Here is a 70,839-nt window from a genome sequence, read left to right on the forward strand (position 1 = left end):
TTTAGCGAATGGTATATCTGTTGATATCTGACCTTTAAGCTCGTAAAGGAGATTGAGGACATCTGGGAAAACTTGAAACCCCATATACTCCAGAGATTTTCTGAATCCGTTCCTCGACGCCTGGAGAGTTGTCTGGAAAGGAGAGGACTCCCCGTAAACTGTTAGAGGCTGGTAAGTACCCTTCCCCCTTTTTAAGGAGAAAAGGTCACCGCGCCAATACTTTTGGCGTTGTCTGTATATATCTGGGAAAAGGTTAATTTAGCATAAAAAAGTGAATGTGTATTTTTTCTTTACGAATATGCATTAAAAATGCTAGTCTTTGAACAATACGTTAACTATGCGATTGTAAATTAATTTAGAATTCGTAGTTTTGTCGCCCGTATTAGTGATGTATTTTGTATACGACTCGCTCAAATTATCAGCCAACGGATAGTATTAATTTAGGAATTACTCCATCATTGGTAATTGTAAACTTGATAATAAGATAAACGAAAGATCGTTTGGCTTATAAAAATAAATGGAGCTACCTTGGTATGGCCATATACGTAACATAAGTGATCTTCAAGAGTCAGTTTGTGAACTAACCATGATCAGTCACAAATTGCTCCAGGGTACCTGTATTTGTCAATTCATGCAACGTATCCCTCGGAATATCTTGAATAGATAATAATAATGATAAGATAAAATAATTTAGATTTTGGTGCAGAGGAATCTTGCAAACTACTTTGTTATCAGTAAAATGTAAGTGGAAGAAAAATACGCTGCGGATAAAAAACAACCCTTGGCAACCTGTAGCCTTGCAGCTTTAGAATCGGTTGGATATCACCATTTCTTCCTTCTGATCGGGTTTCCTTCATCTTTCCACCGCAGCGATGACACGGTACAACATCATCTTCATCTAATAAGACATTTCGTCATATAAATGCAACCGGCTTCGTCTCGTCTGTGATCTCTTTGTAAAACTCTTAAGGTGATATCTCAAGGATTCTTTAGTTACGGAACGCAAGTCTTCTATATATAATGGTGAACAGAATGAGCTGTGGGCATTTGGGAGACCTAGCTACCTCTCCGCGCTGCCAGGGTTGTCGACATGCGTAAATACCACCACCTGATGTTAATAAATCTATTTTGCATGAGAACTAATGTTGAGAAAGAAGACATAAATTATATAATTATAATATGGTTTGGTACGCCATCTACATGGCCAGCTTGATCTACGTGTAAGATTTCTTATAGATCACAACATAAACTGTAGATTGCTTACCAAAGTAATTTCATGACACGGAGATCGCATACCAAAGTAGCAACAAATAAATTGTTCGTACGGCTCCTGAAGCGTTATTCCGCCCTTTTCTGTCGCCGAGTGCAGCCAGCTGTCACATCATCCCTCCGTGGCTCAGTCTGCAGTAAGATGTAGGAGAGCATTTTTGAGGTTTGCCGGGATGCAGTCGAAGAGTGAAGATGATGCGTCAAGGTCCTAATTCTTAGAAATATTCCAGGGGTGGTCTTGACATAATACAACCCCCCTCCTCTAGAGGTGATGCATTAGGAAAAAATCTTCCAGGTATAATTAATGATGTACCTTTCTCCAACCCTGGAGGGAGTACAGATTCAGCAGTATTCAAGATGGTTTGCACCAATGATTTCCATTGGGTTATCATACACTCCTCACTGTTTGCGTGGAAAGTCCTTTTGGTCCAGCCCGATAGCTGCCGTACTTTTCCTGTTATTTTTGTGATGTGGTGTGAGAAAGTGGCATCATTGCTCGTATTCACCCGCAGGTCTTTTCCCACCTCTTTAGCCTCAATATCTTTCTGGCCACAAATGCATTTTGCCCAACGTAAAAGGTTCTCATCCATATTTCTAGCACTTTATTGTAAACGACAACAATGTCTATTGTAGCAGTATATAATAATCAGCAACTGTTGACAAGAATACGGATTATCTTTTATTAAACACTCATGACATTCAGTCTCAATTTTTATCTATCGTTTCCATTTTTGTTCAGTTGCGGCGTGTAATACTTTTTCTCTTGAATATTGTATATTTGAGTTTTGTGTGGTCAAAGAGATATTTAGATTTCCATAATTACTGAAATCAAAGTATTAGAAAATATTGCATATGCAGGGCCCATGATTCTCCAGTTGTTTCTTCTGCAAAATTATATATACGGAGGTATCTGGCACGTTTAGTTCAGCAGGACGCGCCAATCTGGATTCTGGATAACGCTTCGTAAGCCCTGACCATCCCGGTGGTAAATGACATCTTACCTTCTCTTACGTCTCTACAAGGCATTACTGACAGTTATGCGTAGAATCTAAAATGTATTAATATATATATGTTGGCTTTGCATTCATGTGCTGACAGAAATTGCATTTGTCCTTGAGATAATTGTCGAACATTTATACGTTTCTTGCTAATAGAATATCTAAATGATCACAATTTCTGTGCTGTAATTGTTGTATCGTCTTTTCTCCTTTCGGAGGGTGAGTGAAAGGCACTGTAGTTTAGGTTGTGTCGTAGATTGCGCCAACACCATCGCCCAATCCTAATTGTCGTAGTGCATGATCTTGTAACTACGTCATAAGTTCTACCCAATAGATGAACTGGTCTGAGGCAACCAACTATGACGTCATAACCCAACCTCCGTTATACGACGAATCAACTCTCAGCTGAATGTAAACAGTCAGGGAGAGGACGCGAAAGAGCAAGGTTGTGTTGGCTGAGGCTAAGATACAAACTACGTAAAATGTCTTCACCGAAACAAGTTGTAAGTGTTGAGTAATGTTTATACACAATTTATTATTTTCCGTATTACAGTGTAAAATATAATATACTATAGCGTCGCTCTAATGTGGTGAAAAGAGAAACGCAAAAAGAAACCCAAATGCTATGGCAGCCCCCCTTGTTCTCGATCAGCTGTTAGGATGTGAATCGGTGGTAGCCTAGTGCATGTGTCCTCATGCAAAGTCTCACAATTAGTAAATGTAGAAAACGTTACGCATTTTTCAAACATGAAGCTGATTTGTAACTATGAGATATATATTATTGTTGGAAAAGGCACTGATTAATGCAAGACTAAACGAGTTGTCAAAACCAAGCTGCTTTTGTGTGTACCGCCAGCTGATGCCCTTGTGCGTGAAATTAACACACTGAACGCGTGAATTAATGGAGGTATATCGTGAACGTGTTTTATACAGCAAATGCGGTTTATATCAGTAAGTGGTTTTTAGCAATTGTGTTGTGGAAGGATTTTTAAATGCAATGTTATAGTAACAGTTTACATTTTAGTGTCAACAAAACATTCGTTGTTTATAGGCAAACTAGTTATGGTTAAACATTTCAGTGATAATGAAGTATAGCTTAAGATGCAATTTACTTTCTAATTAATTAGTCAGAAATATTGAAGGAGAATGTAACAGGCTAATTAATAAAATATCTTCATTACATAGAATATTTGGTCTTACTAGAAGGGTTATTTTTATTAATTATTCACCAGTAGACTTAGAATTTACAGGAAATATTGCTGGTATGTTGGGTTATTAGTATCTGATGATAGAGAAACGTTAGTATCAAATATTTGGTATTCTGTAAGTCTCCAATGGCAAAGATATTTGACCAGAATGAATGGTTTAAAACTGATATACCTGTGAATGATATACTATATTTATATTTTAGTATGAACTGTATTCACAATGTGCAAATGAATCACATTGGCAATGCAAGATGTCTTAAACATATGATAAAGCTGTGACATCATGTTGTATATTTCATAGGAGCATAGGAAAAAATGGATATATGTTGTATTATTGGATTGTGGATGAAATTTGCCTTGTATTTATTTGAGTAAAAAGGCATACCCTCACATTTACCTGTTACCTGTAGTCTTCTTCTGGCCTAAATCTCCCTAAGAGAAGGGACTCCACAGGCCACACCAGTGATGTCAACTCTACATTTGTAGTTGTTCTCGATGGTTTTTGTCTCCAAATCATAGCATTCAGCAAAGAGGTGTGTTTTCAATCTCTTTTTGAAAACACTGATATTATCACACAGCTTGACACTGGTTGGTAGCTTGTTAAACAGTCGAGGGGCACAGTGTTTAAAGGCTCTATGTCCAATTTCTTGATTATATCTTGGTTCATTCAGCCAACAGTGTTCAGTGTTATGTCGCAGAATAACTGCAATAATCTTCTAGTAGCTCATTTAAGTACATTGGTTTACCTAGTTTTTTGCTTGGAAAGTGAGTATGCATATTTTGTATTCTATTCTAGCTTTTATGGGGAGCCAATGTAGTTCAATTAATGTGGGGGTGATTCTTTCTCTACGAGGAATATTTTTTATCAAACATGCAGCTCTATTCATTATCATTTGCAGTTTCTTCAGCAGGTAGTTTTGTAGTCCATAATAAACAGAATTCCAGTAGTCTAACCTACTGATAACATGATTGTGAATCAGCTTTTTCATTGAATCTGTGTCAAGGTATTTTCTAACAAAGGATAAGTTTTTCAAATGGTAATTTGCAACTTTCACTATGTTATTTACTTGGTCACAGAAAGATAAGTTTTTGTCAATTATAATCCCTAAGTCTTTCACTTTGTTGTTAAGTGGCATGTCAGTGTCAAGAACTTTGAAACTTGTAAGGTCATAACGAACTAGATCACTATATTTTCCGATTACCATACACTCAGTCTTGTTCTTATTAAGATTTAATCTCTTTGAGTTCATCCAGCTTTTCACCTCGCTCATTTCATTCAATTTAATTTCAGCTTCGACAATGTTTGTTAATGTTAGATAAAACTGTGTGTCATCAGCATAAAGCAATGATCCTTGGGCTCTTTTGTTGATCAGTTTTGGGGAAAAAATTTAACCTGTGATTTGTATTGTTTTTGGACCGTTTTTAGTTTGGTAGCTAATAAGAGGTGGTTTCTATTCCAGTATCATGCATACACATTTTTCATACATTTCTTTTTTGCATTTTGTTTTATTTTTATTTATTTATTTATCTTTTTAATATGGGATGGTTACATTGGTTATATTAGGTTAGGAACTTTTGGACAAAGTAAGTTCTGTGTTTGCGTGATACTGGAACTTTACTTAAGAGGAGACCAGTCACTGTTTGTTGGCTCCTCTTGTGTGAAAAAATGGGGAAAAGAATGGAGGATGATAGAGAGGGGTTTTACCTTTTGTTACTTTATGCTAACTTATGTTGTCAGGGGCATATCCTATATCTTGATCATTTCCATATTGCTGCAGGCAAATACTTTCAAACTTAAAGAGATATGATGAGATATAGTACAAATAATTTATTTATGCCAATATTAGATATAAAAATAAAAGAATTTGATTGGAGTGGACTGTAGTTGTCAGTAAGTAATACAACCACTGGACACAGGTCTAATGACCTAGGTCCAGATTGCCAGTTGGACCTCTGCATTCATAGCATTCCCCATCAAGACTTAAGCAAGGTTTACACGCTACGATAAATTGTAGCGATTTATTGTAATGAAAAGGTTGTTACAATTTGTCATTACGTGTAAACAGGAGATCGTAGCGATTTATCGCTACAATCTCCTGTTTACACGTAATGACAAATTGTAACAACCTTTTCATTACAATAAATCGCTACAATTTATCATAGCATGTAAACCTTGCTTTACATTAGTTTTGGGCCTGGCCCGGAACCCAAATCCCTTTCCTTTGGAGCTGATGGACGACTTTGGGTGGATGGAGCCTTTCAAGAAACTTGGTGGGAAGATGATCAGCTCAAGTATCCTATCCATCACAGGATGAATGGTCATTTTTTTTGGAATATGAAAAAAATAGGAGATGGGGTGCAGTGAGTGATGCTCACCAAAACTCAAGCTCCTGTTTATTTTTGCCAATCTCTGCCAAGGCTCTGAGTATTCTTTTTAGGGTTTTGTTTGTGCATTTAATTTTCTTTACAATATTCATTGGTTTCTTTCTCCGTTCCTTTGCATGCTTCACAAATTCTAGTTCTTGATCATATCAATATCTTGAGCGTCTTAAGTAGCTGAATGACAACAGAACAACTGTAGCTCTAAGGCTGTGGTTGATTGTTTGCTGCAGATTTTGTTCATTCCAAGAACTACCCAGGGTGGACGACATGGATGTAGAGCAGTTCTTGCAGACCCCTAAACATATCCTGGGCCTATTCCCAAGTTATATGACCTTATTTTGTCTTGGGGGGGAAAAATCCAGCAGAACTCTGCGAGTAGTTCTTAGCATTCAGTGTAGATGATTTAGCAAACCTATTTTTAGATTTGTCTTTGGATCCAGTTTTTTGTTGTTGTTGTTGTTGTTGTTGTTGTTGTTGTTGTAGTAGTAGTACTGTACAGTATATCCATGTAATGGACAGAGTAGAAGGATTATTTGTATGTTGCATCAGAATCTTGCAAGGCACAAGGTTGCTCAAGACGTGCACAATAATGTTCCAAGCAGTCCTGACTCCCTGAGGAATGTCATGGCTTGAATGGGGTTTTCTCACAAATCTCCTGTAGAGTAGTGTTGGGTTGTTTAATTGTGTACAATGCAATCTTCCATCATGGTTTGTGTGGGATGAAGTGTTACATCCTGGATATCCCCAGCATGGAAGGAGTTGGGGGCCAAATCGTCACAAGACGTCCTTCCCATCCTTGCGGTTGGCATGAGTCCCTGGGAGCCACTTTGGTTACATGGGGCAAGTACCGTTTACTCTTGTTGGGTATATTGTGTATCTGTGAAATTTGAATTTGTGGAATTTGTCCAAGAATTATCGGAGTTTTGTTTTCTTGATTTTGTGTTTTTATGAAAATAATATTTCAGAACTTACCCTTTCATACAAACATGTACATGTGCAAATTGATAAACAATCCCATTCTAAAGTAAGAATTTACAGACATAAGTCCAGAGTTTAAAACACTTCCAAGTCATTCAAGAACCATGGAAGCTTGCCTCTGGTTAGGTCATTAGCCAGTACTGAGGTGACATACAAATGGTATCTGTACAATCAGATTATGCCTCAAATGCAAACGAAGCAGAGAAAACAAAAATTCATCAGGTTTAATGGCTGGAGCAGTTTCGATTGTCACTATTCAGTGGCAATTAAAAAAAATCACCCTCCTACTCCCAGTCAGTTGCTGTAAGCCGCAGTTTTTTTGGTCTGATATTTGGGTTACATCCTGTCTGGCCAGGGCTGTCAGGAACCAACACAGGAAGCCCATAGCGCATCCCAGGAATCAAACTCATGACCACCTGGTTGGAAGTTTGGCACAGTATCTACTGAGGTACTGCACAACCCTTCAGTGGCTGTCAGCAGCCAGAAAATGAATCACAGGTGTTCAATTGATGGTACACGACACAAGCATCTTACTGCTATCAAAACACTCATGTGCACGGCAGCATTGGAACATGTATTATATTCTTTCCATCATGTATATATATATATATATATATATATATATATATATATATATATATATATATATATATATATATATACATACATACATACACACACTTTTTTTTTTCTTCCTTATAAGGGAGGTAGCCAAGTCAAAGGCACGCACCCACTCCCATCCATTCCACTCCCATTCACCACCTTTGCTTCCCTCTCCTCTTAGCTCCTCATGGATGAAGGGTCATCCCTGTCTCCTGCCCACCACCCAGGTCTGAAGTAATGCTGCAAGATGCATCACATCCTACTTATCTTTAACAAGTCCTGCTCTGCCAGAGTGATGTTCTCCATAACTTTGGAGCATGGAATTTAATTGGTCCAATGCTGGCTGCGGGGTTTGTTTTGCTGTCACCTTGGCCTCTACCACAAGTAGTAATGCATCAGCTCGCTGAGCCATTGATCTTACCACTGGCAACGGTTTTCCTCCTATTGTTACATGTCACTGACATAGAAAGTACCACAATAATACAACATAAACAACAATCTAAGGCTTCTTCCAAAAATTATTATGAGAGAGTCCCCAAGGACTATTGTCATCCATTATTGAGCTTTGAGTTTGCAGACAATGAAATTCAAGGGAACAATGATTATTGTTGTTGTCTTTGTTCCCTAGACTGTCTGCCCAAGTAGCCTCGACTCCCCGAGGAATGCTATGGCTGGAATGATGTTTTCTCACAAATCCCTTACTGTGTATAATGTGGTGTTGGTGTGCATGGTTATTGATGTTTGTTTTTGTTTTTATAGCTAGTTTCTTGAGGTTTTTGGGTCTCTTGGAGAGGAAAACTGGTGCAATTGGTTGAATTATTTCATTGTATTGTTGTGTAGGTGTTACAGATTTGTTTCTGTGTCATCAGTTGATATGAGAAGGTGGAGAGCACATGCTAACTGTCAGCTATTGTTTGAAATAACACAGGAAAATAGTGGGAGCTGTGTAACTAAAAGTTCTTGAATTTATGTGTAATTGTCAGTTGCCGACAAGTCTCAAAAGAAACACCACGTAAGGATGAAGCTTGTATTAGTACAGCATTTTACTTGTTGCAAAATTGTCAAGTTCTTGATGTACTTGATAAAGCTGTAATAAGCAAAATGTTACACTAATAAAGGCTCAGTCTTCACATGTTGTTTCTTTTTTATAATCTTGGATGTCCTGGTCCTGGTCTTTGGGATGTACCGCTAGGTTTAGGTTGAGAAGTTTAGGCAACATTGATGTAGGTCCTGTTTACATTTGGGTGTTTTTGTAATGCTACTGCCTTGCTGCTGCACCATGGATCATTAATATGTAACTACCCTCTGTATTTACTTATAGTGTACAGGAATGGAGCAACATTTATTGGGTGCTGTTGCCTACTCTAATGTATCCTACCTAGCCTCAAATAATAACAGTATGGAATATTGACTGCAACTTGAGAACTTGATGGCTAATAGAATATAAAAAAGAAAGATTACACTTTAGAGTGACATTTAACAAGATATTTATATTAAAGTCTAAATGAGCCCAATACTCTTTCATCAGCAATCGGTAATAAGTACATGGTGTTAAAAAAATCAAGATATTGATATTGGTGATTGCAGCTGAAAATTTTCTGAATAGTATGTGGTAGTTGCAGATCATAACCGTGTATGTACCTCCTGAATCACTTTCTTAAATGGTAATTTTAGCTATCTCTGTACCAAGAGCTTTTTCCCCTTTGGCCAAGTCGCAGAGCCTGAACCCACTCCCATTCAGGACTCTTTCCATCCTCTCATAGGCTCCTTGTGGATGATGGATCATCCCTTTCTTCCACCCACTGACCCCCTGGGTCAGAAGTAATGCACCAAGACCAGTACATCCACATCAAGGCCACTGTGGATGGTAATTACCAAGCAAAAAAGGTACAAAAAGCTACTATAGACAAATGGAGATGTTACAAAACAGTCTGTAAGAGCTCAAACACCAGTGCATATATATATATATATATATATATATATATATTGCTGTAAATGTTTGGAACAAAATACCTGTTCATGTTGTAAGTTCAAATACAATTGACAATTTAAAAAAATGCCTTTGATAGATATGTGGAGTCCTATCTCAATTCAATTTACTTCTCAGTATTGAGATCTCATACACTGAGATTAAGTCACTAGTTCTTAACTGTTTCCACTGTTTCAATCCCTCTCCAGTTTGTAAGTAGCTCTGCAAGGACCAGTAAAGGTGGTGGCCCATTAGGCATTCCTCGCTAGCATGCTACTTCATTTGAGTAGAAATGACTTCAGTTATGATCTTTTGTTTTCCAAATTAAGAAATGTCTTATAGTGAAAAGCTGAATAACAAACTAAGAGAGGTTAAACCTATATGAATGTTAGACACATTGTTGAGATGTTCTTATGGAAGTCTAAAGTAATGTAAGTGGAGTCTTTTCTACTTGAACAAAGTGGCAAATGCAAGAGCATGCTAGCCGCCAAATCTGTTGCTGTTTGCATCTCTTTTATATTTTTGTTCTTGTCAGCATTGTAGTGTTTTGGGTGCTGGAGCTGTCAATATATTCGGTTAATTTTTGTTATGACTATCTAAGTCCAGTTTAGCACTTTACATAGAGGTTGTAGAAGAGGAATAATTTTTGTATGCATGTGAATAATGTAGATATATTCTGGAATAGATTGAATGATAAAAGGTTTCAGAATTGTGCTTTGGTGGCCTTCGTTAGAGCTGCACTGCTAATTACTGTAGTTTATAGTAAGGAATAAGCTAAAGGAAGGAGTAAATTAGATATTAATTACTATCTATCTATATACTGTTCCTGTTCCCTTCTTGCTCAAAGCCCTTTTCACCCCATCCATCCATCTCACCCATGGCCATCTGGAGTGAACTTGAGGGGATAACCAAGGTGGTTGTTCCCTCCATCCACCTCAGCCCTCCACGCCTCTTTCTTCCCTCATTCTTTCCATGTGTCTAAATGAGCCCAATACTCTTTCATCAGCCCTGTCTGCCATTTCCTTTTCCATCCCTGCAGTTGAGTACTATAGTAGAATAATATTTGGTCTTGCAAATGCATTTACATCCAAGAAGTGTGAAATGTTAAGTTCAGCAATAATGATAAAAACTATAATAGGCAGACCTGCATCTGAGTTTACAAATTGGATATCAATATACAGTACTTTTGAAGATACTGTAGTGGCATGATTTATCAATTCTGTAATTTCAGTAGAGCAGTGGCAAACTGGCCCATTTTAGAAAGAATTGTGAAAAATGTATATATAGAATATTGTGTAGATTCTGAGATTATTTATATTTTTTAGCATTTGTATTGCATGCACATTAACATAAATCCAACAATATTGAATGGATGTAACATTTTAATTGCCTAAATCTATTATTTGGTTCATTTGACTATTTTTTGGAATGAAGGGGGCCCTTTTGATTGGGCCTGTTTTCAAGTTTTCCTGAAAGAATTTTTAGACACAGTCTGCCACTACTGAGTGATCTTGTAGAGAAAGGTTAAAGATCAGTGGGTGGAGGTTGTATATAGATGGAAGGTAGCATTGAGGAGGGAAAATAGAAGTTTAAAGTGGTCAGCAATCTTGGGTGAAGGTTACATTCCAATCTTATTAATTCCTGTGGATCTTGGACCTCGTGCAGATCCATATCCGCCAATTTCCAGCCTCTCCATCATCTTCTTGTTTCATGCATGTTCCATCCAGTTATCTGTAGTGTCACATTTCTCCTCTTCTCCTTCATGCCATCAATCCACCTACTTCGAGGTCTTCCTCTTGGTCTTCTCCCTTCCATATGTGCATTCATCACCATTCTTTGGGTCCCGTTCTCTTCCATGCCATGCCCATCTAAGCTTTCCAATCATAAAAGACATTTTGATTCCTGTTCATAAGGTCCCAAAAATATTGAGTACAAAAAATTATGCTGTCCATACAGTAGAAGAAAATTGTGGCATTACTCAGCCATATAAGTTATGCAATAGGGGTGAAAAAGTAAATTCATAAATATAATGAAGAGCAATTACCAAATGGCATGTTTATTTTATTTTTTGAATGCTCGCTAGCCAAGTGGGTTAGGGCGTCGGTACTTGCAGCAGAGGTTCAGGTGATGGTTCAAACACTGCCACTGCCAAGTTGGACCAAAGGCATGGTTCGTTAAATTTTACGATACAAATTCCCCTATAAGGGACACCATACTAGCCTCCTGATACAGGGAGCTTTGTGACATTAGACTGAATCAATCGTCAATAGATATTGAATGTATATCCAGTGTACAGATCACCCGTTCCCCAACTTAGTGAGCAAATTCTTGTTAAAATGTAGCTCATTTCTAAATCTAAGGTTTAGAATTATACAATATTCTACCCAAACTAATTGCAGTCGTGTAATATGAGGGAAATAGACAAGAATTGGTTTTCCAAAAAAGTGGTGAAATGGAATAGACTTAGTAACCATGGAAAAAAATACTGAAACTATAGTTGGTTGTTTTAATAGAAGATGAGATAACTTTATGGATAGGGATGACAGGTGGTAAGACATGGGACTGCCTATTGGAAGCCTTCTGGTCTCTTGCACTCTTCTCCAGTTTTGTGTTCTTAAATCATCTGCACCCAGTGTAGCCTTGGTGTCTAGTCTCATTCCAGATATCTTGATTTTAAAAGAAGGGGAACATGTTGAATTTCATGGCATAAATCTAGATTATAATATATGAATTGTTCAGTGTGTCACAGGAATATAAAGAATATAGTGAGACTTAATAACCATGGGTCATCCCTGGGCAGGAGACTGGGGTGGTGGGGGCGGGTACATGCCTTGGCTGGCTTTCTGCCTTCCTTCCATAATTATAAGGAGAAAGAGGCCTTGTAAAGAGGAGGTATGTACTGTCAGTGATTCCTCGGAGTAGGCAGTTGGTGATTTCATGAGGTGGAAGGACAGGAATAATAAGAAAGTTTGTTTGCTAATTATATCAGCTTATTTGTACAGAAAAAACATTCTTTTCTCTGCCTACCTGAACAGTATGTCCCTGGTGTATAGATAGATGTACGGTATGTGCAATCAGCCCATATGGACTTGTGGTTCTTGAAGGCTGTTTGGATGACTCTTCATCCACGAGGAGCTAAGATGAGATGAGAAGGGATGGTGGGTGGGAGTGGGTGCATGCCGTTGACTTGGCCACTTCTCGTAAAACCGGAAGACGACCTTGGTATATAAGATCAGACTGATAGTCCAGACTTTCTATACAAATTCCAAGACAACAGTGATTACTATGTTTATATTGGAGTTATATTGTGCAGACAGGAATGGAGCTCCATGGTGCCCAACGTCCAAGTGGACACGGCACCTTGGTGAGATTGTGGGATAATGGTGGAAAAACTTGTAGTGAAGAGGAACTTTGTGACCTTAGTGTATTGTATTAGGAGTGTGTATAAGAGGGGATTCTAAAGCAAGAAGGTACACAAAGATGAGGGATGAGTATGACCCTGTTTACAGAATGGGGGAGATTACACACAAGGCCCACAGTACACTAGGCCGTTCCATGTCCATTACCACCTATCATTCCCATCCCTATAGTTATCTCATCTTTTAAGACGACCAATACTTTTAGTAGTACTCTCATTACGGGTTACTAAGTCCAATCTATGCGTTAATCACCGTTGTTAAACCAGCTCTTGCCTGTTTCCTTCTTTGATCTAAATTGTCCAATTCAAAATCATTACTACCAGTACTGCCCTCCTGTCTTAATGTGATGACTTCCTGCATCATCCTTGTGTGATAAGAATGGAATAGGATGGATAACGATATAATGATTCTTATTTAAACATGCTACTCTCCATTTTACGTAATGTGTGGCATTGTAGTGGTTAAACGATTTATTCTTAGACGCCCTGCTCAAATAAAGAAAAGTAGCTATGTTATATATCAATAAGTCTCCTCATCTCTATCAAACAGAGGGATGCTAAAAATGTGATAAAAATCTCATGGCGACAGCCATCAGAACCGATTGGGGTGTACGAGTATGGTGAACAGAGTGAAGGAATCCTGCAGTCGCCTTGCCATCATCAGTGATTTTAATTAGTTATTTGAAAAGTATTTTATAAGACCGCATGCAATAGAAAATTAAGCTCAGAAATAAAATTTAGAATAGTAGTGATAAACGTATTCATTAATGCAGAGGGTGAGTATGCAAAATAGAAATATAATTAAAAAACTGGAAACTAAGTATACGCCAAACCACAACGCACCTCCCCACTGACTGCACTGCATGAATAGATGTCGGAACCCCTTGCATTTACCTAATTTTACTTTAAATTACAAAAAAATAATAATCACGGCACGTAGAATACAAGGACAATTACACTGCTAGAACGTTAAATAAACAAGGCGATTGTAGGGGTGCAGTTGGGAAGGAACTAAAGTTGGGGAAGGGACCCACTGGGGAAGAATTTTGCGCGTTCACTGATCCTGGTGTGTGATTGCAGCCATGCAAGTCAAGTTGCCCTCGGCGAACCCGTTATCACATCCAGCGACGACTCGATTGAACAAACGGCTTATTGAAATTATATATATCCATGATTATGCTTATTTCTTCCCTTGTTTCTTATTTCATCGCTCTTATTGATAACTGAAAACCCTGGCCAACAAAATCACAGACGAAAAAGAGACTTACGTAAACCGGAGTGTTTGGTTTCGGCTTGCATGTAATGTGAGAAGGTATGGTACAGTAACAATATTTACTACTAATGTTTAAGGTATTTAGTATTGCCATTGGTGTATATTAAAGTAGTAGTAATTATACAACGGTCAGCACAACAGAGAAGGAAAGTTTATGTGTATATTCAGACCAGGAAAGAAAACTATATTCTCATCCTCACATTCCCCATAACATGAGCGTAGTGGTTTTGCAGTGAAGAGTTTCCTAAAGTACTCACACTAAATAACTTTCAGGATATATACGATCGTAGAGCCCAATTTTTGCATGTACCCGCCAGACTTTGCTTTAACATAATCAGTCTTATTCATTAGTGTTATTTTATATTTTAGATATATTGTATGGTTTTGAATTATCATGGGTCACGTGATCGACAGCTATTACCCTTCTGAATGAGAACTTCCTAACTTATGGCCTGATGTATGAATGCTGTGACCTACACAAAACCCTCATTGCTGACAGCATAGAGTGGATGTGGAAATGTAAGAGGAAAGAGACTGTGCATTCCACACATTCCGCTGAGCTCGACACAATAACAGCGGCCGTATTCAATTCTGAGTGGATGTAATCTGCTGTATTTGCTGCCCACGTTCTAACCCTGATATGCATCTTATTTTAATTATTGTAATTATTATTATTATTTAAGAATACGTCATCATTACGCACACACACTCGACGGTGCAGTGGTAGCGTTCGCAACTGCTGCTACAGCGGTCCGAGTTCGAATCCCTTCCAGGGCTGAAGTGTTTTCAGTATCGCTGCGCTGCGAGTCTTTACTCCAACTCTCGTGGGCGGCGAGTTGGGTGTGTGTGTGCGTGCGTGTAAGGTCACTCATTACCCATAGATCAGTCATATATGAGCTCTGAGCTCTCATACGGGAAGGTAATAGCTGTCGATCACGAGTCCAACACGTGAATCAAGACCATGGTGAATCACACACATTAAATGCAACATCACTTCCATAGTATGGTGTAACATGACTATGTATTTATGCTGTCCAGGGGCCATTGTTTGCTAAGCAGTGTTTTTTTTTATTTATTTATTTATTTACAGAACTTAGGCAATTATGGCCTTGGCCTTTGTAAACCGTTGTAGGTGAAGAATTAAAAAGACTGGTATGTCAATTGTTGACTATTTTCTGTATTTTTTGTATTCAATAGTCCCCCCGTAATTGTTGTTATTATCATTATTATTACATGGCGTTGGGGGAACGGAATGTGAACTTAGAACATGGAGATGGTTTTGGTGTTATTTTGAACGTGTGTACCACAGCGGGCAACAAAGCTAACCCAAAATATACCAAAACTGTGCATATATAATTTTCCATATATATATGTATTTACACATTTTTAGCAACCACAATACACTTTAATTCTAAGCCATCAACATCGAGAGACTCGCGGAGGCCAACATGCAGAAATTTAAATGTGGTACGGCCAAGGACTCGAACCTCCGCTAGCACGTGACAAGTGATAGTGACTTAACCGATTGCGCCATCTCTCTTGATGGCGCAATCAGTTAAGTCACTATCACTTGTCGCGTGCTAGCACAGGTTCGATTCCTTAGCTTTATCACGTTCCAATGTCTGCATTTTAGCCTCCTCGAATCTCTCGGTGTTGATGGCTTAGAATTAAAGTGTATTGTGGTTGCTAAAAATGTATGCATATCTGTTTACCGGGACCCGTTCAATGTTGTACACACACACACACACACACACATATTATATATATATATATATATATATATATATATATATATATATATATATATATATATATATCGTGGTTAACAGAAATTTTTTCGACAAAAAGAAACGTAGAAATGAGTTTCTTATATTCGTACTTTTCAAACGGGCTTCGTTATGTAGTTGAAGCTTAATCGACGAAACGACGAATCTGTAATTGTTAAGTTTCGTAATCTATTGCTTACCTATATTTTATATTATTATTACTATTATTTTTATCAGGAATAATTTCAGTCGATGTTAACTATTTAGCAGATAGCAGTGTCTTTATTTATAAGACTGAAGATTTTTTTTTTTTTCATCAGGATGATAACAGCGGCAGATAGGGCCTACTCTCGCGCACTTGTAAAGGTGATTGTCACCTTTTTAATAGAAATTAGGTCAAAAATTCGATTAGATTATATATCTGTCGACTCATGGTGTCTCCGTTTTTAATTTTGTTTACATATATATTAAAAATAATCGGGTGTCACTTCTGGTTCGAATGTTGGATACCATTTTAATTACATTCCCAAGAAAACTATGGTAATAAGTGCAATCATTTCCTATACTTTATGTGGGGGTGGACAGATATGAATGAATCCTTTTTTTTTTTTATCTCACTCTCTATTAGGTTATGTAAGTACAGTAGTAATATGTTTACGATTGATATCAGATCGTTACACTTGTGGCACGAATAATGTACCTGATGTATATTTTGTACATGTTATCTATTTATTTATTTATTTTATCTTATATGTTTTATTTTTCAACCGTTACACGCTCTTTGAGGTGCATAGGCATGATAGACTTGTGGTAGATTAATTTAGGTCGTGCGCTCTGTAGCGGGACGAATCATTCCACTGAAATTTCTGTCAGACGACGGCTGCCATAATACATGTTTAGAATGATTTTCATTATTATTATTATTATTATTATCATAATTGTTATTATTATTATTGCATTAGTATCATCTCAACCGTTGTATAGTTATTATTTACTGTGATATTTTTATATTTAGCAACACTGATATTGTAGAAATAGTGTATTATTATTATTATTATTATTATTATTATTATTTATTATTCTATTTTTATTAATAATACTGATAATAATAATTTCTTCATATTGAATGTCGAGTGAATAGCACAAGCAGCAGCCAAGACATAACGGCTTCCCGCCCAAGCAAGCGACGACGCAAACCGGAAGTGCTTGATTTAAGCCGGACAAAGTTACTCGAAAGCAAGAAAAATAGTTTTGCATTAGTCGATATTTTTAGGGACGTAGTAGCGTCCCTACGGATCAGGGGTGCGCAGTATTTTTGTATAAGAGTTATCTTTATTGTAATATATATAAGTATATATATATAAATATCGGTTTTGCTGCCGGGTTCTACGCAGTACAGCAAATTAAGCACTACTTCATGCAAGGAATTGAAAGTGTGTTTTATTTAATTTTTTTTCAGTCCGCCCATAAAATAATGCGTGGAAATATTGCTCAAGTAAGATTATTTTGTAATAATTCATAAAAAGGGTTAAAGTATGAATGAAATTTATCGTTTCTTCATTCATGTATGCCTCTTTTATATATTATTTTAACTAGTTATAAAAATAGAACATCTTCATTCAGTTTTGTTTATTTCAGATGAAATACTAAGGGAATTTTGACGTCATGTCGCAGAGTATGAAATCTTGGAACTCAACCGATGTTTATCAGACAGATCGAGTAGATTATTTTAGTAGGGAAAAAAAAGTTGTTGTTGTTGTATCGTAGCCATGGGCGGTTGTTGGGAGGAAATAGTCGTTCAACCAGCGAAAAAGGTTGTGATGGGCGAATATCGCGTGGCGGGAAACCCATTGGCCTTGGGGCTTGGGTCCCGCCAGTATCCGTCGGGGGAAGCTCGCTATGACGATGTTACGTTGTTGTGGACACAAATTATCCATTATTTATCCTGCATTTCACACTCTTGTTGGACTGTTGTTTATATAAAATAGATTATCTTGAATCTATTCGTTACTTGTTTAAAAGTTGTACAGAGTGATTAAGCGCAGAAATGGATGTTATGATCATATCGTGTAGATTCATTGTTTGTGATCTACATTGATTTTTGGAGGCGTTGAGACCAAAGGAAGTTGTGGTTTCTGGTCTTTCTGGAGCATTTCCCGAGGAAAACTCTGGCGTTGTCAATGCTGATGTTTACATATACACAGTGACTGTTGACACAACAGGGAGCTATATAAAAAAAATTCTCTACTATCTACGTCTACTCCGATTTCTACAATGAATGAACTGAGTATGGGCACTCAGTATTTATGCACAAGTGATTGATGTACAAGCAATGGAAACGTATAAAAAACTATATTGTTCGTATGCTGTTTTTGCAGTTTTCAATGTCCGACACAGGTGTCCAGCCACTCGGCCCAGTTGACCGCATGTGAGGTCAGACGCGCTTGGCCCAAATACCTGCGGTGAGGTCAAACACAATAGGTTGTCCCTTGGGAGTTCTCTGGAGACGTCAGACGTTCCATCCTGCACCCAATGTGTGCGTGCGCGCGTGTGTACGCTAGACACCTAAAGGATTGAATATTCCCTTCAATCATCTTGCAACAATCGTATAGATTGGACATGCAATGAGATACGAATGCACAGTTCATATAATAGTTGGACGCGACCGCACACACACACGGGATTAGACTATATATATATATTTATATGTGTGTGTGTGTGTATAGTGTCTTGATAATAACAATAAAGATATCAATTATAAATATTGAAAATAATGTCACACTTAGGTACATATATATATAGGTATATATATATATATATATATATATATATATATATATATATATATATATAGTGTTGCATCATTGTGTTAATGACCCGCAGTCCCATAGCTGCTGGCAAAGGTCCTTATGCCTTTCCATAGATATCTGTGAGAAGCAATATTAGATCATTTGTTCTGTCACAATGTGGGCCTGGGATTGTCGCCAGCTGGCAGGAGGAAGAGGAGGAGGAGGAGCGGGGAAGAGGAAGAGGAATCACAGATTGTCAGCTTCCCGTATGAAAACAAATGGAGAGGCCATTTTGTGCCCAGTTGAGAGACGGTGTGTCAGCCTCCCAAGGCTGCACCTCCAGATGGGGAATAGAATGTCGCCGGTTCACTTAAGATGTTATCACACTTGTCATATTATTTCCTCCAACCTCCAACACTTTTTCCGTCGTCAAATCTCTATGGCAGACAATTTCGTTTTCTCAACAATTGACATGGAATTACGCCATGTGATATTATTATGCTAGCATGCCCGATTTACTCCCGAAAACTCAAAATCTGCTCCAGCACTCTGAAGAAAAATAGCCCAGTGTGACACTGAAGCCCTTAGTTGTGCAAGTAGAGTTTTTAGCTGATCTGTTATTCGAAGCAGTACTCATGGCCTTAACTATGCAATCTCAGTGGACCTCCCCTCCCCTGAATGTTAATCTTGTTCCTTATTTTGTCTCGTTGTTTCTTCCGTAACTGAGAAGTGTGCATGAGTTGTGTGGCAGAGATTGGCCACTGTCGTTTGACTCATGGAAGAGGCCCTTGTCCAGAAGGTGGGGGGGGGGGACTCGTGGTCGATACACCCTGGTTTCACTCCCTCCTTATTCCTCCCACATACGAGTATACAATGCAAATAAATAAATCGCCCGAATTTAGAGATTTATATGAATTTATATAATTTGTATAAATTGTTTTTTGAAGGGATTAACGCGGTTGCAGATCCTGGGCTAAGTATGGATTTATTTATCAAATGCTGGCGATAAAATACAAAGCGACATGACGTAGTGTCGGACATCGGGTTAACGTAATGTTTTTGTCCATGATTTGATATATCGATATATTTACGTTTTATTTCTATAAACCTATTTAATTTTGTTTTTGTACAGCATTAATATAGTTTAATTGCAGTAATATATACCCCCAAAAGGTTAACTAGTGTTAACGAAAACGTCGACATAAAATATTTAAAATTAAGTGTATCTATATCTATATAATATATATATATATATATATATATATATATATATATATATATATATATATATATATATAAATATAAATTTAAAGTTGAATGGGAAGAAGGACACCAAATCCCTTTCTTGGATATCTTGATAAGAAGAACTGATGATAATCTATTCTTTACAGTGTACCGTAAGCCCACCCACTCAGGGAGTTACCTTCATTTTTTTTTTAGCAATCACCCTGGCAATGTTAAGAAAAGTGTTGCCTCTGGCCTTTTCTTGAGGGCTTTCAGGATTTGCAGTCCTCAATTTCTGGACCAAGAGATTGAGGGGATCAAATGTCAACTTGAGAAGTTGGCGTATCCAGCTTGGTTTCTGGACCAAGCCCTCAGTAAGGCTAGGGCCAACCATTTTAAAACTTCCGTCCCCTCAAGTTTTCACCGCTCCTTTAAGGGCATTTTAAAAATTCCATTCAATAATACCATCAGTTCTTCTACTAAGTTGTTTCCTCATGAACGTCTCGCTATTGCCTATCACTATCCTAACACCGTGCGTAAGCAAGTTGTGAACGTTCAACAAAAACCGAAGGAAGTTGAGTCACCTGGTGTTTATTGTTTGCCCTGCAAAGATTGTGATTTGGTTTACTTGGGTCAAATCGGGAGAGACTTGAACACTAGATTGGCAGAACATAAAAGGTCAATTAGGTATGGGCAAGAAAACTCGGCTGTATTTCTTCATGTCAAAAATAAGAATAATTCTTTCAATTTGGGTAAGGACAGATTAGTGTTCAAGTCCCACTGCGGTTTCAGGAGGAAAATAGTTGAATCAGCAGTAATTGAGGAATGCCCTAATATTAATATTTCTAAAGGGCAGTGGACACCTGACATTATTTCACGCGCGGCAGTTAACAAGTTGGTACGGACATTACAACCTCCTCACCCCCTCCCTCCTCCGCCACATCTCTTCCTCTCTGTAGCTTATAAGTCCACTCTGTACTCTATGTACTTTCCTGAAGAGGGCTACAGTTGATAGCCGAAATATAGGATTCTTCTTTATTCAAAGTTTATTTTCTCCGACTGTGGGTTCCTGTGTGTCATTTACAAATGTGCTACTACATTTCTGTTTATATATATATATATATATATATATATATATATATATATATATATATATATATATATATCCTTCCCCAACTCCCACATCATACCAACACAAGTGTCAAAGCCACTGTAGATTTGACTATTTCAATATAAATAAGATATAAGGGCCAAAACCCGCGCTTTAGATACAGAAATCCGTCCCGAAATGAGAGTAGCGTGTTGCTTACCTGCAGTCGACATGTAGAATTCAATTTGCCCTATTGCTACAAATGTATAAGGATCAAGTGTGTGTGTATGCACGAATTTCAAAAACTTGAATAGAAATTCTTCCAGTTGACGTTATATGCTTACCATTTTTATTTATTATTTTACGTTTTAATTTTATTAATATTTTCTAATTCTTTCAATTCTCCGGCAGTTTCTTTTATCCACTTATCTTTTTGAATGCGTTACACATATATATATATATATATATATATATATATATATATATATATATATATATTAAACAGTCTTTGTATAAAGAGATAATAAAGGCTTTGTGCTAAGGGCCGAGATAATATATTGTGATAAGGTACTTTGCGTGTTGTAGTGATGGAAAAGCTGGAATTCATTCCCAAGGGGTCACTCCCCGACCACGGAACCAATACTACAACATAATATTATTTATATTACAAATATATATATATATATATATATATATATATATATATAAATAACCATGTTAAGCAGAAAAAATAATACTGGGGAGGGAAGGGACCGATATATCGAAGAGGAAGGGGACCTATTGGCAAAGAATTCAGCCCCCGAGTTCCTCTCCAAGGTCTTGGATCTCTACTTTCTACTCCCTTGTTAGGCCCAAGAGGTGTTTGGTGTCCTTACAGTAGATGTGGTTATACATTGCCTGATGAAAGTAAATCAGTAATGAAATAAGTCATTTATTATGTGGATGGAGAGTAAAATGGGGGGTGGGTAAATGCGCCTATCCGATCTCTCTCTCGCTCTCTCTCTCTCTCTCTCTCTCTCTCTCTATATATATATATATATATATATATATATATATATATGTATATATATATATATATATATACAAGTCTTCTTCACTCTGAAGAAGACTTGTATTCGAAACGTCAGGAATATAGTGTTCTCGCTCTAACCCGCTTTTCTTTACCACCTTTTCCACTCGTCTGTCTTACCTTTATAAGTATATATATATGTATATATATATATATATATATATATATATATATAAGTGTGTGTGTATTCACCTCGGATCTGCTGCAGCCTCTTTTCGAGACAGCCAGACACCACCCTACGGCAGTGAGCTCAGAGCTCATTATTAGCAGATCTCTGGGTAGGTCTGAGACCACTCACACTCCACACACCGGGAATGCAAGGTCACAACTCCTTGACTAACGTCCCGTACCTACTCACTGCTAGGTGAACAGGGGCTACACGTGAAAGGAGACAAACCCAACTTGTCTCCGCCCGGCCGGGGAATCGAACCCCGGTTCTCCGGCTTGTGAGGCCAGTGCTTTACCAATCCGCCACCGGGTGTGTGTGTGTGTGGAAATTTAGTAAGTGTATTTTATTTTATATATATATATATAATATAATATAATATATATACATATATATGTGGGTGTGGAAAGTTAGTAAGTGTATTTTATTACACACACACACACACACATATATATATATATAATATAATATAATATATATACATATATATGTGGGTGTGGAAAGTTAGTAAGTGTATTTTATTACACACACACACACATATAATATATATAATATAATATATATATGTATATGTTTTATTTCAATAGAATTCTTGAGTGGATGAGGTAGTGGAGTCGTTGTCGAATTGCATAGCCCCTCGGACCACCAAAAACAGTGTGCTAGGGGGAGAGGGATGGCCCTTCATCCACGAGGTGCTCTGTCTCTCTCTCTCTCTCACCAATTGTGGAAACTTAATGTAATTGGCGTCGGCGAAGATTTTTCTCAGCAGTGTTGCCAGATGGCTGCTTTATAATTCTTAACATTTTAACAAGAATTTTTTTTATTTGTGAATTGGTATCATTAGGTCAGAGCCAAGATTATTTTTGTTGTATAATGTGTTTTAGCCAATATATAATAAAAACGGGAGTATACATTAGACTAGCGGTTTGAACTGCGCGTAATCCGCGGCTATCGCATAGTCAAGGAAGAACTGCGCGGTTGTGTGTGAACGTTTACATTGACTTACATTGTAATTGAACCGCGACAGTTAAAACCGCTTGTGTGAATAGGTTCTATGAGTCACGACCCCGTTGTCAGTCATTCGGTCAGTCCTTTTGTTCTATTTGTTTTCCATTATGTTTGTTCTGTATTTCGTATGTGCATACACACACAAATACAAATATGTATATATATATATATATATATATATATATATATATATATATACATGTATATGTACAGAGTATGTAGTACTTTGCATATTTTGTTTTATATGTATATGAACGTGTGTATGGGTGTGAATATATGTATTTTTATTTTACTGTTGTTATTATATGGAGATAAACTTGCATGCTCTTTAGTGTTATCCTCGGCAATTGTAATTGTTATTTCGAACTATGTGTTCTTTTCATTATCTGCTCTTCATGTATATTGATTCTTTGCCAAATGAAATTATGTATGTATATATATATATGGTGTGTGTGTGTGTGAAACTCTCATGAAGGAAGTCATAATAGATCACGATCCACATTGGGACCAAATGAGCCCCCCCCCTCCCCCAACCAGAACGAGACCATTCAAGTCCGCCACTGTCGCGTTCGCACGATCGATGATGCCCTCGCGGAAGCCCCCCGTGATCGAATGAAAACGCCTCACGAAAGGTTGTGATCGATAACGGGTTTCTGCCGAGTGGCCGGTTTATATCGATCATGCCCGGCTCTCCCCCGTCTGTAATGCGAGACTTTTGTGGTTCTGTTGGGGGGGGAGGGGAGAAGCGGAAGGGATGGGGGAATGGGTGAGGGAGGGAGGGAGAGATGTGAAGGGGGAAATGGGGAAGACTTGAGGGTGAACGGGGGGGGAGCGGGTAGGGGGAAGTGAGGGAGAGGAGGGGGGAGGAAATGAGGGAGAGAGGGGAATTAGGATAATGGGAAGGAATAGGGGAGAGAGAAGGAAGGGAGGGGGAGAGAGAGGGAAGAAGTGGGGGAGAGAGGGAGCGATGACGATCAAACTTGACCCACTAAATTCCAAAACTGTCGATATTGTGTTTATCGTAAAGAGTGGATAGATAGGACGGAGGTCGTCGCCGGCGAGTGTTAGGCCTAACTAGTAGTTGTTAAACCGGGATTTCTGAGCGATTCTGTTAAGAAGAATAAATGAATGAACGAAGTAAACGTATGTATTGGCCTCCCAGTCCTCCTCCTCCTCCTTTTCTTTCCCTCTATCCCTCCTCTTCATCCTCCTCCTCGCCCAGTCCCCTCCCCCTCCCCTCTTTCTTCCCCCTTCCCCTCCTCTTCCACCTCCCCTCACCCCACCCATCTCTCTCTTTTTATATTTCTTCCTCCCTCCCTCCCTATATCTCCTCCTCGTTCCTCCCCTCCCTCCCTCCCTCCCTCATTCCCCATCCCCCTCTCCTTTCTCACCCCTCTCCCCCTTCCTCCCCCCGTCTTTCTCTCTTGACTCCTCCTCTCCCCTCTCTCCCCCCATTCTCCCTCTCCCCTTCTTCCCCTCCGCTCCCCCTTCTTCCTCCCGTCCTCTCTTCACTCCCCCCTCCCCTCTCTCCCTTACATTCTCCCCCTCCCCTTCTCTCGCCCAAATTCACCTTTTCCTCGCCTCCCCTCCTGTCCCCTCCCCTTCTCTCTCTCTCTCTCCCATCGCCCCCCTCCCTTCCCCCCTTGAACGTGAGTGAAGTGCGACTCGATGCGGGCGGTCTGGCCTTGGTGTGGTGGTGGTGGTGATGGCCTCTCGCCCGGGCTTTCCCATCCAGCGGGATTATGCTGGACAGCAGTTGACATTGTGCTACATTAGCAAAAAATAATGGTAGACATTTCGTTTATATGTCCAGTGCCTCTTATATATTTTATTGTTAATATAGTACTGTTTTGTGTGGGAATGGGCTAGATTCAGCATGATTGCGCTAAAAATGGTGGTCTTCCTGCTCCCAGCACGTAGGGTTAAGGTGCCAGGCCCGGACAGGATCTGAGTGTCGTTGTAGCCATATTGAAAGGGGTTCTTGATACACACACACACGCACAGAACTGTGAATCAATACTAGTTTATTATTATTATCTCTCTCTCTCCCCCCGTAATACATGTCCACCCCCCTCGACCCACCCCGTTATTTGCCATCCCTAAAACACAGACACAAAATAAAAACCGGAAAAATAAAATTGAAGAAAGAAAATAGATATTCTATGTGTGTATAACGTATGACCAGACAACCAAAACGTAATAAAGAAATACGAATTGTTCAAATGTTATGTATTTGCCTCCCCCCCCCCTTCGGTGTGTAATATTTCTACTCTAAACGCCCGAGGGGGTGGGTTGCAAATGTACTCCCCCCATAAGGTGAAAATCTTATCAATATTTAATAGTTTTTTGTTTCTCTCTCTCTCTCTCTCTCTCTCTCTCTCTCTCTCTCTTTAAATTCTGTCGCCATCTTGAAAGGTCATCCAATCCTGTAGGGATAATACAGTGTATTCTTCGAAGCGAAATGTCAGCCTCCCTCTTGATCAATAGCAGCTAGTCGGCCATTCCGAGTCCCCTACTGGACAAAAGTCTCTCCCAACGTGTGTGTGAAATGTATTAATATTTCTTTAATTTTTCATTACAAGTTCTAATATTTGTTCATATGATTACATTGATCTTTTTATTGTACTTTATTGAAATTCCTTTGTTCTATTTAATTTACTTGCTTATTTTAATATTATATATTTCGTTGTTATTATTTATCTTTATGTATTACCAGTATTATTGATATATGCTCGTATTTGTTGGCTACCCGCACAAGTAGTCTGGTCCACTGCGCAGACCATTGTGCGCACACTGGACTCGACGGCGCTGACTGATGGGGGTGGGACCATTGTCTCCTCTTCGCCGGCAGAAAATCCACGTGCCTCTCCTCCTCCTCCTCCTCCGATCTTATTCTTCTTGTCCTCCTCCTCCTCCTCCTCTTCTCCGATCACATTCTTCTTGTCCTCCCCCTCCTCTTTGTCCTTTACTTCGTCCTCTCTTCCTTGTGTCTTTATTCCTCCCTTCTCCCCTCCTCCTCTTCCCAACTCGTACTCGTCCCCAGCGTTCTGATCCTCTTCCTCGTCCATCTCTTCGCCCTTTCTTCTCCTCTTCCGCGTCCATCTCTTCGTCCTTTCTCTTCCTCCTCCTCCTCTAGTGGCAGTTCATGTCCTAACTAAATGTAAATGCTATTTTTGAACGCTCTATTATCATGGCTTCATTAGACTCGAATTTCGCTGCAGGAATATCGGACATTATTTTATCATGACGGTATACTATTAACATTGTTTATATTTTATTGTTTTCTCTATTTAATGTTTTTATTATTCTAATTTCCTCTGGGACTTATTAATATTTTTATTATGTGTTTTTTATTTATTTGTTAGCAGGGGAACCTCCCTTTTTTATTATTTTATTTTAGTTTAGCTTTTGGTTGTTGGCATAAGTGGTATGTTGTTGTTAGTGTGCACGCGCATGTACACAGTGTGATATTGACGATGACTAAGTGCCCCACATCCGCTCCGGTGTCGCATCCTGGGCTTCGTAAGCGATATCAAGTCAACAATGACCGTCCCTACTATCACTAGGGACCCAGAAATCAAGTGCAAGAGGACCATTGATTATCAATGTGTACATTCCACATTTTCCGCTGTATACATACATTATATATATATATATGTGTGTGTGTGTGTGTGTGTGTGTGTTTTCGATTGAAGACCAGAGCTATTTCTATAGCCATTATCTATTTAGTGATTTTCTCAATTTTGCGAATGGTTTGCTTGTATCTCTGAGGAAGTCCTTTCAGGACGAAACGTTAGCAATAAAACTCCAACGGTTCCTGGTGTTTACCTCACCACCCTTCCACTCATATATATATATATATATATATATATATATATATATATATATATATATATATATATATATATATATATATATATATATATTTGTGTGTGTGTGTGTGTGTGTGTGTGTGTGTATATTTATATATACAAATATATATATATATATATATATATATGCATATATACATATATATATATATATATATATATATACATATATATATATATAATTGAAAGTGGTGGTTAAAATTGTGTATTTATTACTTTTTCCATATGTCTAACCATGGTCTTATTTTCCTTTGGTCAAGTTTGCTATATCGCGATTTCGGGTTCAAGACCCTTCTTCAGTAGCTCTTAGGAATAATCTATCTGGTCAGGATAAGAATTATTCCGGGGTTATATTTAATTATGTTACTTTATATACTTAAATTTCTATACTTGCTGTACAGTGGAGGAGGCAGGGAGATTAAGTAAAAGAGGTGAAGGAACTATTGAGCCTTCCTTCAAACAAGAAGTAATTGGTGAAGCCAATAAATCACGGGGAAACCACGACAGCAATTTGGTCGGAAAGAAACATATCGAGGCCGCAAAGGGGTTGAAATCAGACCCAAATATTACCATCAGGAAAGCAGACAAAGCAGTTACTTACGTACTCATGGACACCTCCGAGTACTTAGACAAAACTGATACCATCCTCAGTAATAGTGCAAAGTTTATAAAAAAAAAAAAAAAAAAAACAGAATTACTAAAGAGAAAAGTAATCCGACTAATAGAGGGGAATAATGTTGCCAGTAAAGTAAAATTCTATAAACTTTCAGGCGAGTATGGTATGGGCTACGTCTATGGGACAGTCAGAACACACAAACCTGGTAATAAACTCCGACCCATTATCTCTCAAATCCCTGCACTAACGTACAAACTTGCTAAGAAACTGCACCATCCTGATTCCTTACACTCCTACCACCTACAGTCTGCAATCTTCACCCGACTTCCTTGACATCCTGAAGATAAACTCTATTAAAGGAAGGGTTACTTCTCTCGACGTGGAAGGGTTGTAGAAATATTTCCGTAAACCGCACAATCAATTCCATCAACCGAGTGTACCACGAAGACACGACACCAAAACTAGATATCCCAGAATCTACAGTGCGCGGACTGCTTGAATGCTGCACGTAAAGAGGGCCCGTTCGTTTGCCCCCGCGGAAACGAGCACTGTCAAATTGATGGAGTGGCAATGGGATCCCCCCTTGGAGTTTTAATTGCAAACTTCTTCATGGGCAGCATAGAAGTATTCAGAAAAAAAACACAGAGAAAATAGACATTTACTGTCGCTACATTGACAATATTTTCATAAAGACCAAGTACACTAGTGAAGCTGAAAAACTACGACACCTACTACAAGAAACCTCTGAACTCACCTTCACTATGGAGCTTTGCCCTTCCTTGACATCCTAGTGAAACAAACTGAATATTCTTGTAACATAAGTGTACACTAAACCCAAAACCCTGGACACTGCCTTAATGGTTCTAGTGAGCGCCCTCAGAGATAAAAGGACTCCGCCATCGGTGCCTACATCCGAAGAGCACTTGCCCACTGTAGCACATGGAAACAAGTACACAATGAAATCGAGCGCTCCACCCAAGAACTAATCAATAAAGGCTTCAGTGAGAAAGATATTAACCACCAGACCAAGAAAATAATGGACGGCTGGTACAAAGATAATGAAAATGTAAAAAAAAAAAAGTTCTCATCAGCCTATAAAGAATATGAACGTATAACGAAACAGATTATAAAGAACATCAAACCAGCCGACCCAGAGCAAATAATAAACTTTGTGATCTATTATAATACAAGACCAGCCAACTTCTTAAAAACAACCTCCAAGAAAGGAACTTCAGAAATCACATGTCTATAGTTTTACTCGTGCACGAGGGAACTGTGAAGCCCTCCCCTCCACCTATATTGGCATGACGACAATGAGGTTATCCCGTCGCATTTCATGCCACCTGACATCAGGAGCCCCCAAAAATAATTTAAGAGAAGTCCACTGCACAACATTAACAAGAAAGATCCTTAAAGAAAACAACGAGATTTTGGAAATATGTACAGATGACAGACGCCTCCCTTTCTTAGAAGCATTATACATTAAAGAGTTGAGACCAAATATAGATATACAAGCAGTTGACCTTAGGGCCCTCCCAAGCATGAGACATAACCCCACAAAACCAAGCCCGAGACAAAAACGCCACAAGCCCAAGCATAGGACATTTTGTCACAACACAAATTCGGAGACTTTCCCTGACACGTGACATTTCTTCACTGCCTGATTTACCAGGTAACCTCTCCCAAGTGACCTGTAACTTCCCCCCAGTGTAGAGCAAGTATAGAAATGTAAGTATGTAAAGTAACATAATTTAATATAACACCGGAATAATTCTTATCCTGACCAGATAGGAGCTACTGAAGAAGGGCCTTGAACCCGAAATGGCGATATAGCAAACATGACCACCTACAGTGAAGTCATCAACCTCCTTTCAAAGGAATATAATTCCATAATAAGACATTTGGAAAATACACTTAAGAAAATAATAAATGCACAATTAGCCATCACTTTCAATGAAGTATAAGAGAAAATCTCATGCCCATATATACTATTAATATATATATATATATATATATATATATATATATATATATACGCCATTTATATAAAAAAAAATTCATTTTTCATTTTATTGTTCCTCTTTCTTTTTCCTTTCTGCGTCACTTTTCCTCTCCTTCATTTTTCTTTCTTTTTCTCTCTCTTATCTCCTTTCTCTTTTTCTTTTTTCTCTCTGTCCGCTCTCTTTTTTCTCTCTCACTTTTACTTCTTAACCTTTTTTCAAAGCGGTGTTTACACAGACGACTTTGAGTTGTTGTTTCACCTTTTTGAAAACCGGTGACGCCATTGACAGCCTCTTTTGTCTGGATCAAAGCGAGAGAGAGAGAGAGAGAGATGGGAAACAGGCAGAGAGAGAGAGAGTCCCGCGTCCTATGTATTTCTAGAACTTTCTAGGATCTAGTGAAGGGCAGAGTGCTAGTGTATGGATATTCTCTCCCTCTCTTTCTCTCTCTCCCTCCCTCTCCTCTCTCATTCCCCTCACTCCGTTTCCTCTCTCTATCTCTCTCTCTTTCGGTATGGGAAGTAAATGCAAAACTAATTTGTAAATATATTTATTTGTACTTGTTCATTGACTAATGCTTAACATATACGATTATTGAACGTTAAGTTAAATGTAGTAGAAATGATAGCGACAATATAAATTAAAACTTATATTGTTGAGTGAATACCCAAGATTTTTTAATCCTTATTATATATTTATATCTATATTATTTTCATGTCATATTTATTGTTCTTAACTCATTATTTTATTTGTTACCTATTTAACGTAGAAATATTCTGAGGAACTATGATTTTTTGTTTGTTTCTTTTTATTTATTTGTATATATTCTTTTGTCTAATATTGCTGGAGTTATCCCTTCCACTCCCTCCACGCTTACTCACCCGACGATGAGTCAAATATTTCATAATTCACAACCAATCCCGTCCATACAGTGACGTCATAACATTTATTCTTTTTAATTAAAAAACAAAATCTTAATTTTTTTTACCTCAATCTATTCCCCACTTTCCTGGCCATTCCTGTTTCTCGATCAGGAAAAAAATAATAGAATTACGTTACCGTGTTGAAAGGAATCCCGCCAAAAGTCAGTCTGATGACGTCATGTCGCCTTTTCCTAAATTTAAGATGGCGCCCCACCTCCACCGAGATGATTATTATTGTTTAACATTGATAACATTATTACAGTTACTGTTTTAAAAGTATTATTATTAGTCATTGTAACGATATTTTTCGAGATGGGCCTGTGCCCTTGTATCTGTTTGTTCATTTCTTTATCACCCCAATCAGTAACATTGTAAAGGTCGAGTTTCGACGAAGTTGGAGCTGAGGCAGTTACAAGGAACACCGCCTATTGCATTATATGTCATCTCGTTGGAAGAAAACCTACGTTTACTCAATTGTGACCATCCTTTCACCCCTCCTCGCCTTTACCCTCCTCGTCCGTCTCGCCCTCCTGTTGTAACTTCGTCCTCCACATGTCTGTCGTAGATAACCTTGTACTCCATGATCCCCCTCATCTCTCCCTATAGTCTTGTATCTAAAGGCGTTGTGGTCATGATTGTTGTCTTGGCATGTATACATTTATTTAGTTATTTACCCATTTCTCTCTCTCTCTCTCTCTCTCTCTCTCTCTCTATATATATATATATATATATATATATATATATATATATATATATTCATATATTTATTTTATTTTATTTCGTTCCTCATTTTCTTTTGTTGAGAAAAGAAAGAGGAAATGTTTTGCAATAGATATTGGCGTCGTCGCTATTCAGTGCGTCAGGTCCCGCCATTGTGACGTCATGTCGCGTCTCCGCTGGGGACAGTCACTCGCTCTCAACCTTCTTTTCAAGATAGTTTTATTTAAACTGATTCGTCTATTTTTCTTCCGTTCAGCGCCATAGATATCTCGATTTTTTATTTTTGTGGTTTGTCATTGTTGGTTTATGGTGGCTGTCGAAAGGCCATATAGTTAAAGGTGGTCGCAATAATCATAATGCAACCCTTTTATGCTACTTGCTAGCAAACTCGTATTCGTCACACGGAGACTTTTTGCTGGTGGCTTTTTGGCTAGCAAGTGTATAGTGACAATTAGAAATAGAGGATAAAAAGAATATAAACAACCATTTGTATGATCTATTATATATATTAACCCCAGGGATGGTAGCTCGTTTGAGCACTCAAGTGAATAGCAAGACTTGCCGTTGGGTCTTCCCAGCAAGTTAATCACTTATCCCAGCAGCATGCTACTTACTCTGGATAACAAAATTCAAAGTGAGTAGGGTACTAGCGAGAAATGCCTAATGTGCCACCACTGTCAGGATAGAAGCGTTAGTAAACAACAGTCCATAATAATAATAATAATGATAATAATAACACTAGCAGCAATAATAACCCCATTTTCAAGTCTGCTCTTGCTGTTTCTCTTTCTTCTTGTCTTCCCTCTTCCTCCTTATTTTACTTGTCTTCGTTTTTTCACTAGTACTGCTTCACTTCTCCTCCAGAGAGAAGTAGGGTGAAGGGTAAGAGGTGGGGGTTGGGGTGGGGGGATGTCGAGGGTGCTGCTCTCCTCTTATGTGCAGCAGCAGCAGCAGCAGCCTTACAAGTGAGTTCCTCCTCGGCGGTGTGTGTATGCCGGCCAGTGGACGTGTTCCACTTCTCTCTCTCTCTCCCCGTAATGGGGGAAAGACACTTTGATCTGGGTACACAATTCTTGTGATATATATATATATATATATATATATATATATATATATATATATATATATATATATATTTAATGAAAAAGTGGTGACCCTCAATGTTTTTTATGGTTTATTATTTTTTATTTTTTATTATATCTTTATTGTTTTTGCTCCCTTGGTTTGAAATGTGTTTTGATTTGTTCGTTTTTTTTTTTTCATTTTTCTTTTCTTTTTCCCACTGACAGGCGATACGCCTAACAGGAGTTTGGTGAGAATTGTTTATTATAATTTTATTTATTGGTACTTTAGTTTTTATTCTATTATACATTTATTATTATTTACTATCGTATTTTTTCCTCTGTTTCAAAACTTATAATTATTATTTTTCATTTTATTTACCTTTAAAATTATTTTGAATTTTTTCCTATTGATAAACAAATTTATTTTTAAACCTATTATATATCTTCCTATTTGTATATATTTTAACATATTTTCAATAGTATTATAGTTTATTATTAATATTTTTATTCTTTGTATTATATATATGTATTAGGAAGGTTCAATGTAGTAGCACATTTGTAAAATAAGACTTATTGACCCACTGTCGGAGAATGAGATAAGATGGACAGAAAATCTGTATATTTCGACCACTATCTGTGGTCCTCTTCAGCAGAATGATGAAGAGGACCACAGATAGTGGTCGAAATATACAGATTTTCTGTCCATCTTATCTCATTCCCCGACAGCGGGTCAGTCATATATACACACACACACACACACACACACACACACACACACACACACACACACACACACACACACACACACACACACACACATATATAATATATATATATATATATATATATATATATATATATATATATATATATATGTATATATTGGCATTGTGTTGTTGATTCGAGCCTTATGCTGCATTGATACTAGTCCCACATATGTAGGTATGGACCCACAGCTACGCTGCGATTTGTTCTCCCGTTCACCCCGGCCTACGCTGGGGTTCCACACGTAGGACTAGTGTCACCAGGGCTGTCACTCTTCTTCTCTTCTTCCTCTTTTTCCCCTTTGTCTCTTTCCACCTTTCTATTGTCTCCTCTTCCTCCATTCACAGCCCTCACTCCACCTTCCCCTCATCCTCATCCTCCCTTCGCTACTTCCATTCCTCTCCTATCACCCACCTCCTCCTCATCCTCCTTCACCTCCAAGTTGACTCTTAGGCCTTCGTCTACATGACCGAGTCCTACTTTATTTATTTATTTATTTTGTACGGCCGTTACTGTCACTTCTGTACTTCCTGGCGTCCTTGGAATATAACAAATACTTAGATAACGTGGATTACAGGATCATACGAGTATAGCTTAATTTTATTAGAATGAAATATGTTTAGGTTAAATGCATTTAGGTACACTTGGATACGCTTTCTCTAAGTCTACGCACATGTGCTTCCCTAATTCCCAGCTAGTTCACGTGCGATACCTAAATCCCAGCCAGTGTGCGATATTGCTTAATTCCAAGCCAGTTCACGTGCAGCCCCTAAATTCCGGCCAGTTTACGTACGATCCCTAAAGCCAGTGTACGAAAATCCTTGATGCCTAACCAATTTACGTGCAATCCCTAAATTCCAGCCAGTTTAGGGCATGTCTTAATCCCCAGCCTGTTTACGAGAGCTCCCTAATTCCCAGCCAGTTCACGTGATAGCCCTACTTACTACCCAGCCAGTTTACGAGTTCTCCCAATTCCCAGTCAGTTCACGCGAGCTCCGTAAATCCCAGCCTTTTTACGAGCTTCCTTAATCCCCGGCCTGTTAACGGACGATCCCTAAATCCCAGCCAGACTACGACATTCCTTAATTCCCAACCAGTTCACGTGCAATCCTTAACTTCCAGCCAGTTTAGGGCATGTCTTAATCCCCAGCCTGTTTACGAGAGCTCCCTAATTCCCAGCCAGTTCACGTGATAGCCCTACTTACTACGCACCCAGTTTACGAGCTACGTTAGATTTTCTAGTTTTCAAGAAGGCACTCTGCCAGACAAAGGGATTATTTTTAGATTGCGTTCCTGAATGTTTGTTGACAGTAGGCGTTCTTAATATAAACAGCCGTCCACAGTACCCGGCCATTATGCCACGTCACACTGCGCGTCTTTTGAGTCTGGCTCGCGCCTCCGGTCTTCAAACGCCGACGCATTGGGTGGATGAATGACGCACGCTACTCAAAGCTGTCACAGTTTGCACAGGTGGTGTTTCACTCGCTGTCCTTGTACATTCGTTGAATAATGTCCTCACGACGCCAGTGGAGCTGAGACATCTGTGATATGGTCAGTGAAGCGGTTTGGTGGGTCTTTTGTCGCGCGTCACCAACCCACCACACCTGGGAGGACGTGGCGCGCGCGCCGCATTTTGAGTGTGTTGCGGGGACCGCCAGGGTCGCGGCCCTTAAGGTCGCCCTCCCCCCCCCCCCGTCACACAAGCAAGATTTTTGTCAAATGTGGCTTTGAAAATCCGGAAGACGATTTCGCTTACAATGTTCTAGACTTCACTATGGACAATCCAACAGTGTGTCTAACATTCGTATTCTAGGTTTAAATGATCTTAGTTCGTCATTTGGGAAATTGAAAAATAAAGTATTGTAACCGAAGTCGTTTCTACTCGAACAAACTCACTTGAGTCGCGTATGTGTAAACAGTGTTGTCATTTCAAGGTTGCCCCTAACTACAGTATTGACCTTTAAAAGCCTGCTTGTATGGCTAAGCGCAAACTGCGACGTAGCAGAGTAGGGGCAGACGACCTGTTGCCGAATTGGAGTACACTTTGCAATTCTCTGAGAACTTGAAATGCTGAGGTAGTAGTAGTAGTAGTAGGAGCATCTAGAACCACTTCAAGTGAGAGAGAAAGGTTCAAAGTGTACTTCTATTCAACAACAGGAAGTATTCTGCCTTTGCTCTGCGGTGCGTCTCGGTTTGCGCTTTGGCCAAGTATAGCATTGGCCTTTTTAGGTCCGCCACGAGTAGAGCTTTGGCCTTTTTTAGGTCTACCTTTCTCTCTCTCTCTCTCTCTCTCTCTCTCTCTCTCTCTCTCTCTCTCTCTCTCTCTCTCTCTCTCTCTCTCTCTCTCTCTCTCTCTCTCTCTCTCTCTCTAAGGACGCTTCTCCATGCCCCTTAGCCGAATAGAATAAATTGTATTTAACCAGGATAAAAGAAAGCCTGCCAGTGAGCTGAAGGAGGAAACAGGATACTGGGCCACCAGGATAGAAGAGGATCAGATATCGGCTCAGACATGAGTCAACATAATTGAGTGAGAAACTGACGCTGGCTGATGGCTCCACCCTTGCCCTACGACGACTTTATTTGCATTTGGAGTTATTATTTATTATTAGTAGTATTATTACTATTATTATTTATTGCTGTTATTATTGTATTAATAGTATTGTTATTATTTTTGTTATATTATTATTATTATTATGTTGCCGTTTTATTTGAATGCTCGTTGGACGAGCGGGTTAGGGCCCCGTTACTTGCGGCGGAGGTCGAGGTGAGGGTGGTTTGAACCCAGCCGCCAGCTAGTTGGACCAAGGCAGTTGTTCATTAAATTCCACGCTGCAATGTCCTCTGTAATGGGCACCATCCTAACTTCCTGAATGGGGAGGGAGTTCGCCACGTTAAACCAAATGATTATTATTATAGTATTTATTATTTATATATATATATATATATATATATATATATATATATATATATATATATATATATATATATATATAATATCTTGATAGCCTAGTTGGAAAGTCACTGTCGCACTTGTCATGAGGATGCCGGTTTCGAGTCCTGGGCAGTACCACATTTCAATTTCAGCATGCTGGCCTTTGATGGCTTAGAATTAAAGTGCATTGTGTTTGTTACAATGTATATATAATATATATGTATATATGATATATATATATATATATATATATATATATATATATATATATATATATATATATATATATATATGATGTTTCCTTTCAAGTACACAACTGAAGTCTTCTTCATCTTCCTCCTCTTATTCCCTTCTTCGTTTTCTATTTTTTCTTCTTCACTGACTTGTAGCGAGAGATGGGGTCCCGCCTGCATAACCTCGCCAGTGATGGTTGGGTTGCCAACGCCGCCTCCTGGAGAAATCCACCTTAAATAGAAAACGGAAAAATAAAGAAAAAAACGAAGGGTGTGTGCATATGTTTGGATGGGTATGTGCGCGAGATTGTGTGTACGCGCCTTTCATATGTATGTACACTTCGTGTGTATATGTGCGTGTGTGTGTACATTCCTAAGACATTGAAATACTTATACTGGTGACTGTATCTTGGCCTCAATGGCGTATCATAAGGAAAAAGCGAAAACAAGAAAACCAAAAGCAGAAAGAGAGAGAGAGCAAGTGGTGGGGTGGGGATGGGTGTGGGGGGGGGAATCTGGGTGAGGTGGAATTCTTATAATTTGGCAGCAGTTCGCCAAATGCCTCCCAGCCAAGCGCTTGCGTGCAAGCACAGCGCCACTCACCCCATCTACTAATGGTGGGGGGGGGGGGCTTAGTAGATCCGGTCAATTTAACCTGACCCATTATGCCACAGAGGCATATGTGTGTATATATATATATATATATATATATATATATATATATGTATATACACACACACACATACGTGATTTAAAACAACAACATTCTTGTGGTTATTCGACTTCGTTTCCGCATTCTCAGTAGTTCTATAAATAATTATAGATGAGCGTAAAGTAGTGCTCCATATTCTTCCATTTTTACGCCGCGTCTTTCAAAATATATTTTCTGGAGTAACTGCAATAGTACAGGTCGAAGAACAGTTACAAATAATATGATAATCACAAGATATATATATATATATATATATATATATATATATATATATATATATATATATATATATATATATATATAATATTTACTTGCCCCCCCTAGCGCGTAATATTTCTACCTACCTCCCGTACGTTATATTTTTACCCCTCCTGGGCGTGTTATTGATACCTCCCTTACTGATGAAAAAGGATATCTTTTTCAAACGTTGCAGGGACATGTAAAGGAGTGAGGTACCCACACAATATATATATATATATATATATATATTTATTTATTTATTTATTTATTTATTTATTTATTTATTTGGGAGAGAGAGAGAGGGATAAATATATTTAGGCAACCATCTATATTCCCACAGTCTTACCTTGGTCAGTGGTTAAGTTAGGAATGCCTTCGGCCTTCAGAAGGCGGACCAAGTGTGTTTAACATCTAGCCATATCACTTTTTGTTAGTTCTACTCTAACATAATCCGCCCTAATCTAGTATAACATAACAATTTTTTTTATTAAATATATCGTAAAGTAATATGACGTAATCTGATCTAATTTATCTTAATCTAAACCTATTTTTTTCATAAACCTAATCTAATCTTACCCAATCACACCTAACCTAATCTGTCCTAAACAAATGTAACTTAATTTAACCTAACATAACTTAATATGATTCACTATAGCCTAAATTAACTAACCCAACCTAGCCTAATATAACCCAACATATCCTAATCATATGTAATCCGTTACTAATCCTCTTGAGCAAGAGGCTGCATGTGTGTGTGCAGTAAGACCACAACATAGGTCATCCTATAAGGCCTCTGAGCTCTCATCAGGGAGGGTAGCGGCTGCCAGTCACGCGCCAGACACATGGTCTAAGCCTGACTAAATATCTTTTTGGATTTGGCGTCAGCGCCGTTGAAAGGGGTTATTAGGTTGGGCAATTTTTCCTCCGACATCCTACCTCCAACCTCCATTTGGATAACTAGAATATGACTTCGCTCACAGAAATCTAGTCTTCTCTAAGAACATTTCAACAGTATGTCTAACAATCTTCTAGGTTTGCAATCTCTTAGGCCATCAATCAGCTTTGCCATGTATATGACGGAAAGATAATTTGACAGTTGGAGATTTGAAAATTCAAATATTGTAACCGTTTTTGCTCCAACGAACTCTCAACGGTCGGCGTTGGTGAAGCTCGTGGAAGAGGCCCAGGGTGATAACTCCTGAAGACATAAACAGTTAGCGTTGCCAGTCACTTGTTTGTTGGTATCCGTGGGCAACCTGGACATGGAACTACCTAGTGTAGGCCTTATGGTCTCTTGCAGTCTCCCTCATTTAGGTGTAAGGAGGAAATTGGCAAGAATTTGTTTACCAACACAGTAACCATAATGGAGTGAGATTTTATTTATTTTTTATTTTTATTTTATATTTTATCTTTATTTTTTTAATTTAAGGATGGAGATGACAGGTGGTTAGGGACATGGAACTGCCCAGTGTAGGCCTTAGGGCCTCTTGCAGTCTTCTCCATGCTTACGTTCTCTCTCATTTTATGGATAGGGATGACAGAAGGTAAGGGACAGGAAACTGCCTAGTGTAGGCCTTATGGTCTCTTTCAGTCTCCTCCATTCTTATGTTCTTAAGAGAATGTAAAAGAATTCCCCTAACAAAGGGTGAAAAAAAATCCTTTTTTAGTTGGGAGGACATTTGTCCAACTAAGGTTGAATGAAGTCAACTCAGGCTAAAGCGGCCTTTCTCCATCAACATTATTGCGAAATATTCCATATTGCACAATATTATTGACGGTGTAGGGATGATATTGAAGAGTGTAGGGATGATATTGAAGACATCCAATGTATTACAGCACAAACACGTGTGCCCCTTCAATACCATCCCTCCACCTTCAGTAACATTGTGCAATCCCAAATATTGCGGAATAATATTGATCGTGTAGGACAAGCTGTATGTCCATACCAGATAGATATATACATTTGATTTTATTTCTTTAATTCAATTATATATATATATATATATATATACATATTTATACATACATACATGTATATATTTTTTCCGGAGAATCATAGGGTTATGAGTGGATCGATCAAGATATCCTTTTGAAGAACAACCTCCACTCGGCTTGGAGGGTGAGGGTTGGGGGGGGTTCTTCGGCATCTGAAGGAGAGGACGATGAAGTAGGTCGATGGAGGAAGGGTCGAGGTCCTGCCACGTAGTAAGGATTTATTTATTTACACACACACACACACATATATATATATATATATATATATATATATATATATTATATATAAATACTGTATATATATTTTTTTTTCTTTTTTCTCCTCTACATTTCCTTCTTCCTCTTTTTCTTTCTTTCCTGTTTCCTCCTCTTCAGGGCAATAAATATCCCAAGACCTTTGTATAAATATGCTGTTTCCTGTGTCCTTGTAGCATAAGCAGCATAAATGTGCAGACCTTGTGACAAGTGAATGTGTACAGTTGGCACAAAAGTTAATGTTTCATCATTTTAAATAAATAAATGAATAAAGTAGATAAATAGGTAAAGCAGTAAATATGGAGATAGATAAATGGGTAAACGAATTGTTTGTCATCAGGTCCTTCCCTTTTCGAAGTTTTGTACTTGTGACGTCATGTCGTCTCCTTGCTGTCCTAATGTTTTTCCATTTATCTTGATCTTCTTCATTTTCGTCTTGTTTTCTCTTCTATTCCCATATACACTTGTCATAATAGATTTTTTTTATTTATGTCAAATAGGGTCCAAGTTAATTAAGGTTAACTTAATCAAATAGGGTCCAAGTTAATTAAGGTTAACTTAATTCAAGTTTGTGCTGTTGATCCTAAGTTGGTGGTGGTGGGGGGGGACCCGCTGAGTATGATTTCATGTCCTGCGTTTGGAATGTCTCCTTTATACAATGGCCGTTCATGTATATGACAACAGTCTATACTTTCCCCTCCTCTTCTTCCTCTCCCCATCTCCCCCAACCTCTTCCTTCTTAACCTCCTCTTCTCTCCCTGCACTCTTCAGTCTCTCTTCCTATCCTCCTCACCTGTACCTCTCCCTCCTCGTCCACCACCCCTTCTCTCTTTCTTCCTCTCCCCTCGTTACCCACCCCCTACCCTGGCGCCTTGTCGGTCCGTACCTCGATATCTCTTTTTTTTATATTTTATTGAGTGTTGTTTTATAGTTATACTATATTCATTCATTTGTTTTGTTTTTGTTATTTGCAGTCTCTTAAGGTGATCAGGAATTTTGTAAATAATCTGCATTCGATTTGCCACAAAATTTTACCACTGGTCATCCATCATAACCCAACCTGAAACTCAATCTTCGTGGAAACTCTAAACTAAAAAAAAAAAAAAAAAAAAAAAAATGCGAATGACATATACAAATAATTGAAATAAGAATAGAATGAAATATCTACGGGTTAGGTGGGCACACAGCCATAACCCCCCACCCCACCCCCACACACCGTCTGTGACGTCGCAAACTGAAGCGTTTGGCGGGGGAAGGTTGAATCAGTATTTTATTTATTTATTTATTTTTTTTTTAGATTCCTTGGCACCCTTACAATATTTTGTGTTTTGTTTGTTTAATAGATTCCTTGGCACCCTTGCAATATTTATTTATTTGCTATTGTGATTGGAGTAAGCATCATTTGCCTAATGTCTACTGTTTAAAGTTAAATGCTCTTTTTACCTAGCTTTATTTTCTCCTAGCATCCCCCCCCTATCTTTCTCACGCATGCACGAAATTGTCACCATGAGTGAGCAGAATGTGTCTCACCCTCTCCCTCCACTTCTCTGCTTGATCGAAGATGTGGACATGTGCCCTTGACGCTATGAAAAGGCTTAGTGCCGTCACAAAAATAAGCAAATAAAATTATGATATTAATACCAAAAAACGTAATAGATAAATGAATAAACGTAGACTGAGGACGGGTGATAATGATAATAATAAGTGACAGTGAACTAATAAGGAATGAAATTATAAACACATGAAATATACCGAAATGTGGAACAACAATTGTCTTGAAGTTTTGGCAGAATGTGCTCAAGGGGGAAGGGGCTAGGTCTAGGCCCCAGTAGGCTGCCAAATACGTAATTTTTTATTTTATTCGTTTTGTTTTGTTTGTTTATTATTATCATCACTTGTTTTTTTCTAATCGATCCAATTTCTCTAAGGGCAACTCGAAGCTGTATCCCAGCCTCAGGGACGAAATCTATTCACCGCGCCATGTCCCTTGCCCCATTGCTAGCGCCTACTAAGCCAGCGGTGTCCTAGATTTCTTCTCGCTTGTCGTCGCCGTGGTCGTTTGAGAAAGTACAAGCGCGCAATAACCGTGTTTGAAGTTTGTAGGGCAGCCCACCATTCGTTACGAACACTTATATAATAACATTGTTACAATAATTACTATCTCCGTTTTTAAAATCGACTAAAGATGCTACATATTTTTTTCAAGAATTTTTATTTCAACGCAGTTTTGCATCACGAAAAAGTAATTGAAATATTAGTAAATAATAAGTATGGGTAACTATTAGTAGTAGTATTTATTATTATCCCTTGCAGTTTCTCAGAATCGTGGTCATAGCAATATGTTCAAGTTTATTATTCCATGCACATAAAAACGACGATGAAATTTGCTATTGCGTAAACACGTGGGGTGGGGACTGGAACAAATGGACTAAGCTCATTTTTAAAAATCGCCATCGGGCAGACAAGAAAATATATAGAAACGACCCATTGAGTTTTTTTAATTTAATCAAAATCTATAAACGCCAAAGGGGTTGGGGTTGCTGAAAGCCAGGATTTTAACATCCTACTTTGTATATCTTTATATAATAATAATGTTCCTAAACTCCCCCCCCCCCACACACAGGGAATTTGTTGAGAGTCGCGTTAGGATTTTTGTTTTATGAAAATGAAAATTTGCATCGATTATTTATTGTACCGGGTAATGATTTTTATATGTTAATTTATTTGAAAGGATAAGAGACAGCTAGGAAGAAAAAACAATGCAGTCTAAAGACAAATAACTAAGTTTAAGATGATTGAATCTTCTCTATCACTATTGACTATGATTTTACTTACGGGGTGTGACATAAATCGGCCAACTGCTGTGTAATTATTGTTGTTGTCATTATTATTTTATTATTGTTATGCAATATTCTGAAGTGTATTGTTGATTAATTTTAAAAACATTATTTCTTCTTATTTGATCATGTAAAACATTTTTTTATTTTTTATTTATTGAGATATATTTGTTCCTTTTCAGTTGAAAAGTGTCGGGCCAAAATTGGTTCCTTTCTGCAAAACCGTCGCCATCTACTTTGTACTGTTCATCCCTGTGTCTCAACCGTCCCTGTTCGCCATGGTCATCAAGTGTCTGCCTGTACTTTCACTCATTGCCTTTGTTCTTCTTCACGGAATGAGTCTTGGAGAAGAGTAAGTTCATTTATACGTGTTCTTAAATTCTCGCTTAGTTTGCCATGCACAGTTGTTTTTATTGCATAAGTTTTGTTTAGTAAATATTTTAAGGACTTTATCGATGCCCTCACGGACCAGATATGTAATATACCTTTTGTGATTGGGAACTAATCTTCACTCTGAATTAATCCTGATCGTTCTGCTGGCCTCCCGAAAATTCCCCATTAGCACCTTGACAAGTCCATCTCTTAGTGCGATATTGTGCCAAAGTATAGACTGATTATTGTGTACGAAATACAAACTATTGAGGCCATTGTTTAGACAGCTGTGCCTTGCTGCATTGCCCATGATATAAGCCGTAGATGAGAGACAAGGCAAGTGAAATTCCACGGAACGCTTTCTCGCGGTTTGGCATAATTTCCACATCTATTTTATTTTATTTTTGTTTACCAGACTTAAAAAAATACAAGCTCGTATTTGTTACTTGGAATAATTTTGTGCTGTTCTGGAATGATATTCTACAGTATGCACCAGATTGCTTTGTGTAAGCTAAGAAATTCCAAAGTAACCCAGTGTAATTTTCCTATCTGTTGCAGGTATGCCTATTCTCGTCGCATTCTTCTTGGGCTTATATTCTCGGTAATTGGCGATGCATTCCTGGTGTGGGATGAGTTCTTTCTACACGGCATGGCAGCCTTTGGTGTGGCCCAGGTATTTTACACATCAGCTTATGGGTTTAGGCCCCTCAACATGTATGCAGCCTCAGTGATATATGCTATCATGGCCGTAGGTAAGTTAAGATTGATTTTATTTTATTCTATTTAAATATTTCATTATATATATATATATATATATATATATATATATATATATATATATATATATATTCACACACACACACAATAGAACCTCAGTTTGTAATTGTCTTGCAAGTTGAACAAATTGGTTCTCAATTTTTATCCCCCTCCAGAAATCAACTAAAATATATGTTCACAACCAACCCAGAGAATAATGGAAAAGGAGTAAAATTCAGTTTTGTAGAAAAATATCACCCTGATAAAGCTGCATTCAGATCTTGACCAAAAGCGGTTCTGGAACAGTTTTCTATATATGTGTGTGTGTGTATTTACCTAGTTGTATTTTACAGGAAGGGGAGATAATGTTAGGTTAGGTAACGGGACACCAGAAGTGTGCTGATACAGGGTTTGTTTTCTTTTTTGCAATAAATGCATTTTCAACTAAATTGTGACTTTTTTTTGTGTGACCCTAAAAAAATGAAACAATTACTGTACACACCCTGTATGTGTTGGTATGTATATATATATATATATATATATATATATATATATATATATATATATATATATATATATATACACACACACACATACATATACCAATGACTTTTACCCCTTACAAGGGAGGTAGCCAAAGAGTCAAAGGGATAAATCCACTTCTACCCATGCCATCCTCACATACTCCACCGCTCCCTCCCTCTTTTCTTGGCACCTCCTGGATGATGGGTTATCCCTGCATCTCTCCCACTGCCATGGGTCAGAAGCAATGTAGCACGACACAGCACACCCACAGCAAGGCCATTTCATTTAATCCATGACCTGCCACTCTCCATCCCCTCATGCAGAAAAAGAAAAGAGAGGAAGAAATCCCTTTGGGCTGTGTCAAAATATCATTCACACATACTTCCCCCATCCCCCACCATGCATCCCAGCATCATTCATACACAACCATTCTCCACTCACCCCTACATTCTGCCTTCTCCCTTCCTCAACAGACATTCTTCACTTTCCCAATGTCCCTTTTACCCCATCCATCCATCTCATCCTTGGTCACCCCCTCATTTCACTCCTTCCACCTCTGCCTTCCATACCTCTTTTACTAATCTTTCTTCACTCATTCTTTCCATGTGTCCTATCTCCCTACTCCCTTCTTCCCACTCTCCTCCTCACCTCCTTATTTCTCACTCTATCCAGCCTAGTAACTCCTACCATACTTCTAAGGCATTTCATCTCAAACACATTTAAACTCTTCCTCACTTATGTTCCATGTTTCTGCCACCTATATAGTGCTGTCAGCACAACCCTCCTTCATACAATCTCCTTTTAGCATCCATTCCCAATTGTCTATTTCTCATTACACTTTTTAATCCTCCAAGAGAGAGGGAGGAAGGTGGAGGGGAGTGGAATATATAGGAAATGGAATGATTGGGAGTGGTTTCTATGCCTTTTTCTTTTTGGCTACCCCCCATGTAGGGGGGAAAAGCTTTTGGTATACATATGTATGTATGTATGAATATATACATATACATACATATACCAAGGCTTTTTCCCCCTTACACGGGGGAGTAGCCAAAAAGAAAAAGGCATAGAAATCACTCCCACCCATTTCATTTCCCATATGTTCCACTCCCCTCCACCCTCCTCCCTCCCTCCTATCTTGGCACCTCCTGGATGACGGGTCATCTCTGCATCCTGTCCACTGCCCTGGGTCAGAAGCAGTGTCACAAGACACAACACATCCACAGCAATGCTGCTTCATAAGTTCGGCGATCCCCCCTCTCCCTCCCCTCATGCAGAAAAGGAGAAGATGGGGAGAAATCCCTTCGGGCTGCGTCAAATTATTTTTCATACATACTTCCTCACCCCCCATCCCCCACCCACTCCCCCTCATGCATCACAGCCTCATCTATACACAACCCTTCTCCATTCACCCCTATCTTCTGTCCTCTCCCGTCCTTCCTCCACAGCCATTCCTCTCTTTTGTAAAGCCCTTTTCACCCCATCCATCCATCTTATCCTAGGACGCCCCCTCATATTCACTCCTTCCACCTCCGCCTTCCACACTTCTTTTACTAATCTTTCTTCATTCATTCTCTCCATGTGTCCAAACCATCCTAATACTCTTTCATCAACCCTATCTACCAGCACCCTTTCCACCCCTGTTCTCCTCCTCACCTCCTCATTTCTCACTCTATCTAGCCTAGTAACCCCCATCATACTTCTCAGACATTTCATCTCAAACACATTCAAACTCCTTCTCTCTTCCTCTCCCATGTTCCATGTTTCTGCCCCGTACATTGCTGTTGGCACAATCACTCCTTCATATAACCTCCTCTTAGCATCCATTCCCAGATGTCTATTTCTCATTACACTTTTTAATCCACCAAGGCATTTACTCACTTCTCTCAATCTACATTCTACCTCCACCCCCACTCCTCCCTTTCCTGTCACATTTGCACCCAAGTATCTAAAACTATCCACTTCCTCCAGTTTCTCACCCTTAATGCTCACTTCCAGCCTACTGTCACTCTCTCCCCTTGTACATCTCATCACCTTACTTTTACCCACATTTATCTTCAGCTTCCTTCTTTCACACACCTTCTCAATCTCTGTCATTAACTTCCTCAATCCCTCCTCTGATCCTGCTACAAGCGCAGTGTCGTCAGCAAACAACAGCTGGCTCACCTCCCACTTTTCTCCATTTTCTTTAATCATCTCCAACCCCTGACCCACTACCCTTGCATTCACCTCTCGCACCACCCCATCCATGTAAAGATTGAACAGCCAGGGCGACATAACACATCCCTGACGAAGTCCCACCTTTACCTCAAACCATTCACTCTCTCCATTTCTAATCCTAACGCAAGCTCTACTACTCTCATAAAAACTCTTGACTGCTCTTAACAGCTTTCCTCCTATCCCATATATCTGCAGTACCTCCCACAGTGCCTTCCTGTCTACCCTGTCATAAGCCTTTTCCAGATCCATAAAAGCCCAAAAAACATCCTTACCTTTTCCTATAGCTTTCTCACATATCTGCCTTACCACAAAAATCTGATCTACACATCCCCTACCTGTCCTAAAACCACTGTTCCTCACCAATTACTCCCTCTGTTCCTCTCCTAATCCTGTCAATCAAGACCCTCCCATAAGCCTTCCCAACTACATTTAAACAAACATTAAACAACCTCACCAGCCAGTCCACCACAACTGCACCTCCCTTCTTCAGACATTCTGCATGGCATCCATCCAACCCAGGTGCCTTACCTGCTCTCATCATCTTAACAGCTGTTTTCACTTCATCCTTCCCTATTTCTCCTCCATTTTCCTCACTCATCACTCTCATTTTCTTAGTGCTTCACACTGCAACTACCTTTCCCTCCCTATCCTCCTTCACATTTAGCAACTCCCTAAAATACTCTGCCCACCTTCCTCTCACTGCCTTCTCTTCCATTATCATCTCTCCATCTGCACCTTTTACCTTTTCTTCTCTACTTGATTCACCTCCTCTTCCTCTTTTAATTTCCTTCCAAAACATCTTTTTATTACTTTCAAAATTTTCTGTCATATTCTTTCCCCATTTCACATCTGCTCTCCTCTTTGCTTCCTTTATCTTATGCTTAACTTCCTTTCTCTTTACTTTGTACCTCTCATACGATTCCCTTGTCCTAATTTGGAGCCAATCTATGAATGCCTGCTTCTTCTCTTTTACACCCTTCTTTGCTTCCTCATTCCACCACTCACTACCCTTCCTTCTATTTCCTCCCGCCCTCCTTGTTCCACACACCATCTTTGCACACCTTATGACTCCCTCCTTGAACCATCCCCATTCTTCCTCCACTCCTAGTTCTACTCTATCCTTTACTCTCTCCCACTCCTCTGTCAACTGTCATTCTCCTTTTTTCCTCATTTAAGCAGTTCACTCTAAGTACCTCCCTACCTTCTGCCCTTTTCCTCTTTCTCCACCTATTCTCCACTCTCAATTTACCTTCCACCAGAAAATGATCTGATATTCCCCCACTCTCTCCCCTTAGAACATGTACATCCTTAACTCTTCCTACCATACTCCTGGTCACCACTATATAGTCCATTAACGCTCTATCTGCCACCCTTCCATCCACCACCCTCTCCCATGTGTACTTATGCTTGACTTTCTTCTTAAACACTGTATTTGCTATCATCAACTCTTGTTCAAGACACATCTCCACCATCAATTCTCCACATATATATATACATATATATATTGAAGTATGGAAGCCCTTCCACACATATACATATATATACACCTCCCTTGTAAGGGGGAAAAAGCCTTTGGTGTGTGTGTGTATGTATATATATATATATAAATATATATATACAGATGCTCCTCTACTTACATTCATTCGTTTTACGTTTTTTCGATTTTACGGTCGAACTGACTGTAAAAAAAAAAATGGTAAAAAAAATTTTTTTGAGTGAATTTTCTAGTTTAGCGCGCTCTCCGTAGTTCAAACGATACTTACGCATAATGCTGCGTCCATTGTTTACATGTCACAAACGACAGACTGAACGTGCCTTGCCTCATCCTCATCCTCCTCCACCATCTCAATTTATGTTGCTTGAATTTAATTTATTTGAAATTAATGTTATTATTTTACAATGTTATGTGTATAATTAATTATTTAGGGGTGTTTTATAAGATACGGTAATAGAATTTACGGATGTATAGTACAGTAACAACTTACGTTCATTTTCAACTTACGTTCGGCCGTTCGGAACGTAACTAAAACGTAAGTTGAGGAGCGTCTGTATGTATATATAAATATATATATATATATATCCTCATATCTCTCCTGTCTAGTATACTCTTAGAAGACGATGAAGCTTAGTCAGGTTTTTTCTCACAATAAGTTTGTGTGCAACCTGATGTAAGACTGAAATCTTGTATGTACCGTCTTATTTTCTTCATTGATTTTCTAAGATATTTTAAGCAATATTTCCTTTTATTACAAATTAAAGCAATACTGTGGCTTCCTGCATTGCTTCTGACTGAGGGCAGTGGGCAGGGTAGAACGATGACACGTGATCCATGAAGAGCCAAGATGAGAGGGAGGATAGGGTGGTGGATAGGAGTGAAATGGGTAGGAGTGGGTGTGTGTCTTTAGACTTGGCTACTTCCTGTGTAAGGGGGGAAAAAAAGCCCTTGGTATATAAATAGACAAATGAAAGCCATACCAGCTTATGGTCATTATGCTAAACAAGCAAAAATGTGCATGACAAAGCAACTTGGATACTAAAGGCAGTGACCTGTTTCTTTGAGAAAGGAATGAATGAGCAGTATTGGTGTGAGAGCAATGGGACAGCTTTGTATGGTCTAAGCAGGATGGAATGAAAGGGGTGTGTAAGAAAGGAGCAAGGATGTTCCTCTCCCGTGTCATGCTGCCTCATTTTGTGTTAATCGCTGACTAGATAGGTGAGGGAGGGATAACCTCTTAGGTATTCAAGATGCTCACTGGCCAATTACTGGAGGTTGAGGTGATGTCATTTAGAACCATGCAGCCAGCTAGTTGGACCAAGGGCATGGTTCATTAAATTCCATGCTACAACATTGCAAGGGGGCACCATCTCAGCCTCCTGATAGGGGGAGCTCGCTATGTTAAACCAAATCATAACATATATTCAGTGTACAGTATATGGTGAATATTAGAAAGAATTAATTTTTGAGAATAGGAAAAAGATGTCTGTCAATCACTCCATTGTCCTGGTTGTCTTGTGTGGGAGAACAGAACCATGGGAACAACACTTACATCACCCAGTGAAGGTTTTGCATCACCATCTAGAAGGAGTGATTGTAGAATAGTGTAGGATATGATTTAAAATTACAGTTGCCAGCAAAATGGCTAGAGTACCATGTGAGGACAGAACCTTTATTAACCCCTTCCACACGATGACACCTACGTAGGTGTCATGAGGATGCCTGCTTCAGTGTCTTGATTATATTTATTTTATAGTTGTAGCTGAGTGACCCCCATGTTCTGTGAACTGGCTTGATCATATTTTCTGTGATTATTAGTATTTAGAGGGAAAGAGATCGAGTTAGACAGCTGTAACTATATTTCATAATGTGAGTATTGTGGTACATCATCATACATCAGGCAGCTGATGCTGCATGTAAGAATTTGACTCATATTGAAGAGGTTAAAAGTGATGATGATGATGATTCAGTTTAATGTCCCAAAACTCCGCCTTATGGCTAGGATGGTGCCCCATAACAAGGACTTTGTGGCAGGATTCAAACTGCCATCACCTAAACCTCTGTCACAAGTAGCGACACCCTAACCTGCTTGGCCAGCGAGCATAAAATACTTTTTTATAAAGGTTTCATCCTCACAGTCTACTCTATAACAAGTATAGTGTATTGTCCTCTTTGTCATCTGTGTGGTGATTTCAGATAGGGTGACTGGTGTATTTGGTCAGGTCAGTTCTATGTTGGTAATGCTATAGTGTTTGATGGTGACCTGAACGTAGCCAGGTCAGTGGAGATTATTAAGAATGATTTCATCTGTGTTGATGTCAGAGGGAGGGTTGCCATGTAAATGAAGTAGCCCCACTGTGGTTGTGCTCTGCCTCACCGCATTGCATCTGACCCGGGCAGTGGGCAGGACACAGGGATGACCCTTCATCCATGAGGAGCTAAGAAGAGAAGGAAACAGTGGGTGGTGGATGGGAGTGGGTGCTTGCCTTTTGACTTGGCTACCTCCCTTATAAGGAGAAATAAGGCCTGGTTATACATAGATTGTATTTGACTGATGGTTTTTTTAAGGTGTGTGCGTGTGCATGCAGGTAGCAAGTCTGGCTTGTTGTATATAAAGTTTGTGAGTTTTAAGTGGATCTTCCCCAGCTGCTCAGGAGGCAACAGTTACTGACTCCTCAAGTACATTCAATATCAATCAGAGATCTTAAAAATCATTCTATACTCACCAATGTCAACTAGATATGATCATAAATGCAGAGAAAATACTTCAGTATATGTATATCAAATCAAGTCCCAGAAAGAACATTCAGGGATTAAATACCAAGCCAAAAGTCTGTTAAATGCATATTATTGTCTTATCATTTCAGGAGTAACATTGCTGCTGCCAGGAGTTGAGGGTGTGCTTAAGGTTGGAGTGCCCATATATGGCGTGCTTCTCATGACTATGGTATGGAGAGCTGTTGCCAGAGTTCAGCTCTTTCAAGAACTGTGGACTTGGACCAAGCTGTGTTCCTGTGTTGGTGGCATTTTCTTCGCCCTCTCTGATTCTGTAATTGGATTCAATGCATTCTACACTGCTATTCCACATGCTCAGGTAATGTGTAGATGTTCATCACAGGGGATTGGGGTGAGTGGAGAATGGCTGTATATGGATGATACTTTCACATAATCCAAAGAGATATCTCTCCACCTTCTCTGTTTTTTGCACTGGGGGGGTCGCTGATTAAGTGAAGCAGCCTTACTCTGTCTTCCTTCATTGCTTCTGACTCGAGCAGTGGGCAGGAGACAGGGATGACCCTTCATCCACGAGGAACGAAGATGAGAGGGAAGCAAGTGTGGTGGATGGGAGTGGATCCATGCCTTTGACCTACTTCCCTTATAAGGGCCTTGGCTGGCTACCTCCCTTATATGGTGGAAGAGACCCATGGTATATAGATAGACATTTTATTTTCCAACACTGACTGGTACCAAATGGGTATTGGGGGTGGCCTTGTGATGTGGATATCGAAGGTGGATGTCTTGCTGCTGCTGCTACTTGTCTTCAAATCTCATCAACCCTCTTGCCTCCATTTGGAGGTGCAGACTCAAACTGGGCCTAAGATATCTTTGTGTTAGCTTCATATGTCCTCCCCCAGTGGTGGTAGTAGTTGGGGAAATGTTGCCACTATGTTCCCATGTGTTTAGTACATCAGCAGGGCAGGACTTGTATTTGATTTAAATTGGGACAAGTTTAGATTTAAGAGGGAAATAGGCCCGAATTGGTTCACCAACAGAGTGGTTAATAAATGGAATAGACTTAGTAACCTTGTAGTGAGTGCTGAAACTAATGGTTATTAAGGTGAGATAATTTTATGGATTAGAATTATAGGTAGTAATGGACATGGAACTGCCAAGTTTGGGACTTAGGGTCTCTTGCAGTCTCTTCTGTTCTTGTATTCTTGTATATAAAAAGTCAAAACCTAAGAGGTGCTGGGAGGAGGACTATGACCAGATTTCTAGCAGTTGAGTCATTACATGTGTGTGGATGTGGTATGATAAAAGTATAAGGGAAAAAATTGGTAGTGTGTTTGCTATAAGAAGATGGATGTGTTAGTAGGGAATCAACAACTCCTGAAAGGTGCTCAGGAGGTAGGATGCCAGGAGTGGTGAGGGGAAAAGGGAAGGAAGGAGTGGAGCTGTTCATAAGTGATGAGATAGTGGAGTGGAGAGAATGGGATGAAAAGAGAGCCGATTGAGTTGATCACAAAATGCCAAGATGGTTTCAGCATCTGGAAAGAATAAGTAGACTAACACTCCTCTGTGCTTGTGGTGGGGTCAGATATAGGACAAAGGGATGTGACAGGAAGAAATTGAAGGTAAATGTGAGTAAAAGTAAGGTAATGAAATGTACAAGGGGAGATGGTGGCATGGAGTTTGAAGTATGTTTTGAAGGAGAGAGGCTAAAAGAAGTGGATAGATTCAAGTATTTGGGGTTGCATGTGGCAGGAAATGGAGGACTGGGGTTGGAGAAACTGTATATTCAGAGAACCAAGTAAATCTCTTAGGAGATTGAAATGTGTAATGAATAATAGGTATCTGGGAATAGATGTAAAGAGTTTATGGGGCAGAGGATTGGAATTCAAGAGAGGCAGAAAGGAATTAAATGTGTCTGAGAAGTATGGTAGGTAGGGGTTACAAGGTTGGATAGAGTGAGAAATAAGGAGAAAAGCAAAGGTGAACAGGGAGATGGCAGATATGGCTGATGAAAGATTATTATTGGGATGGTTTGGCCACATGGAAAGAATGAGTGAAGAAAGATTAGCAAAAGAGGGGTGGAAAGCAGAGGTGGAGGGAGTGAACTTGAGATGGGTGAGGTGAAAGGGGCTTTGTTTTCATCTGTCTAGGAATCAGATTGTCTCAATGTTCCTTATTTTCTTTTTAGTACTGGGTGTGTGTGTCTGTGTATATATATATGTTTTTTTTTTTTCTCATGCTCTCCTATTGACCTTGTAAAATTTATGTAAAATATTTGTGCATTAATGGTGAATTGTTAACCTTCACAGGCTATCATCATGTCCACCTACTATGCTGCTCAACTGGGCATTTCCTTGAGTGTTGTCGATAGTAAGGCGAGCTATCTGGATTCCATCAGGGAGAACAAGATGAAGCATGGGAAGTGGTACTCATCCCCTGACAACACATGCTTCAAGAAACAGTCATATTTACAGGAACGGCCTGCCATACCTATCAGCGCAATGCACTAGGTCTTATATTCGACTAGAGACCTCATGTGGTAATTTGCTTTTATGACAGTGTCTCCTGTTGTTGGTTTCATAAGCTTAATAGATGAAAAAAAGAAAAGAAAAAAAAATTCTTGTTATTGGCATGTCCAAGTCTCCCAGTTGAGTGCCAAAGTGCCGGAAATGAATGGCCAGGAACCACATGTGGATGAAATGCACTTCGTGCCAGTGGGTGTGTTTGTGTGTGTGTGTGTGTGACAGATGTTTAGGTATCGAAGTGTAATGTATTTATGGCATGTCATACAGAAAGTAATCATGGGGAGTTGTTTGAATATCAAAGTGCATTGCTATTCAGAGATTGCTGAATTGTTTAGGTATTGAAGGGCATGGTATTTGTGGCACATTGTACAGGGAGAAATTAATCATGCCATTTGTGCTCCTTGGTACAAGGGACTTGTTATGTCGTTGCCAAAGAGCAGTTTTTCGTGCTTTGTGGAAAGCACATGAGAGTACAAGGTCATTGTTCATGTTATTAATGAGTCAGATAAATGCTGGCTCACTATATAATACAGGTTTACGAATATGTCTTTCGGATAGATATATTATTTTTAATTCTAGGTTAAGGCATCTAGTATTGTTGAAATGAATCCAGTAAGTTACTATTTTATCTGAGGCAACCTTTGGGCCAGAGGTTTCATTGGATCTGAAGAAGGGAAGAAAAGGGGAAAAAAAAAAAAAAAAAAAGCCAAGAAATACAAGGCAATGTTATTTCACAATTTTGGAAGATAAATGAAGAGCATTTCAAAGCTTCAAAGCCCAGGGGATACACGTAGACTTCTCAAGTCTAGTGATGATATGCACTTTTTTTTTTTTTTTTTTTTTTTTCTTAATGTATTTCTCATAGAGTCGATTCAATATGCAAGAGGAATTAAAAGTCATTACAGTTAGCCCTGCTACTGTAGAAGGGGGTTCCCTCAGTTGATTAAAGTTGCCTGGCAGCAACTACTGGTAGAATCATTAAGTCGTAATCGCGGCAAAAGTGTTAGTATTTTGCCGAAAGTCCTAAAAAAAAAAAAAAAAAAAGAAAGAGCCAAGAAATACAAGGCAGAGCATATTATTTCACAATTTTGGAAGATAAATGAAGAGCATTTCAAAGCTTTAAAGCCCATGGGATACACACAGACTTCTCAAGTCTAGTGATAATATGCAATTTTTTTTTATTTTTTATTTTTTTTTTTCTTAGTGTATTTCTCGTAGAGTCGATTCAATTTGCAAGAGGAATTAAAAATTATTACAGTTAGCCCTGCTACTGTAGAAGTGGGTTCCTTCAGTTGATTAAAGTTGCCTGGCAGCAACTACTGGTAGAATCATTAAGTTGTAATCGTGGCAAAAGAGTTAGTATTTTGCCGAAAGTCTTAAAAAAAAAAAATAAAAAAAATTAAAAAAAAATAAGAAGAAGAAAAAGAGCCAAGAAATACAAGGCAGAGCATGTTATTTCACAGTTTTGGAAGATAAATGGAGAGCATTTCAAAGCTTCAAAGCCCAGGGGATACACACAGACTTCTCAAGTCTAGTGATGATATGCATTTATTTTTTTTTATTTTTTCTTTTTATATGCATTTCTCATAGAGTCGATTCAATATGCAAGAGGAATTAAAAGTCATTACAGTTAGCCCTGCTACTGTAGAAGGGGGTTCCCTCAGTTGATTAAAGTTGCCTGGCAGCAACTACTGGTAGAATCATTAAGTCGTAAATGCGGCAAAAGAGTTAGAAGTATTTTGCCGAAAGTCCTACCTAGTCATGTGTGAGTGCCTGGTAATGTGCGAATGAAGACACAATTTATACCCCCCCCCCACTCCTAAGTGCCAGTATTGTGTATCATGTTGAAACTGGCAACATATTTCACGAGGAGCGAAGACCAGATCACTGACAACCTTTTTTGATGATAGTGAGATGGTCTTTATCTCTGATATTCATTCCAATTTCATTGTAATGGCAATGTACAGAGGCAGGGTATCTTACTTCACAAATTTAGAAGATAAACAAGGAGCATTTCAGTTCTTGACAATTGTTAGCCACTTTGAAGAAAAAGTAAAAATAAAATAAAATTAAATTAAATATATAAATTTTTAATGAAATAGAATAAATGAAATTTAAATATAATGGAATGAATGCGATTTGGTAATAACATTGTACCAATTCATTGCTATATTGCACAACAAACTGGCGGGACCAACAATGAGAGCCTGCATGTGGTATTCCCCTGAAGTGGACCTAGGAGAGAATCATTTTCCCATTGCTCTCCTTCAAATACTGTCAACATCCACCTCTGTCAGGAGGGGTAGCCCTAAGAGTGGGACCCAGAGACGGTATCTGTCAGTTTTGACTATCTTTCCTCTGCTACAGTGGCATGCAAAAGTCTGTTGATGCCCGGGGCCAACTCCTTGACTGTATGCCCCCAAGATTCAAGTATAAGGCCTCATAGTACTGAGAAATATGATGAGAAAGGAACATATTTTGAATTTGTAAATACAAATGAAATATAAGATAAACAAATTATTCAATTAAAATATAAATCAACCAAATTTATTAAGTTCTTTACCCCAAATGATGTTACTGGATGCCCTTCTCCATTTGTATGCCCAGGGCCATTGCTCCACTATTTGACACAAGGAGAGCTGACAGCCAGCAACTGCTCCCCTCCTCCTCCTCCCAAAAGCCAGTGATATAGGAACATTCCTGTATGAATAATACACAAACAACAGTCCAAATTTTCTTCCCAGAGATCAGCAGGAGGACCCAAGCAAGGCCCATTGCCAATTACTGTTGGGCTAGGAGCTTCCACTTGATGAAATTCAAGGCGACAACAAATATTAGAACAAACTAGTTGGAGTGGCCTTTTCACAAAAATGTTTTTTGATATTAAGCATAATTCAAGGATTTGATCCCTGGGGTTGCCCCTCACTACAGTACCCTTGTACTAGGTACACACTAATCTCGGACTTTGTATTTACTAGTACGTACATAAGAACCATGTGCTGGTGATGTAATCAGAAGGGTGCTGGTCTCGCATTCACTCAGTTGTGGGTTCGAGTCCTGCACTCTTCTTCAATTCCCACCAGTGACTGTTACCTGCCCCAACAGTCCAAATGCAGAATAGGGCAAAAAGCGATGGCTTTGGCCACAGTTACTTGGCGCCTCCTGGCATGGGCTCCTCACCATATAGGTAAGGATTAACAAGGCATTTCACATTCCTCAGTGCATAGTTTTTAATAGGGTTTTTTAAAATAATGCAATTGATCGAATTAGTCCAAAATGTGTTGTAATCTTAAAGTATGGCATTAATTAAAGAAAGTAACGTCTAAATTCTACTTGCAGATTCTATTTTAAATTCTATTTGAGGATGAATTTTGCATTCAGGAATGTGAAATAGGGTTCATGTAGGTTATCCTTGGAATGAATACCAGTGACTACAGCTAGTCTTAGGACTCTTAAACCGACATAATAAAAGATATGTTTAATTTTTATTGAAAATAAATATTTAATACATCTCATCAGTTGGTCACTCAAAGGTCAATGCTCAAAATATTTGCAGAAGGTATGGTCGTGTTTGGAAGCCACCTGCACATTTCCCCCAATGTACAAGTGTTCGGGAACGAGATGTACAAATTTTGATGTATTATGTATTTTTGCAAAGTACTTCGTATCTACTCACAAGTTGTTAGTACTTGGGTGTGAGTATTGACATTTTACACCAACACTTTGAGCTGATCATGAAACATGGTAAAAAGGCAGAGATATTAACGAAAGACAGAGCAAGTGGTAACATGGTTCATTGTTTTTTGTTCAGGTTTTAGCACGGTTTGTTAATGCCACTGATAAGGTTATAAGGGACCAATGACAGGTACCTGGATGTGGTGGTCCTGCAAGATGGACAGTAAAGCTGCCCATTTTCAAAATCCATCAACCCATTCACCTCCATCAAAAGGTGCAGCCCTGAGGGGCTGGCAATTGGTCTCTGGATTATGCCTAAGATCTCTTATCATTTTTATCTGTATTTCCAACTATTTTTCATGCATGTAGAGCTGACAACCATTGACTGCTCTCCTCTCCCCACAACATTAAGCCAGTAATAAAGAAATAGTTCCACACTGATGCATTACAGACAACAGTTCAAAGTTTCTTCCTAGAGAGATTTGTGGGAGGTTCTAAGCACCATTGGCAACCTCTGTGGTGCTGTGGGTTGTCCACTCTTAGAAACTAGACCATGTGACCACTTTGTAAGCCTCAACAATGCCTCAACCAGTGCTGTTCTCCTGCCTATGTACATCAGAGCAAATGTGCTTAGAACATCGTGGAAAAACTTTGTGTGTGAATACACCAATCTCAACACCCGGATCAGTGAAAGGGTGATGTTGAAAAAGTGTCCAATGTCTTATTTTAACCTCACTGTTCAATGGGGGTAGGGAGGCATGCAGTATTGAATCCATAGCTGTTCTGTGGTGTTTTGAAATTTATCTTGTAGGGTAGTTTTTACTTGTTCTGCTTACAAGTGCATGTAACACATTTTTTTTCTCTTTATTCATTATAAAAGTGATATTTTTGAAAACCTACTCTCTACTTATAATTACATAAATGGGAACATAAAAAAATAAAAAATAAATAAAATAAAATAAAAAATAAAAAAAGAGGAAAAAAAGTGTACAATTCTAAGCCAGTTAAATCCTTCGCACTTACAAGTAAGACATTCCACAGATACTACTCAGCCACAGTTAGTCAACATGTCTTCCCCATGGTGTGTAAATGATGGAGCAAGTATTGTGATGTTAAAGGGTTATCACACTGGGCTATTTTTCCTCCCACATCCTACCTCCAACTTCCATTTGAATAGTTATAATATGACTTCGCTTACTGAAACCTAGACTTGTCTAAGAACATTTCAACAGTATGTCTAACATTCGTCTAGGTTTGCAATCTTTTAGTTCATCATTCAGCTTGGCTATGTATGACGGATAGTTCAATATCTGGAGATTTGAAAAGTAAAATATTGTAACTGAAATAATTTTTACTCAAACTCAACAGTCGACGCTGGTGAAGCCTGTGAAAGCCCAGTGTGATGACACCTTTACCTGTTGCCATAGCAACAGCAAAGACCTACATGCTAGTTCTGTTTTCAACCTGGTGGCATTGTATATTCATGGTTGTAATACTAAACATTGGAAAGTGAATTATTACACTAGCAATATATATAATAACCCTCTGAGGAAATATTTGCTAGAACTGTGCTGATATGAAACAAAGACATGTATAGTAACAGTTATATTAAATAAAAAGTTTTATCATACTATATATTTATCTTTATTTTTTCCCTAATTATGCTTCAACAAGGATCATAAATAGTATTGCTGTCTCACCCCAGTGCTGTGGTCCTTGAGCTACGGCAATTTCCCGAAAGCTCGTTTAATTTTCGAATTGGGAATCTATCCTGTAACTTCGTACCACACTATTGTAATTTTAATTAATATTATTAAACTCCCCTCCCTCTTTATTATTTATTCAAACCTATGTTATAATTTGATTAACAAATCGGGAACTTGAGAACTTGCTTCAAGTATCAGTTGTCCCGTGGCTTCGAAACCGTTTTGAAGGCTCATTTAAAAACTCCTGCTGAACAAGACTGATTTTTTACGTCAGACTAGCTTCAACCCTAGTACCAGTGACAAGCTTTAACCCTGTCACCAGAAGGACAATAAACCTCGGCAAGGATCTACAGCCATCGAAGCCTCAAACTTATATTCTGTTCTAACGATTTGTTAGAGAACTCAAACAGGTAAGTTCTCTAACGTTCAGTTTTGTTCATTTAATTACGACATAGGTTTTTTCTCTTAACAAATCGAGGATTCCGATCAGTCTTGTGATACTATAGTTTTTGCTAACTAATCTGAATTCTCGGCTTTAGTTTTTTCATCTCGGAATTTGAGAATTTACTTTAAATTTAAATTTAACTTTAGTAGTCGATTTCGACTTTAACTTATTTCCCCATTTGTGTCGTAAGCCGCTTTGTAAACATATTTCATTGGTTACGATAGTGTGTGTGTACGAGGTCCGGTTTCCTGTTCTTATACCGAGTTTGTTCAGTTTTTATTAATTTCCTCGTTTGAGGACCTTGTTAACTTTCGGGAAATTTTGCCGGCTTTGGTACCTAGTTTTTCTCGTGAACATTCGGAAATTTCCGAATAGTTCTCTATTCTTGGTGGCCTCTATTGTTGTATTGTCGTGGTTTCTTTGGTTTGTTGCCTTTATCCGGTTTAAGCTAGTATTTAAATCAAAATTATTTTACTTAATTTCTATCTTCGTTGTGCTTAGTCCATAAGACGGTTTTTTGGCACGACTATTATGCTCGTGTATTTGTAACGAATTGTTGGGTTGGCGTCGTTATGGCTAGCCGCGATGAGACATTGTCCGCTTCGGAAGTTTTGCAAAAACTCCGAAGACAGAGAGCTCATAAAAAGGGGCTTATCTCTAAGGACTTCAAAGCTCTTCAAGCTACATCTGATTCTTTGTTTATTTCCGTCCTTGATGATGTGTTAATTCCGATTGAGAATTTCCTCTCAAAAATTCAAGATCTGGACGAGGAAATTAACGCCTTGCTCCCCGAAGAAGAAAAGGACAAGGATATGGAGACATCCAGAGCTTACCGCCTGTCCGTTCTTCTTCAATTGTCTCCGTATAAAGAACGGAGACAAGAGTTAAGGGGAGTTTTTGAATCTCTAAAGGGTGAAAAACTAAACAAGTCCACTGATAATTCTGTAAAACTTCCTCTTCCTCCTATTATTCTTCAACATTTCGAGAATAATTCTAGCAATCCTTTTGCGTATTCAAACTTTAAAAAGGGTTTTCTGAATGCTTTAGCTGGTATCCTCAATCTGACCAATAGTCAGAAGTTAATTTATTTGAAGGGATACCTCAGAGGGGAGGTTTTCCATTTAGTAGAGAACTTACAAGTGGATGATTCAAGTTTTGACTCTGCTTTCCTTTTTCTTGATGAATTGTATTTCAACAAGGAAGAAATTCTTGATAAGGTGTTGATTTCCATTATCAATGCACCTGAGGTCTCACTCTTGGGAGACCTTGAAAGTTACATTAGGTCTGTAGATTCTAAGCTACAAGACCTTAAGGGAATTGGGGTAGATTTCACTAGGCCAGGAAGCAAGGGCCTCCTCTTAATAAGCAAATTAATTTTAATTAAATTGCCTAAATTTTTTCTTATTGAATTGTCTCGGGTGATTAATTCTAATTACCCCAATTTTAACCAAATCAAGGAAGTTTACCAGTCAGTTTTGGTTAGACTCAAAATGGGATCAGATGATCTTGGAGTCAAACCTAAAAGAAGCCTTGCTACCAGCTCCCTTGCTTTCAAGGAAATTTCCTTGAGAAAACCAGTTGATTCCAGTAAGGGAGTTGATGGCTCCTTTAAGGCCAATTCTAATCCCATTAAGAAGTCTATTAGTAGATGTAAATTTTGCCCCGCTTCCGACCATGCTAGTTCGAAGTGTACTTCGTATAAATCCCTTGAGCACAGGAAAGTTAGAGCATCTCAGGACTGTGCAATAGATGCCTAAATCATGGACATGGTTCTTTGGAATGCCCTGGGTTAAAGGTTGCTCTGCCTTATAAATGTTTTGTTTGCAAGAAACCCGAGCACCATGGAGCCATGTGTCCTATGACTTATAAGACACCACTTTCTGAAGGGAAAGTGTTTAATTTTCATAATTCAACAGATTCCATTGTTCCTTTGGTCTCCCTTCCTATTAGCAGAGGAAAGAGAACTGCCCAATGTCTCTTTTTGTTGGACACTGGAGCACAGTTTTCTATCATTAATAAGGAATTTGTAGAGGACAAAGTTGGACCTTGTTTAAGTCCTCCTATGGACAAGTTAGTTACTTCCTTTGGTTTACCTCTAATGAATAAAAGAGGTTCTAACTACACTGCTAACTTAAAACTCCCTTCAGGGATGAATTTGTTTAGTTTGTTCTTTGCCATTGAAGGATTCAACTTGTCCTTACAAATTCCTTCCTTATCTTCTATACTACTTAGTATGAATAATCACCAATTTTTTGTCTTGCCAAGTTTTCCAAAGGTGAAGGGAGACCAACTGAACGTTTTAGGGATTCTGGGGAATGATATTCTTCAAAACTTCTCAAACTTTTCAATAGAAAGTGCCCCCTTGTATGGTAGCCCGTCATGCAAGGTTATCAAACTTGCTAATGGTTACATTCCATACGGGACTGGGGCTCAATACAGTACATCCTTCCTAGTGAGAAGCCTTTCTACTTAAAGAGAATGATAAGGGGGATTCCTGAAATGTCCTCTAATGAAATCCAAGATGTTGATAGTTTCAAATGCAAGGAGAGGCCTTTGATGATAAAACCAGACTCTGACCTTGGAGTGGATTCTTATAATAGCTTAGAGGAATATCATGGAGATTCACTTGTTTTCTATAATTCTTCTTTCAAGACCAATGGAGTTTCCCTAAAGAAAACTGAGAAAAGCACTTCCCTTACTCAGTCTTGTAAGGCTGTTAAATATTTTCCTCCCAAAAGGTTAGGCAAAGAAAGGTTTCTTGTCAACTTCTGTTTAGAACCTGTAAGTTCTCAATTTGATCCTTTGCAGGAAGTTTTTATTAATTCTAATGTTGAGTATGGTCTTGACAATTTCTATTCTTTAGAGTCCATCGGTATTAAAGAGGAACAGACCCTGGATATTGATAATTTACACATTGATGAATTTAAACAGTCCATTTCCTTCAAGAATGGACATTACTATGTGAAGATCCCGTGGAAAAAGGATTTGGTGGATCTTGTTCCCTCTAACCTTAAGATATCTCTAGCTGTAGCTCAAAGGGTTTATGACAATCTTGAGCAAAAGGGGCTTAGTGAGGATTATGAAGCTGTGTTTGACCAGCAGGAGGCCTTGGGTATTATTGAGCCTGTAACTAAAAGAGTCCCTGGACAAATCTTTATACCCCATAGACATGTGTTGAAGGATGATGATCTTTCCACTTCTAGAATAAGGCCAGTTTTCAATTGTTCTCTCAAAGTAGAAAAAGCTCCTTCCTTAAATAAAGCTGCATTCCCGGGAGTTGACTTGATGAACAACCTTCTCTCTTGTTGTATTTCAGGACCAATAATCATGTAATTTTGGCTGATGTTATGAAAGCCTTCTTCCAGATCCGTTTGAAGGATGAGACTGATCGTAACAGATTCTGTTTTTTCAGGAGGATTAACGACCAGTATATACCCTTCAGGTATAATACTATCATTTTTGGCTTCATTTGCTCTCCTTTCATTCTAAATTTCATTATCCAACACCATCTTTCTTTGCAGCCTGACTCTCTAACTGCCTCCTTAATAAAGGATAAATTTTATGTAGACAATTTGGTCTACACTACTAACGAGCTTTGTTCCCTCCCTGCAATGGTCGAGAAGATTAATGAGATCATGCTCAATGGAGGTTTACCTCTCAGGGAGTGGACATCCAATTCAACTTCTGTTCTTTCTGTTCTTGATCAAGAAGTAGTTTGCAATAAAGAGGAGGTTAAAGTCTTGGGTTATATTTATAATAAGGATCATGATACTTTGAGAATCAAGGATGTTTCCCTTGACCAAAATGCCTCGACCAAAAGACAAGTTTTGTCTTCCTTGTCTTCTGTATTTGATCCTTTAGGGTTTTTCTCTCCTGTGCTCTTGCATGGAAAAATCCTTATTAGAGAGATGTGCCAAAAGATGGTGGATTGGGATGGGAAATTGGATAGAGAGTTACTTGTTAGATGGAACTTGTTATGTGAAAATTTTAGGAAGGTCAATAACCTATCCTTTAAAAGAAAAACCTTTTGTACAGAATTTCCCATTAAATTGTTTGTATTTGCTGATGCTTCCAAGGAAGCCTATGGATGTGCCATATATGTAGGGCAAGAAGGAAGAGAATTACAGGAGTCTAATACCTCTCTTCTATTTGCCAAGGTCAAGATGGCTCCTATTAAACAGAGAACTTTACCGTCTTTGGAGCTTATGGCAACTTTTCTATCTTTGAAATGCCTCAACACTATTTTTGAGGAAGGACTGGTGTCTGCCCCACTGGTTGAATCAGTGGTTCTTTTTGTTGATAGTCAAGTTGCCCTTTCTTGGATCCTGACCAACAAGGCTCCTAAGAAAAATATATTTGTCAATAATAGATTGAAGGAAATTTCCAATTTTTTGGAAATTTTCAAGACCAAGTTCACACCCATTTCATTTACTTATGTTCCTTCTGAACATAATATGGCTGATTTCCTAACTAAACCTTGTAGTGCTAAGGTGTTCAAGAAAAAAAATAATTGGTGGGTTCATGGACCTGAATGGTTGTTGTGGCCTCCTCATACTTGGCCAAAGGGTCACTTGGGATGTATTCCCTCCTGTTTCAAGGGAGACATTGTCAATGCTGCTGTTGTACAAGTTGACACACCTCCTCTAATAGATGTCTCTAAGTTTTCTTCCTATAGTAAACTTCTTCATCACACTTCTTTGATTTTTAAGGCTGTCTTTCTGTTCAAGAAGTCTAATGCTGACCCTGTTAAGGCAGCATCTAATTATTTGATGAGTATTATGCAAAGGGATTCCTTTCCTGCTGAATTGGCTTATTTGCAGAATTCCAACACTAATGACGTACCTCCTTTGGTAAGTCAAATGAACTTGTTCTTGGACAAGAATGGTTTGATTAGGTCCAAGGGCAGAATTGACAAGAACATTCACCTCAAATATGAGGTTGTCAATCCCCTTCTCTTGTCCAAATCTCATCATTTAACTAAGATCCTAATTTTCTTTGCTCATTGTCAAGTTATGCACATGGGGCTACAAGCCACACTTAATTTCCTTCGTATGCACGGATTCTGGATACTTAAGGCCAGACAAGCTGTATTAAGCATTTTGAAGGATTGTATAGTTTGTAGGAAATACAATTCCCGTGCAGTTAATTATCCTTCTCCTTCCTCTTTACCTGCCTCTAGGGTGAATCTAAGTGTGCCCTTTGCCCATACTGGTGTAGACTACACTGGACACTTATGGGTTAGAGACAGGAATGGAGAGAAGGTTAAAATATACATTCTTATCTTTACATGTTTCAATACTAGAGCAGTTCATTTGGAAGTTGTGAATACAATGTCCACTCCTGAGTTTATTTTGGCTTTTGTTAGGTTTGCTAACAGGTATGGAATTCCTTCTACTGTTTATTCTGACGACGCTAAATCTTTTGTTCAAGCAGGAAATGTTATTGAACAACTTTTATCTTCTTCTGAATTTGAAGAGAAATTTAAAACTTCCCCTGTTAAGCATAGAACCATTCCTGTTTATGCTGCTTGGTATGGTGCCATTTGGGAAAGGTTAATACAGACAGTGAAACAATGTTTGTATAAGGTATTGGGTAGGTCTGTTCCTTCCCTGGCAGAGATTACCACTCTTTAGTCTGATGTTCAAAAAATTTTGAACAATAGACCACTAACTTATCGTTCTTGTGAAAATGAGGTAGATGTTATTACCCCAAATAATTTTCTTATTGGAAGGACCATTCCTTCCTTGATGTTTGGAGACTTGGAACAAGTCCCTGAATGGGAATCAGGAGAAGACTACCCTTCTCTTCTCAAATTGGTTATGGACTGTAGGGATTATTTTTATGAAGAGTTCAAGAAACGATGGTTGACAGAGTATTTGGTCAGCTTAAGGGAAAGGGATAGAGCTGCATATCACAGTTCTAGAGATATTGCCTTTTTGAAACTCCCCTTCAAGACCAGGCCCTTCTGGCCCATAGTTCGTATTGTGGAAACCTTTCCTGACCAAGACAACGTGATACGTACAGTCTCTGTCGTTAAGCCTGATGGAAACTCTGTTAAAGTGAACATCAAACTTTTAATCCCTCTAGAGCTCCATGCTGAGTTGAGTTCCAGTCTTGACGATGAATCCCCTGGGGTTCCTAATGTTCAGGCAAGAGAGTCTGAACCCTTTGAAGAGGTCTCAGACGCAGAGGAGGTTAACTCTTTACAAGACGATTGTGTCTTTCTGGAACCTGCCTCTGTGAGGCCAACTCGTGGGACTGCACTGGCCTCTAGAGACCTAGTAAGGTCTCTAGCAAGAAAAAACTTATTATAAATTTTATTCGAAAGTGTTATATTTTTTAAACCCTTTCTTTTTGTTGTTGGGGAGGCTGTGGTAATTGTTGTTACGGGAATGGCATTGTTTACCTTGAGCTACGGCAATTTCCCGAAAGCTCGTTTAATTTTCGAATTGGGAATCTTTCCTGTAACTTCGTACCACACTATTGTAATTTTAATTAATATTATTAAACTCCCCTCCCTCTTTATTATTTATTCAAACCTATGTTATAATTTGATTAACAAATCGGGAACTTGAGAACTTGCTTCAAGTATCAGTTGTCCCGTGGCTTCGAAACCGTTTTGAAGGCTCATTAAAAACTCCTGCCGAACAAGACTGATTTTTTAGTCCCGGTACGCCAGACTAGCTTCAACCCTGGTACCAGTGACAAGCTTTAACCCTGTCACCAGAAGGACAATAAAACCTCGGCAAGGATCTACAGCCATCGAAGCCTCAAGCTTATATATTAATTCTAACGATTTGTTAGAGAACTCAAACAGGTAAGTTCTCTAACGTTCTGTTTTGTTCAATCAATTACGACAAACCCAAGTCTCGTCCATGGTCACAAATCGCCAGATAAATCTTTGTGGATCAGCATAAAAAATGGCAAGATTGTATGTTCAATAAATAAGGTGGAGTAAAACACGGCAGGTATTTTCTAACTGTAATTGTCCATGGAATGTACAATATATGTCTCTCACTCTCATTCTCACTATCTCACACAACTTACTTGATCTGAATCAATTCGCAGCTCGCCCGTGACTGACGTGCGTGATGCTTTCACGCTGTTGGCGTGCCCAAAGGCGGTTGCTAATTATTAATTTTCTACAATTATTCCTTGCACACAGAAATTTACATTCATTCGTATTTCAGTTATACAATAATTCAAATTTTGATAGTAATAAAGATCTATATCCCATTCATTCAATTTTCGCATTACAAATAAATTGATAATTAATTAACAGTCAATAAGAATGTTCTAGAAGATTCACGCCTTTTTCACGCATGTACGCACACATAGAATGACACATCAATTTTCGTTGTACACTACATCTACGCATTTACTTTAATTTCCTGCATGTCTACAATTGTTATAATCTATGCATAATGTTTAATAGAAATATGGATATAATAAACGCTCGGCCAGCTATCAGGAGCTGACCTCAGCGACTTACAATGTAAATTTTATGAATATATACTGAAGTAGAACATGCAGGCCTATGGAACATTATATATATATACATGGAATAACATGAATGATTTGAAAGGACGGTAGTGGAGAACATTTGGGCAGCTATAAGGTTTGGAAGTTCAAGAAGTATGACGGCTGCGAAGATTATATGGGTGGGAGACAGGGGACGTTGAAATGGGAGGGGAGGGAGGAAAGGGTTCTGTGGGAGTCAGAGGGTCATTGTCACAGTCTACACCTCGAGAGAAAAGCTTAAGGGTGTCCAGGTGCATGATGGATTCTGTGTCTGAATGTAAGTGTTTTACTTTGACTTTTAGGTTCTAGTGCGAGGACACGGAAGGGACCAAGGAATTTTGGTGAAAGCTTGGAAGATGAAGAATGGTTCTGGGCATATACGATGTCACCTATTGCAATGTTAGATTTTCTCGCATTTTTATTGTGAAAACGGGCCCTCTCGTCTTTAGCGAGAGAAAGAGACTGAGTAATTCTCTTGAAGAGAGAGCTGAAATTTGAAAGTGAAACCTTTAAAAAATCATCAAGGTTGTAAATGGGACCTATTTCTGAAGCAAGAAGGTCATATGGGAGTCTCTTGTCGGAACCAAAGATGACAAAGTGAGGCGACCCTGATATGGACCTATTGATGGCACTGTTAAGGCAAGACTGAATCATAGGGACATGGTGATCCCAGGAGAGATGGAGGTCAGAAGCGAGGTGTCGGAGAACATTGAGAATTGTTCTGTTTTTGGCGTTCAACAAGGCCATTTGAACTGGGGTGGTATGCAACTATATTACATTTTGTTATTTGAAAGGATTTCCAAATATTTGAAAGAATCTCATTGTTAAATTCCGTGCCATTGTCAGAGAGAAGAACTTTGGGAGTAGTGAAGGGACAAATAACTTTGTCAATGAACGTCTTTGCAATTGTTGTCGCAGTCTTGTCTGGAATAGGTTCAAGTATGCAGAATCTGGACAAATTATCCATACACACAAACAGGTACTGATTTTCACTAGAAGTGAGTGGTAATTTGAGAAGGTCAATTGCAACCATATCAAAGGGTTTGCTAGGGATTGGGTATTTCAACATGGGAACTTTACTCTGAATATAACCTTTATGGCTAGCACAAGGATGACAGGCGTCAATGTGGTTACGGATATCCTTTCTCATGGCAAGCCAAAAGTATTGAAGTTTGGCCTGTGTTAAGCATTTGTCTTTACCTGGATGCGAAGCAAATAGAGAATCACGTAAAAGGAACAGAACTTCAGGTACTAAATTAGAAGGAATTAAGAGTTGCTGTACAAGTCTGTTTGGTTCATGCTTGTTGGAAATTGTGGTTTCGTGATAAAGAACGTCGTTGACAAGTCTGAAGTGGTCCAAGGAGGTAGGGAAGTCTGTAAGATTTGATGTATCTCCTGACTCGAGAGAAAATATCATACGTTTTCACATTGGGTCGGATCTTTGAGCTGCTTGTATACGCGCATGAGTAAGAGTGACTGGATGAGGGAGGGAATTGATAGCAGCAACATTTCTAGAAAGTGCGTCTGCAACATGGTTTGGTGATCCACGCACATATGAGAAGGTGGGATTGAATTCTTGAATGGTCAAGAACCCGCGAGCAAGTTTCCCTGACAAGTTCTTGCCTTTAAAAAGTTCAAGAAATGCCTGGTGGTCTGTATGGACTGTGACAGGATAGCCTAGAATGATTTCTTAAAATGTCGAAGAGCATATATTACAGCAAGAGCTTCAATTTCTGTGACAGGATAGTTACGTTCAGCTTTGTTAAGGAGTCTGCTGGCAAAGGCAATAGGGCGAAGGTGTGTGTCTTGTTCTTGCATGAGGACACCACCAAGACCTTGGAATGAGGCATCGGTGTAGAGAATAAAGGGTAAGTCATAGTTAGGGAAAACTAAGACAGGAGCAGTGGTAAGGGCATTCTTTAAGTCTGCATAGGCTTGTTCCTGGGCAGACGACCAATGGAAAGGTACATCTTTCTTTAGCAGTGAAGTAAGAGGGACTGCAATTTTTTAATAATTGCGGATGTACCTACGGTAATAATCTGAAAGACCAAGGAAGGAGCGAAGGTGCCCAAGGTCCGTTAGGCGAGGGAAGTCATCAATAGCTTTGACTTTATCAGGAACAGTAAGAATGCCATCGGGAGTTAATACATGTCCAAGAAAACGAATTTCTTCCTTAAGAAAGGAGTACTTGTTGAGTTTGAGTTTTAGGTTGGCATTAGCAAGACGAGAAAAAACTTCTTGAAGGGTGTGAATGTGGTCGGGTAAGGATTTGGAAGTTATGATTATGTCATCCAAATACATAAAGACATTTTCACCAAGCCATCAAGAACGGTGTGCATAAGCCGTGTGAAGACAGAAGGAGCAGAGATTAAACCCTTAGCCAAACGTTTGAATTGGAAATGACCAGAAGGGGTAGAGAAGGCTGTTAGATGTTTGCTTTCCGGAGCAAGAGGAACTTGAAAATAGCCTGACATCAGGTCTAAAGTTGAAAAGACAGTGTTATTCTGACCAACAGAATGTAAGATTTTTTGGAGAACGGGAATGGGCGTCCTTTCGGGGACGGTGATTTTGTTAAGCTCTCTAAAATCAACAACAGGGCGGAATGTACCATCTGGTTTGGGAACAACAAATAAGGGAAAGTTCCACTCGGAAATGGACGGTTCCACGATATCCTGGGCAAGAATGTCTGCAATGAGCTTGTCCACAATTTTGCATTTACTATGCAGCTGTCTATAAGCCGGAATGTAGCAAGGTTTAGAGCTATCACGAAGGGGAATGTGGTGGTGAATGAGGTCCGTAGAACCTAGGGATCCACCTGGCAAAGCAATGACATGGCGAAAGGCATTGCACAAGGAAATTAAATCCTGTTGAGCATCGGGGAAGTCAAGGGGTTTGAAGTGAGATGCTTCAATAGGAACCTGTGCATGAAGCACATCGGAGTTAATGGTACAACCTGGCAAGAAAGAATTTTGGTCATCAATGACTTCTACTCTTGAAGGATACACTAGGAAATCACATAAGTTTGTACCAAGTTTGAGGTGGAGGGGAGGATGAGTGTCATTGGCAACTAGAAAAGAAGTATGACCTTTCTTGGAGATAGTGCATAAGGCTGAAGTCAGTGATATGCCTCTGACACGTGTGGATTCTGGCATACAGAGAACATCGCATTCCGGAGCTCGGAAAATGCGAAGCTACACTTTGCAATACTCATATGGTGGAAGAGTCACGGTTCTTGCTAACATTGCATGAGTAGTACGACACATTGTGGAAAGCACGTCGGAAACAGGGGAGGAGGTAATTATTAAATCATCCAAGGAATGAGAAATCTGGACTTCTGTTGGAGAGAATTCTGTAGAAGGGGAAGGACATTTGGTATTCCTTTTCCTTGATTTAAGCATGCGAGATGAACGCAATCGCTTTGTACGGGTGGGAACTTTGAGCAAGTTAGGCTCACTAGAAAGAGGAAGTGAATTCTGAAGAGAAGGTTCAGACGATGGATGTACAGTGTCCTGGGAAGTGTGAGCTAGAGTAGATAGGGAGGAAGTACTCTGTTTGAGTTGTCTTAATCTGGGTAGAGGGGGCAGAATGGAACAACAATAGTGGGAACTGACACAGTTGGCATGCTGTGGGCGGGGGAATTTGCAAAAGTGGGAAGTGCAGAAGGTGGTTGAAAAGTAGTCGCCAAATGTAGGGCAGGAATAAAATGAGGACCATAAGCAATGCCACGACGTTGGGTAAAGACGCTAATTCCATATTGCTGCATAGTGTCTAGTCCCAGAAGGGCATCTGCAGAAAACTGTACATCAGCCACATGAAGAGGGATATGAATCTCTTGACTTTGCGGATGAAGATTAATAGGAAGATTGATCTTACCTAAAACTGGAAATGGAACACCATCTACGTTAGTAAGTAGGAGATCGGAAGGTTCCAAGATTGTAACATGCTTATAGGAAAGGCGGAGTTTGTGGAAGGTGGAAAAAGTTATAATATTTACAGGAGAACCAGTATCTATGAATAGATATAGGGATGGTATGTACAGTAGCAGGAATGGAAATAGCATGGGATCATGCGTTAGTTAGAAAAAGTACAAAAGGGAAGGGTGGGTGGTGGGGATGGGATATACATGCTAGGAGGGGGTGTTCCAAATTTCACCTGTCCTTTCGTAATTCCGATCCCACCGCTGCCACCATTTATTGTATGTTCAATAAATAAGGTGGAGTAAAACACGGCAGGTATTTTCTAACTGTAATTGTACGTGGAATGTACAATATACGTCTCTCACTCTCACTATCTCACACAACTGACGTGATCTGAATCAAATCGCAGCTCGCCCAAAAACGGTTACTAATTTAAATATCTTACAATCATTCCTTACACACAGAAATCAGTATATACAAAAATATAATGTAACAATTCAAAATTTTAATAGTATACTAATCTATCTTTCATTTATTCAACTTGCATACGAGAACAAAATGCTAATTAATTATTTAAA

The 70,839-nt window shown here is 38.9% G+C and overlaps 1 protein-coding gene across 6 annotated transcripts; it reads left to right on the forward strand.

Moving 5' to 3' along the window:
• Positions 1-2,614: 2,614 nt before the first annotated feature.
• On the forward strand, positions 2,615-54,045 carry LOC143041144 (lysoplasmalogenase TMEM86A-like). 6 transcript variants are annotated; one of them, XM_076212927.1, is made up of 5 exons: positions 2,615-2,770; positions 42,557-42,726; positions 43,305-43,498; positions 50,607-50,833; positions 52,782-54,045. In XM_076212927.1, the coding sequence occupies exons 1-5, from the start codon at positions 2,750-2,752 to the stop codon at positions 52,980-52,982; spliced, it is 813 nt and encodes a 270-aa protein (XP_076069042.1). In that variant the 5' UTR covers positions 2,615-2,749; the 3' UTR covers positions 52,983-54,045. The 6 variants fall into 6 exon arrangements, with proteins under 6 accessions (XP_076069042.1, XP_076069044.1, XP_076069041.1 ...); XM_076212929.1 differs by lacking the exon at positions 2,615-2,770 and adding an exon at positions 3,189-3,218; XM_076212926.1 differs by lacking the exon at positions 2,615-2,770 and adding an exon at positions 6,650-6,697.
• The last annotated feature ends 16,794 nt before the right edge of the window (positions 54,046-70,839 follow it).

This window comes from Oratosquilla oratoria, chromosome 30 (assembly GCF_046742065.1).
Source record: "Oratosquilla oratoria isolate Oo_2021 chromosome 30, ASM4674206v1, whole genome shotgun sequence".
NCBI classification, from domain to species: domain Eukaryota; kingdom Metazoa; phylum Arthropoda; class Malacostraca; order Stomatopoda; family Squillidae; genus Oratosquilla; species Oratosquilla oratoria.

Bases quoted from the DNA above. Each gene is read 5' to 3' on its own strand.
- LOC143041144 (XM_076212925.1), top strand. From the start codon at position 9,263: ATGCACCAAGACCAGTACATCCACATCAAGGCCACTGTGGATGGTAAT. The intron at 42,727-43,304 runs GTAAGTTCATTT...TATCTGTTGCAG, and splicing joins GGAATGAGTCTTGGAGAAGA to GTATGCCTATTCTCGTCGCA. The intron at 43,499-50,606 runs GTAAGTTAAGAT...TTATCATTTCAG, and splicing joins ATATGCTATCATGGCCGTAG to GAGTAACATTGCTGCTGCCA.